We start from the raw sequence: 72089 nt of genomic DNA, 5'->3' as shown, positions 1-72089 counted from the left end.
CATGACCCATACTGAGCCTCCCCAAAAATAACCACTGCTTACTGTCGCGCAGACCCACACACAACTGGTTAAAAGTGCCTTACTATCACCGTATTCATTGTCCCTTGTTCTTCCCAGCAACAAAACAACCGGCCTCTGCATGGCTCGAAACTGGGACACTGCACACCACCGATGATGTGCTTTACCACTAAGCCGTAGCAAATATACATGAATCTGAGGTTATCACATACAGATCATCCAGCACAGGCATTCAACAGTATAGGACATGTATTCTATCATGTAGATTTATGTGTTCTAATGTCCACACACACACACACACACACACACACACACATATATATATATATATATATATATATATATATATATATATATATATATATATATATATATATATATATATATATATATATATATATATATATATATATATATATATATATATATATATATATATATATATATATATATATATATATATATATATATATATATATATATATATATACATATACACACATGCGTAGATATAGAATATATATCTCAACAGTGGACCACGTGACAGAAAAGCATTAGACAAGAATGAAAAGGAAACCACATGCTCCTCCTGCATTATGTACTGGTGTTAATATCAAAGCAAGTGTGTTTCTGTGCATCACATGGGTTCAGACTTTATTAAGGGTAAGATTAGGGCTGCTGACATTACTCACCAGACCTATTGCCGAATGTCAGTCTTTTGGCCGATTGTGACATTTATGGCCACTATATAGGAAAACAACAAAATACGCTCCTCAGCACATCCAGTAGCTAGCCACTCACAGACACCAACACATAGGAGATGACTGCCAAACACACATACCTGTCATGCCTTGGAATAGAGCACCTACCTGTCTATTCTATCACACTACAGCATTGCACAGTTATAAAACGTGCTACCGAGATTACTGGGACACAGCACTCCCAGAGGTGAACTTCTAGGTGGGTGACATCATCAGCATTGGCAAAGACGACGATAGGAATTGTATGGAGTGTGAGTAGTCTAAAAGCATTATTCTGTCCTCAGGCAGACGGAGACACACATAGGTGGCATGGCTGGGATTGGAACGCTGACCTAACTACCTTATCACACTGCAGCATTACACAGTTACAGAGTGCACTACCGAGATTACTGGGTCACATTAGTCCCAGAGGTGTACTTCTAGGTGGGTGACATCATCAGCAATGGCAAAGTCGGCGATAGAGATTGTATGGAGTGTGAGCAGTCTAAAAGCATTATTCTGTCCCCAGGCAGATGGACACACACACACACACACACACACACACACACACACACACACACAGTTGGCATGGCTGGGATTAGAACACTGACCTAACTACCTTATCACACTACAGCATTACGCAGTTATAGAATGTGCTACCGAGATTACTGGGATGCATCACTCCCAGAGGTGTACTTCTAGGTGGGTGACATCATCAGCAATGGCAAAGTCGGCAATAGGGATTGTATGGAGTGTGAGCAGTCTAAAAGCATTATTCTGTCCCCAGGCAGACGGAGACACACGCACACAGTTGGCATGGCTGGGATTAGAACACCAACCTAACTATCTTATCACACTACAGCATTACGCAGTTACAGAGTGCGCTACCAAGATTACTGGGACACAGCACTCCCAGAGGTGTACTTCTAGGTGGGTGACATCATCAGCAATGGCAAAGTCAGGGATAGGGATTGTATGGAGTGTGAGCAGTCTAAAAGCATTATTCTGTCCCCAGGCAGATGGAGACACACACACACACAGTTGGCATGGCTGGGAATAGAACACTGACCTAACTACCTTATCACACTACAGCATTACACAGCTACAGAATGCACTATCGAGATTACTGGGACAAATAACTCCCAGAGGTGTATTTCAATGTGGGTGACATCATCAGCAATGGCAAAGTTGGTGATAGGGATTGTATGGAGTGTGAGCAGCCTAAAAGCATTATTCTGTCCCCAGGCAGACGGAGACACACACACAGTTGGCATGGCTGGGATTAGAACACCGACCTAACTACCTTATTACACTACAGCATTACACAGTTACAGAATGCGCTACCAAGATTACTGGGACTCAGCACTCCCAGAGGTGTACTTCTAGGTGGGTGACATCATTAGCATTGGCAAAAATGGCGATAGGGATTGTATGGAGTGTGAGCAGTCTAAAAGCATATTTATGTCTCCAGGCAGACGGAGACAAACACACGACAGTGGTGGGATCAGAACAACTGCCTATCTCCAGACCACTATTACAATACTACATAGATACGAGCCTTCCCACAGACACTACACCTTTCAAGACTGTTAATATGACCTTCTAGGAATGCGGACATCGACATGGATGCTGGCTCTTATGATGTACATCCCTGTGAACCTGTGTGTTCAATGTTGGAATCCATCCTGAAGTGGGGTATGGCCATCTGTTGACTGGATGACTATTATCGCTATACAGGGTTACAATGGCCATGCCCATACACATAGAGGCACATAACTGACACAAGGTGTCACTGGGCATGCTCACACACTTAGTAGCACACAGCCATTTGGAATGCACTATGTGTCCATCTACACAACGTTATACTTGGCATGCTCACACACTTAATAACACGGTGATGTTTTGTATGCACTCTGATTCTAAACACGGAAGGGCACAGTGGCCATGCCATTACAGTTAGACATGAACAACACATTGTAATGGACTCCAGTGTTGATAGTTGTCATTGTTAGCAGGAAAGCTGCACTACATATATCTGACACCAGTCTTCTACACAGCATCTGCTGCTGTCCGTCACCTTAGATGTACCAATCTAAACCTGGCACACTACTACCACCCGTGGTGATGTCCTGCCAGATGTGGCTTCTTCACCCATATAGTGCCATTCATAGTCGAATGTCCTGAGACCAGGTTAACACCCTGACACCTAGAGGACAACTGCATTGTATGTGTATGCTAAACAGTGCTAGATGTGTAGCGTTCGTAATCACAGCTGCCCAATGTAGATCCAACAATGGGGAATACTGACATCTGTGCATGAGTAACACCTGGCTGAAGGCTCAGTTGTGCACAATAGCACTACCACCGTATACATTAGATACAGACATGTGGGCCATAACACAGGTACGGACCTCTCCAGGTGGTGGGGTCCCCATGTACATGAAAGCCACTCACATGTACTGACCAGTACATCTTCAAAAGGCATCACAGATGTGTCAGGTGCAGATCACAGTGTCAAAAGCCGCATTCTAGGATGTAGCCCTCAGACATCACCATGTCCTTGGACCAGCAATGCACACCCATACATGTGGTAGGACATATAATAGTTTAACACCATGTGACCCATGACCAGTGAACTGTACCTAGCTCTACATCAACTGTGCAGACTACCCATGTACTGACACAGTTGCATAATGTGTAAACACCCTCATGTTTGGATATGACATACATGTACCTGCTGTGAATATGTACATGCCACACACACACACACACACACACACACACACACACACACACACACACACACACACACACAAAACACATATGTATATAGCATAGCTGTTGCTACCCTTCGTGCAGACAGGTGGCTACAGCAATTACACACATGCACATGGAAGGTTGGTCCATGGCTGTTGAATGCTAACAGTACATAAGGTGTGATATCAATGTTGACTGAGTTAACATTCCCTCTGTACTGGTTACCCATGACAACTATCATATCATACAACAGTCCATGTGTCATGTATGTCATCACACATGTCCACCAATTGCAATGCCTACAAACATGGCAAAATTACAAGAATGTAGGACCTACACAAATGTACATGTAGTGGTGTGCGTTCAGCTACCATGTGTGTGCAGTAGCTGATGTTTGCAGGTGACATGTGTCTTACTACAACATGCAGTTGCAATGCAGCCTCATCATTGCCAACTGTATATGGTGATATACTGACAGTATGGTAAGATGTACATCAGATATGGATGGATGTGTGGACATAACTAAGTGGTGGGCCATCTTTGCAGATGGATGTTTGCTGAGGACAGCTCACAGGTGTTTCACAAGCAGTCCTACAATAACATGTGCAAACACTACGCTATGGTTCTGTTAATTGAAGGGGAACACATACAACCTACACAGCGGTCACAGTGTCACTGACTGAAAATCTCTTGACACCTGTAACACTTAAGACCTCCCATGTGCATATATTAGCACAATTGCCAAAGATAGCATCGATACACATTGTAATGCGGGCAATACTGCTGCATGTCTGTCATACGTATCATAAGATAGCAGGTGTTTGATTCACAGTACTGCCATGTGTGTTTGCTTGTGTGTCCATATATGCCACGTATGGTGGGGAATACATCCCAATTGTTACTCTCCTGTGCACTTTTGTAGAGATCTGTACATACTGCATTGTAGAAAGCAAGACATAGGCAAGGGTGAGGTGTGTATCACACACATGTGAGCCATCTGTATGTGCATGACATAGGTGCATTCAATTGTGGACTCCACAGTGTGTGTGTGTGTGTGTGTGTGTGTGTGTGTGTGTGTGTGTGTGTGTGTGTGTGTGTGTGTGTGTGTGTGTGTGTGTATGTATGTATGTAAGGACATCTCATGTATGGGTGCTCAGTTTGTAATATGTGCATAATTTTATTTTATTTCATTTGATTATGATGAACTAGCCATTGTTATATACACTAGGTTGATACAATATTATTGCTTATATCTGTTCATTCCTATGTTCCTACTGGTTCTTGTTTTGCTTCACATTTGAGTCAATATTGGTCACATATTTTGAGGGCTTTTGTTTTGTTTGCCCAGTGTTGCACTCAGGTCTTCTTTTAGAATATTTGCTGGGTATACAGTGCTGACAATAATCATCTGTACATTTATACCTTTGATAACAATTTCATCTGAGGACTGTATTGAACAATTATTGATTTCTTAATATTGTTATCTGATTTAAATAAGGTGCATAAGTGTGTCTGGCTTAAATTCATTACATATTGGTATACTCCATATGGATTTAGCCACCTCTGAACAACTGTGGGTTGTGCATTACTCAGAACACTGCATTATAGACATTACAGGCCTTTGACTTTTTGGTCTGTATAGCATTTTTGCCTAGGTGCTAGGGTTAATTATTCCCCTATATATAGGGTTACATTTGCCATTTATTCTGGCTTCAACTTCTTTGTGACTCTGATTGTGATTTTCTTTTTTGGACTTATTCGTGATTTGCCAATTCAACCCTTAAGAATAAAAGAATCTTTTCAGGGTTCATTTTTATTTTTTATATTTTCTTCCTCCGGTTCATTGCAACTTATTGTCATGGATCTCAGTAAATTGTTATCTGGTTTATGCTCCGACAAGGATGACTTAAAAATTTTTGGCATAGGAACTGAACATACAGAAAAGGTGGATTTGGTAATCATGGATCCAGTTGACGGTTGCGAAAACTTATTCTTTCAATTAGGTAAACAAATTAAGATGCTTAGAACAAACATTTGGCACAGTAAATTGTTTAAAGCTTACCAAATACAGAATATATCCCCTAGAGGATTGAGATGTAAAATCCAACCACTAGTGGGCACACCGGATGAAACTCTGTTGAAAGATTGGCAACAAGCACAACAGGAGGCTGCCATGATTAGAGTTAATATTTTGGCCTCTTTCTATGAGAGAACAATACAGAGTAATATTACTGAAGTAGAAAAAACATGTAACAACCTGAAACGGTTTGAACATGAGGCTAGTTTTCAGGGTTGTCTTGGCAAATTATCTAAAGAAATCTCTATTTTGGAAAATAACCTTAAGAAAAAGAAATTGCATAAATTTGCCCGGGATAAGGAAGATTATGATAGGGGCAAACAATTTGATTCACAAAGGGGTGTGAGGTTTGCTCATGGTACCAAGAATGCTTCATTTATACACAAAAAAAAGACCAAGGTCTATTTTAAAAAAGACTGGGCCTAGCTTTATTACCTCTGGTGAGGATTCTTCGACTACTGACACTGAGACACCTAATATTGGTGATTCTCCAAATGCTAAAAGGGGTCGAAGGACTGAGGTCCCTTTAGGGGAAAAAACACAGGGCAGGAAGGAAACACAGAGGTCAAAAACTTAGAAGAGCTCTTCATGTCGATAGTGAAGTAAATCATTCATGTACTAATGTTTTAAACATTTCAAGTCATATTTTGACTGATGATCAATATTCCCTTCTTAATAAAGGCCTTGGTTTTATACCTGTTTTTTTCACTGATGAAAGTATTTTGGTTTCTTATACAATGGATTTTTGTAGGAAAATTAACTTGAAATTATTTTTTCAACAACAAGATCAAACTGACAATGCTCAAAGATCATCTGATTTTAGATTTCACAAATCTACATTTAACCCTCCCATGGATAAACATGTTGCTGTTTTCCAGCAGGCGGTTATAAAGGATATACACTTCAATTTGGGTTCTGTTGACACTATAAAGCATAACATGTCTAGGAAGGAACAAATAGCACTCACACAACTCAGAAATAATACAGATATTGTTATTATTTCTGCTGACAAAGGGGGTGCGGTGGTGGTGATGGATACTGAGTATTATGTGAATGAAGGTCTTAGACTACTTTCCAACCATCATCATTACATGAAGATGGAGATTGATCCTACTCCAGGTTTTGCCTTGGAAATTAATGAATTTTTGGAAAAGGCTGTAGAATCTGGAATTATCTCTGATAAAACCAAAACTCATTTGACGGTTAAGGATCCTGTGAAACAACAACTTTATCTACTTCCTAAGATTCATAAGTCCATTGATCAGCCACCAGGCAGACCGATTGTATCTGGCATTGGGTCACTCACTGAACCCTTGTCTGTTTTTCTAACTGAAAAATTGAAACCACTGTTAACATGTGTTAGAGGAAGAATCAAGGACACGACTGAATTTTTGCAGATAGTCTCCGAGTCTCAAGTGGACCCAGAATGGCTTATGTGTACCCTTGATGTATCCTCGCTTTATACCAGCATCCCTCATTGGGCGGGTATTAATGCCTTGGAATACTGGCTAAATAAAACCAATTTATACCCCCCAGGGATGAACACCTTATTGTTGTGTATGGTTGAACACATTCTAACTAAAAATGTTTTTTATTTCCAACAAAACTGCTATTGGCAACTACAGGGTACGGCTATGGGTGCAACCTTTGCACCCATTTATGCTGATCTTTTTATGGGCTACATGGAAGATATGATTTTATATGACCCTTTGCATAACATATATCTACCTGAGATTGATATATGGAGAAGATACCTGGACGACTGTTGGCTTATATGGAAAGGAGGTGAGGAATACCTCCAGGAATTTATTCAACATTTGAATGGGAACATCTGGGGTATTGAATTCACTGTGGAATATAATAGGAGTGCAATCAGTTATTTGGATGTCAATTTAATTCGACAGGAGGATAACACTCTTAGAACGTCCATACACAGAAAATTCTCACAATATAATACCCTTCTACATGCTGATAGTTTCCATCCGAAACATATTATTCGGAACATACCGAAATCACAGTTTGTGCGGATGAAAAGGATTTGTTCCTCAGTGGATGATCTTCAGAGTCATCAAATTGATCTAACCAAGAGATTTTTGTCCAGAGGTTATTCCACTCGTACTATTGAGTCAGCAGTCCAATTTAGTAATGCTAAATCCAGGGATTCTCTTCTCCAATACAATACTAAAACTCACAATGAGGAATCAGATGTATGTAGATTTGTTACCACTTATGGCAGGAATAGTGCCAATTTAGTAAATATTATTAATACTCATTGGAATATATTGAATTCTCATCCATTGTTGGAAGATTATCTCGGAGAACGATGTTATTTTTTCTATAGGAAAGGCAAAACTTTAGGGAATTTATTTTCACACTATAAAAAAAACAGGGTCATGGATCACACTCCAACTCAAAGAACACTTACTGGAGATAAACTTTCAGGCATTTATCCATGTGGACATTGTAGTTTTTGTAACTATATTTTCAAAACTACTTCTTTCACTAGTAGGAACACTGGACAAATATATAACATACAATTTTTTGGTAACTGCAGTTCAGATTGGATTATTTATCTTGCCACATGTACATGTCATGCATTTTATATTGGCCAAACGTCTAGACAGTTTCGTGTCAGGATCTCTGAACACCTTGGTGACATTAGAAACAGAAGATTAACTAATGCACTATATAGACATGTTATCAAACATCCCACTGCCAAATTTACATTCACCATCATTGATCATATCATAGGGAATCGATGTTTTAAAACAGGTTGGCATGATATCCTAAATACCAAAGAAAAAAGGTGGATCATTAAACTTGGGGGGCTTTTCCCTCCTGGATTAAATGATAAATTATAATATGTAATTAACCATCACTTGCATTACGTATATGTACTTATTTCTTATCAGGTTGCATTGCTTAGGTTTTTGCATTTCAGCTCATTTTAGGATACTGTGGCTGGTATTCAACACCAGAATTCTTATAACCTGACTTTTGTTTCGGGTTTATTTTTGGGCATTTACCCTTTATTATATGTTTCTTATTAAGTTTGTTTATTATCATTGATATACCAGTATACTGTGTCTCTTTGGATTTTTTCATTATAATCTGGAGATATGCATGCAACTCAGGCAAACTTTTTTGTTTACTGAACTATGTATTTTTCAATTACTTTTGCCTTGATTGTATTTTTCAATTACTTTTGCCTTGTTTGCATTTTTGACTTATCAGAAAGTGATGTCATATAGATGCCTTAAAGAACATTATATAAGATGATGACTAAGTGCTTTTTGCTGACTATGCTACTGATGAAAGCCTTGCTGCTGAAACCGGTCTAGTTTCAGTTTTATTAAACTACTTTTGAACCTTCCTTGGTGCTGGCTTTTTTTCTGATTTTGGATCATTAGTAAATATATTGATAATACTGTCTTATTAGTGAAGATATTGATAATACTGTGTCTAACATCATTAATGAAGATATTGATAATACTGTGTGTAACATCATCAGCGTATGATATCGATAATACTGTGTCTTACTTCATTAGTGAAGATATTGATAATACTGGGTCTAACAGCATTAGTGAAGATATTGATAATACTGTCTAACATCATTAGTGAAGATATCGATAGTACTGTGCCTAACATTAGTGAAGATGTTGATAATACTGTGTCTAACATCATTAGCGTATGATATCGATAATACTGTGTCTAACATCATTAGTGAAAATATTGATAATACTGTGTCTAACATCATTAGTGAAGATGTCAATAATACTGTGTGTAACATAATTAGTGTATGATATTGATAATACTGTGTCTTACATCATTAGTGAAGAAACTGATAATGTTGTGTCTAACATCTTTAGTGAAGATATTGATAATACTGTGTCTAACATCGTTAGTGAAGATATGGATAATACTGTTTCCACATCATTTGTGAAGATATTAATAAAACTGTGTCTAACATCATTAGTGAGGATATTGATAGTATTGTGTCTAACATCATTAGTGAAGTTATTGATATTACTGTGTTTAACATCATAAGTGTATAATATTGATAATACTGTGTCTTACATCATTACCGTATGAAATCGATATTACTCTGACATCATTAGTGAAGTTATCGATCATATTGTGTCTAACATCATTAGTGAAGAAATCGATAATACTGTGTCTAACATCATTAGTGAAGATATTGAAAATACTGTGTGTAACATCATTAGCGTATATTGATAATACTGTGTGTAACAGCATTAGTGACGATATTGATAATACTGTGTCTAACATCATTAGGCAAGATATTGATAATACTGTGTCTAACATCATTAGTGAAGATATTGAAAATACTGTGTGTAACATCATTAGCGTATATTGATAATACTGTGTGTAACATCAATACCATACGTTATCAATAATACTGTGCATTACATCATTACCATGTGATATCGATAATACTGTGTCTAGCATCATTAGTGAAGTTATCGATGACACTGTGCCTAATATCATTAGTGAAGAATTCGATAATACTTAATTCTAGCATCATTAGTGAAGATATTGAAAATACTGTGCGTAACTTCATTAGCGTTTATCGATAATACTGTGTCTAACATCATTAGTGAAGATATTGAGAATACTGTGTATAACATCATTAGTGTATATCGATAATCCTGTATGTAACATCATTAGTGAAGATATTGATAATACTGTGTCGAACATCAATAATGAATATATTGATAATACTGTGTCTAACATCATTAGTGAAGATATTGATAATACTTTGTGTAAAATCATTAGTGAAGATATCGATAATACTGTGACTAGCATCATTAGTGAAAATATTGATAATACTGTGTGTAACATCATTAGTGAAGATACTGATAATACTGTGTCTAACTTCATTTGTGAAGATATCAATAATACTGTGTCTAACATCATTAGTGAAGATATTGAAAATACTCTGTGTAATATCATTAGCGTATATCGATAATACTGTGTCTAGCATCATTAGTGAAAATATTGATAATCCTGTGTGTAACATCATCAGTGAAGATATTGATAATACTTTGTCTGACATCATTAGTGAAGATATCCATAATACTGTGTCTAACATCATTAGTGAATATATCAATAATACTGTGTCTAACATCAATAGTGAAGATATCAATAATCCTGTGTCCAACATCATTAGTGAAGATATCGATAATACTGTGTGTAACATCATTAGTGAAGGAATCGATAACACTGTCTAACATCATTAGTGAAAATATTGATAACACTCTGTCTTACATTATTAGCGCATGATATCGATAATACTGTGTCTAACATCATTAGTGAAAATATTGATAATTCTGTGTCTAACATCATTAATGAAGATATTGATAATACTGTGTGTAACATCATTAGCATATGATATTGATAATACTGTGTCTTACATCATTAGTAAAGATATTGATAATACTGTGTCATATCATTAGTGAAGATATTGATAATACTGTGTCTAACATCATTAGTGAAGGTATTGATAGTACTGTGTCTAACATAATTAGTGGAGATATTGATAATAATGTGTGTAACATCATTAGCATATGATATTGATAATACTGTGTCTTTCTTCATTAGTGAAGATATTGATAATACTGTGTCTAACATCATTGGTGAAGATTTTGATAATACTGTGTCTAACATCATTAGTGAAGATATCGATAATACTGTGTCTAACATTAGTGAAGATATTGATAATACTCTGTCTAACATCATTAGCGTATGATATCGATAATACTGTGTCTAACATCATTAGTGAAGTTATTGATAATACTGTGTCTAACATCGTTAGTGAAGATATCAATAATACTGTCTAACAGCATTAGTGAAGATAGTCATAATAATGTGTGTAACATCATTAGTGATGATATTGATAATACTGTGTATAGCATCAATAGTGAATATATTGATAATACTGTGTCTAACATCATTAGTGAAGATATTGATAATACTCTGTCTCACATAATTAGTGAAGATATCCATAATACTGTGTGTAACATCATTAGTGAAGATACTGATAATATTGTGTCTAAAAGCATAAGTGAAGGAATCGATAATACTCTGTCTAACATCATTAGTGAAGATGTTGAAAATACTGTGTGTAACATCATTAACGTATATCGATAATACTGTGTGTAACATCATTAGTGAACATATTGATAATACTGTGTCTAACATCATTAGTGAAGATATTGATAATACTGTGTCTAACATCATTAGTGAAAAATATTGATAATACTTTCTCTAACATCATTATCAGATGATATTGATAATGCTGTGTGTAACATCATTAGCATATGATATTGATAATACTGTGTCTTAAGTCTTTATGAAGATATTGATAATACTGTGTCTATCATCATTAGTGAAGATATCAATAGTACTGTGTCTAAGATCATTAGTGAATATATTGATAATACTGTGTGTAACATCATTAGCGTATATCAATAATACTGTGTCGTACATGATTAGCGTATGATATTGATAATACTGTGTCTAACATCATTAGTGAAGATATCGATAATACTGTGTCTAACATCATTAGTGAACATATCGATAATACTGTGTCTAACATCATTAGTGAATATATTGATAATACTGTGTGTAACATCATTAGCGTATATCGATAATACTGTGTCTTACATCATTAACGTATGATATTGGTAATACTGTGTCTTACTTCATTAGTGAAGATATTGATAATACTGTGTCTAACATCATTAGTGAAGATTTTGATAATGCTGTGTCTAACATTAGTGAAGATAATGATAATACTGTGTCTAACATCATTAGCGTATGATATCGATAATATTGTGTCTATCATTAGTGAAGATACTGATAATATTGTATCTAATATTATTAGTGAAGATATTGATAATACTGTGTTTCATCATTAGCGTATGATATCGATAATACTGTGTCTTACTTCATTAGTGAAGATATTGATATCACTGTGTCTAACATCATTACTGAAGATATTGATAATACTGTGTCTAACATCATTTCTGAAGATATTGATAATTCTGTGTCTAACATCATTAATGAAGATATTGATAATACTGTGTGTAACATCATTAGCATATGATATCGATAATACTGTGTCTTACATCATTAGTAAATATATTGATAATACTGTCTTATTAGTGAAGATATTGATAATACTGTGTCTAACATCATTAGTGAAGATATTGATAATACTGTGTCTAACATCATTAATGAAGATATTGATAATACTGTGTGTAACATCATCAGCGTATGATATCGATAATACTGTGTCTTACTTCATTAGTGAAGATATTGATAATACTGCATCTAACATCATTAGTGAAGATATTGGAATACTGTCTAACATCATTAGTGAAGATATCGATAATACTGTGTCTAGCATTAGTGAAGATATTGATAATATTGTGACTAACATCATTAGTGAAGATATCGATAATACTGTGTCTAACATCATTAATGAAGATATTGATAATACTGTGTCTAACATCATTAGTGAAGATATACTGTGTGTAACATCATTAGCTTATGATATTGATAATACAGTGTCTAGCATCATTAGTGATGATATTGGTAATATTGTGTCTAACATCATTAGTGAAGATATTGATAATACTGTGTCTAACATCATTAGTGAAGATATTGATAATACTGTGTCTAACATCATTAGTGAAGATATTGATAAAACTGTGTAACATGATTAGTGATGAAATTGATAATACTGTGTCTAACATCATTAGTGAAGATACTGATAATACTGTGTTTAACATCATTATGGAAGATATTGATAATACTGTCTCTAATATCACTAGTGAAGATATTGATATTATTGTGTCTGACATCATTAATGAAGATATTGATAATACTGTGTCTAACATCATTAGTGAAGATATATTGATAATTCTGTGCCTAACATCACTAGTGAAGACATTGATAATACTGTGTCTAACATCATTAGTGAAGATATCGATAATACTGTGTCTAACATCATTAGTGAAGATATTGATAATACTGTGTCTAACATCATTAGTGAAGATAACAATAATACTGTTTGTAACATCATTAACGTATGATATCGATAATACTGTGTCTAGCATCATTAGTGAAAATATTGATAATACTGTGTGTAACATCATTAGTGGAGATATTGATAATACTTTGTCTGACATCATTAGTGAAGATATCCATAATACTGTGTGTTACATCATTAGCAAAGATATTGATAATACTGTGTCTAACATCATTAGTGAATATATCAATAATACTGTGTCTAACATCATTAGTGAAGATATCAATAATCCTGTGTCCAACATCATTAGTGAAGATATCGATAATACTGTGTCTAACATCATTAGTGAAGATATTGATAATACTGTGTGTAACATCATTAGTGAAGATATCAATAATACTGTGTCGAACATCATTAGTGAAGATGTCAATAATACTGTGTGTAACATCGTTAGTGAAGATATTGATAATACTGTGTGTAACATCATTAGTGAAGATACTGATAATACTGTGTCTAACTTCATTTGTGAAGATATCAATAATACTGTGTCTAACATCATTAGTGAAGATATTGATAATACTGTGTGTAACATCATTAACGTATGATATCGATAATACTGTGTCTAGCATCATTAGTGAAAATATTGATAATCCTGTGTGTAACATCATCAGTGAAGATATTGATAATACTTTGTCTGACATCATTAGTGAAGATATCCATAATACTGTGTGTAACACCATTAGCGAAGATATTAATAATACTGTGTCTAACATCATTAGTGAATATATCAATAATACTGTGTCTAACATCAATAGTGAAGATATCAATAATCCTGTGTCCAACATCATTAGTGAAGATATCGATAATACTGTGTCTAACATCATTAGTGAATATATCGATAACACTGTCTAACATCATTAGTGAAAATATTGATAATACTGTGTCTTACATCATTAACGCATGATATCGATAATACTGTGTCTAACATCATTAGTGAAAATATTGATAATTCTGTGTCTAACATCATTAATGAAGATATTGATAATACTGTGTGTAACATCATTAGCATATGATATTGATAATACTGTGTCTAGCATCATTAGTAAAGATATTGATAATACTGTGTCATATCATTAGTGAAGATATTGATAATACTGTGTCTAACATCATTAGTGAAGATATTGATAATACTGTGTCTAACATCATTAGTGAAGATATTGATAATACTGTGTGTAACATCATTAGCATATGATATTGATAATACTGTGTCTAGCATCATTAGTGAAGATATCGATAATACTGTGTGTAACATCATTAGTGAAGATATTGATAATACTGTGTCTAACATCATTAGTGAAGATATCGATAATACTGTGTCTAACATCATTAGTGAAGATATTGATAATACTGTGTGTAACATCATTAGCGTATGATATCGATAATACTGTGTCTAGCATCAGTAGTGAAAATATTGATGATACTGTGTCTTACATCATTATTGGAGATATTGATAATACTGTCTAACATCATTAGTGGAGTTATTGATAATACTGTGTGCAACATCATTAGTGACAATATTGATAATATTGTGTCTAGCATCAATAGTGAATATATTGATAATACTGTGTCTAACATCATTAGTGAAGATATTGATAATACTGTGTCTAACATCATTAGTGAAGATATCCATAATATTGTGTGTAACATCATTAGTGACGATATTGATAATACTGTGTTTAACATCATTAGTGAAGATATCGATAATACTGTGTCTAACATCATTAGTGAAGATATTGATAATACTGTGTCTAACATCATTAGTGAAGATATCGATAATACTGTGTGTAACATCATTAGTGAAGATATTGATAATACTGTGTCTAACATCATTAGTGGAGTTATTGATAATACTGTGTGCAACATCATTAGTGACAATATTGATAATATTGTGTCTAACATCATTATCAGATGATATTGATAATGCTGTGTTCAGCATCATTAGCATATGATATTGATAATACTGTGTCTTAAGTTTTTATGAAGATATTGATAATACTGTGTCTATCATAGGTTCAACCTTGTAACCCCAATCATTAGTGAAGATATCAATAGTACTGTGTCTAAGATCATTAGTGAATATATTGATAATACTGTGAGTAACATCATTAGCGTATATCGATAATACTGTGTCTTACATGATTAGCATATGATATTGATAATACTGTGTCTAACATCATTAGTGAAGATATCGATAATACTGTGTCTAACATCATTAGTGAACATATCGATAATACTGTGTCTAACATCATTAGTGAAGATATTGATAATACTGTGTCTAACATCATTAGTGAAGATATTGATAATACTGTGTCTAACATCATTAGTGAAGATATCCATAATATTGTGTATAACATCATTAGTGAAGATATTGATAATACTGTGTCTAACATCATTAGTGAATATATCAATAATACTGTGTCTAACATCATTAGTGAAGATATCAATAATCCTGTGTCCAACATCATTAGTGAAGATATCGATAATACTGTGTCTAACATCATTAGTGAAGATATTGAAAATACTGTGTGTAATATCATTAGCGTATATCAATAATACTGTGTCTAACATCATTAGTGAAGATGTTGAAAATACTGTGTGTAACACCATTAGCGTATATTGATAATACTGTGTGTAACATCATTAGTGAAGATACTGATAATACTGTGTCTAACTTCATTTGTGAAGATATCAATAATACTGTGTCTAACATCATTAGTGAAGATATTGATAATACTGTGTGTAACATCATTAACGTATGATATCGATAATACTGTGTCTAGCATCATTAGTGAAGATATTGATAATACTGTGTGTAACATCATTAGTGAAGATATTGATAATACTGTGTCTAGCATCATTAGTGAAGATATCGATAATACTGTGTGTAACATCATTAGTGAAGATATCGATAATACTGTGTCGAACATCATTAGTGAAGATATCAATAATACTGTGTCCAACATCGTTAGTGAAGATATCAATAATACTGTGTCCAACATCATTAGTGAAGATATTGATAATACTGTGTGTAACATCATTAGTGAAGATATCGATAATACTGTGTCGAACATCATTAGTGAAGATATTGATAATACTGTGTCTAACATCATTAGTGAGGATATCGATAATACTGTGTCTAACATCATTAGTGAAAATATTGATAATTCTGTGTCTAACATCATTAATGAAGATATTGATAATACTGTGTGTAACATCATTAGCATATGATATTGACAATACTGTGTCTAACATCATTAGTGAAGATATTGATAATACTGTGTCTAACATCATTAGTGAAGATATTGATAATACTGTGTCTAACATCATTAGTGAAGATATTGATAATACTGTGTCTAACATCATTAGTGAAGATATTGATAATACTGTGTGTAACATCATTAGCATATGATATTGATAATACTGTGTCTAACATCATTAGTGAAGATATTGATAATACTGTGTCTAACATCATTAGTGAAGATATTGATAATACTGTGTCTAACATCATTAGTGAAGATATCGATAATACTGTGTCTAACATCATTAGTGAAGATATTGATAATACTGTGTCTAACATCATTAGTGAATGATATCCATAATACTGTGTGTAACATCATTAGTGAAGATAGTGATAATACTGTGTCCAACATCATTAGTGAATATATTGATAATACTGTCTAACATCATTAGTGAAGATATTCATAATACTGTGTGTAACATCATTAGTGACGATATTGATAATACTGTGTCTAACATCATTAGTGAAAATATTGATAATACTATGTCTAACATCATTAGTGGAGATATTGATAATACTGTGTCTAACATTATTAGTGAAGATATCCATAATATTGTCTGTAACATCATTAGTGACGATATTGATAATACTGTGTCTAACATCATAAGTGAAGGAATCAATAATACTGTGTCTAACATCATTAGTGAAGATATTAAAAATACTGTGTGTAATATCATTAGTGAAGATATCGATAATACTGTGTCTAACATCATTAGTGAAGATATTGATAATACTGTGTCTAACATCATTAGTGAAGATATTGATAATACTGTGTCTAACATCATTAGTGAAGATATTGATAATACTGTCTTTAACATCATTATCGGAAGATATTGATAATACTGTAACATCATTAGCAGATGATATCGATAATACTGTGTCTAAAGTCTTTATGAAGATATTGATAATACTGTGTCTAACATCATTAGTGAAGATATCAATAGTACTGTGTCTGACATCAGTAGTGAAGATATTGATAATACTGTGTCTAACATCATTAGTGAAGATAACAATAATACTGTGTGTAAAATCATTAGTGAAGGTATTGATAATACTGTGTCTAACATCATTAGTGAAGACATCGATAATACTGTGTCTAACATCATTAGTGAAGATATTGATAATACTGTGTCTAACATCATTAGTGAATATATTGATAATACTGTGTGTAACATCATTAGCGTATATCGATAATACTGTGTCTTACATCATTAGTGAAGATATTGATAATACTGTGTCTAACATCATTAGTGAAGATATTGATAATACTGTGTCTAACTTCATTAGTGAAGATATTGATAACACTGTGTCTAACATCATTAGTGAAGATATTGATAATACTGTGTCTAACATCATTAGTGAAGATTTTGATAATGCTGTGTCTAACATCATTAGTAAAGATATCGATAATATTGTGTCTATCATTAGTGAAGATACTGATAATATTGTATCTAATATTATTAGTGAAGATATTGATAATACTGTGTTTCATCATTAGCGTATGATATCGATAATACTGTGTCTAGCATCATTAGTGAAAATATTGATAATACTGTGTCTAACATCATTAGTGAAGATATTGATAATACTGTGTCTAACATCATTAGTGAAGATATTGATAATACTGTGTCTAACATCATTAGTGAAGATATTGATAATACTGTGTGTAACATCATTAGCATATGATATCGATAATACTGTGTCTTACATCACTAGTGAAGATATTGATATTATTGTGTCTGACATCATTAATGAAGATATTGATAATACTGTGTCTAACATCATTAGTGAAGATATTGATAATACTGTGTCTAACATCATTAGTGAAGATATTGATAATACTGTGTCTAACATCATTAGCGTATGATATCGATAATACTGTGTCTAACATCATTAGTGAAGATATTGATAATACTGTGTCTAACATCATTAGTGAAGATATTGATAATACTGTCTTATATCTTTAGTGAAGATATTGATAATACTGTGTCTAACATCATTAGTGAAGATATTGATAATACTGTGTCTAACATCATTAGTGAAGATATCGATAATACTGTGTCTAACATCATTAGTGAAGATATTGATAATACTGTGTCTAACATCATTAGTGAAGATATTGATAATACTGTGTCTAACATCACTAGTGAAGACATTGATAATACTGTGTCTAACATCATTAGTGAAGATATTGATAATACTGTGTCTAACATCATTAGTGAAGATATTGATAATACTGTGTCTAACATCATTAGTGAAGATATTGATAATACTGTGTCTAACATCATTAGTGAAGATATTGATAATACTGTGTCTAGCATCATTAGTGAAGATATCGATAATACTGTGTCTAACATCATTAGTGAAGATATTGATAATACTGTGTCTAACATCATTAGTGAAGATATTGATAATACTGTGTGTAACATCATTAGTGAAGATATTGATAATACTGTGTCTGACATCATTAGTGAATATATTAATAATACTCTGTGTAACATTGTTAGTGAAGATATTGATAATACTGTGTCTAGCATCATTAGTGAAGATATTGATAATACTGTGTCTAACATCATTAGTAAAGATATTGATAATACTGTGTGTAACATCATTAGTGAAGATATTGATAATACTGTGTCTAACATCATTAGTGAAGATATTGATAATACTGTGTCTAACATCATTAGTGAAGATATTGATAATACTGTGTCTAACATCATTAGTGAAGATATTGATAATACTGTGTCTAACATCATTAGTGAAGATATTGATAACACTGTGTCTAACATGATTAGTGAAGATATCGATAATATTGCGTCTAACATGATTAGTGAAGATATTGATAATCCTGTGTCTAACATCATTTGTGAAGATATCGATAATACTGTGTCTAACATCATTAATGAAAATATTGATAATTCTGTGTCTAACATCATTTGTGAAGATATTGATAATACTGTGTCTGACATCATTAGTGAAGATATTGATAATACTGTGTCTAACATCATTAGTGAAGATATTGATAATTCTGTGTCTAACATGAATAGTGAAGATATTGATAATACTGTGTCTAACATCATTTGTGAAGATATTGATAATACTGTGTCTAACATCATTAGTGAAGATAATGATAATACTGTGTCTAACATCATTAGTGAAGATATTGTCAATACTGTGTCTAACATCATTAGTAAAGATATTGATAATACTGTGTAACATGATTAGTGATGAAATTGATAATACTGTGTCTAACATCATTTGTGAAGATATTGATAATTCTGTGTCTAACATCATTAGTGAAGATATTGATAATACTGTGTCTAACATCATTAGTGAAGATACTGATAATACTGTGTCTAACATCATTAGTGAAGATATTGATAATACTGTGTCTAACATCATTAGTGAAGATATTGATAATACTGTGTCTAACATCATTAGTGAAGATATCAATAATACTGTGTCTGACATCATTAGTGAAGATATTGATAATACTGTGTCTAACATCATTAGTGAAGATATCGATAATACTGTGTCTAACATCATTAGTGAAGATATTGATAATACTGTGTCTAACATCATTAGTGAAGATATTGATAATACTGTGTCCAACATCATTAGTGAAGATATCGATAATACTGTGTCTAACATCATTAGTGAAGATATTGATAATACTGTGTGTAACATCATTAGCTTATGATATTGATAACACTGTGTCTAGTTCATTAGTGAAGATATTGATAATACTGTGTCTAACATCATTAGTGAAGATATTGATAATACTGTGTCTAACATCATTAGTGAAGATATTGATAATACTGTGTCTAACATCATTAGTGAAGATATTGATAATACTGTGTCTAACATCATTAGTGAAGATATTGATAATACTGTGTCTAACATCATTAGTGAAGATATCAATAATACTGTGTCTAACATCATTAGTGAAGATATCCATAATATTGTCTGTAACATCATTAGTGACGATATCGATAATACTGTGTTTAACATCATTAGTGAAGATATCAATAATACTGTGTCTAACATCACTAGTGAAGATATTGATAATACTGTGTCTAACATTATTATGGAAGATATTGATAATACTGTGTGTAACATCATTAGCGTATGATATTGATAACACTGTGTCTAGCATCATTAGTGAAGATATTGATAATACTGTGTCTTACATCATTCGCATATGCTAATGTTAATACTATGTCTAACATCATTAGTGAAGATATTGATAATACTGTCTAACATCATTAGTGAAAGATATTGATAATACTGTCTCTAACATCATTAGTGAAGATATTGATAATACTGTGTCTAACATCATTAGTGAAGATATTGATAATACTGTGTGTAACATCATTAGTGAAGATATCGATAATACTGTGTCTAACATCATTAGTGAAGATATTGATAATACTGTGTCTAACATCATTAGTGAAGATATTGATAATACTGTGTCTAACATCATTAGTGAATATATCGATAATACTGTATCTAACATCATTAGTGAAGATATTGATAATACTGTGTCTAACATCATTAGTGAAGATATTGATAATACTGTGTCTAACATCATTAGTGAAGATATTGATAATACTGTGTCTAACATCATTAGTGAAGATATTGATAATACTGTGTGTAACATCATTAGCGTATGATATTGATAATACTGTGTCTTACATCATTAGTGAAAATATTGATAATACTGTGTCTAACATCATTAGTGAAGATTTTGATAATACTGTGTCTAACATCATTAGTGAAGATATCGATAATACTGTGTCCTACATCATTACTGAAGATTTTAATAATACTGTGTCTAACATCATTAGTAAAGATATTGATAGTATTGTGTCTAACATCATTAGTGAAGATATTGATAATATTGTGTCTAACATCATTAGTGAAGATATTAATAATACTGTGTGAAACAACATTCGCATATGATATTGACAATACTCTGTCTAACATCATTAGTGAATATATCGATAATACTGTATCTAACATCATTAGTGAAGATATCGATAATACTGTGTCTAACATCATTAGTGAAGATATTGATAATACTGTGTGTAACATCATTAGTGAAGATATTGATAATACTGTGTGTAACATCATTAGTGATGATATTGATAATACTGTGTCTAACATCATTAGTGAAGATATTGATAATACTGTGTCTAACATCATTAGTGAAGATATTGATAGTACTGTGTCTAACATCATTAGTGAAGATATTGATAATACTGTATGTAACATCAATACCATACGTTATCAATAATACTGTGTATTACATCATTACAATGTGATATCGATAATACTGTGTCTAGCATCATTAGTGAAGTTATCAATGACACTGTTTAATATCATTAGTGAAGAAATTGATAATAATGTGTCTAACATCATTAGTGAAGATATTGATAATACTGTGTGTAACATCATTAGTGAAGATATCGATAATACTGTGTCGAACATCATTAGTGAAGATATTGATAATACTGTTTCCAACATCATTAGTGAAGATATTCATAATACTGTGTCTAACATCATTAGTGAAGATATTGATAATACTGTGTCTAACATCATTAATGAAGATATTGATAATACTGTGTCTAACATCATTAGTGAAGATATTGATAATACTGTGTCTAACATCATTAGTGAAGATATCCATAATATTGTGTGTAACATCATTAGTGAAGGTATTGATAATATTGTGCCTAAAATCATAAGTGAAGGAATTGATAATACTGTGTCTAATATCATTAGTGAAGATATTGAAAATACTGTGTGTAATATCATTAGCATATATCAATAATCCTGTATGTAGCATCATTAGAGTGAAGATATTGATAATACTGTGTCTAACATCATTAGTGAAGATATGATAATATGGAGTCTAACATCATTATTGAAGATATCGATAATACTGTGTCTAATGGCATTAGTGAAGATATTCATAATACTGTGTGTAACATCATTAGTGACAATACTGATAATATTGTGTCTAGCATCGATAATGAAAATATCGATAATACTGTGTCTAACATCATAAGTAAAGATATCGATAATACTGCGTCTAACATCATTAGTGAAGATATTGAAAATACTGTGTGTAACATCATTAGTGAGGATACTGATAATACTGTGTCTAACATCATTTGTGAAGATACCGATAATACTGTGTCTAACATCATTAGTGAAGATATTGATAATACTTTGTGTAAAATCATTAACGTTTGATATCGATAATACTGTGTCTAGCATCATTAGTGAAAATATTGATAATACTGTGTGTAACATCATTAGTGGAGATATTGATAATACTTTGTCTGACATCATTAGTGAAGATATCCATAATACTGTGTATAACATCATTAGCAAAGATATTGATAATACTGTGTCTAACATCATTAGTGAATATATCAATAATACTGTGCCTAACATCATTAGTGAAGATATCAATAATCCTGTGTTCAACATCATTAGTGAAGATATTGATAATACTGTGTCTAACATCATTAGTGAAGATATTGAAAATACTGTGTGTAATATCATTAGTGAAGATATCAATAATACTGTGTCTAACATCATTAGTGAAGATGTTGAAAATACTGTATGTAACACCATTAGCGTATATTGATAATACTGTGTGTAACATCATTAGTGAAGATACTGATAATACTGTGTCTAACATCATTAGTGAAGATATTGATAATACTGTGTGTAACATCATTAACGTATGATATCGATAATACTGTGTCTAGCATCATTAGTGAAAATATTGATAATACTGTGTGTAACATCATTAGTGAAGATATTGATAATACTTTGTCTGACATCATTAGTGAAGATATCCATAATACTGTGTGTAACGTCATTAGCAAAGATATTGATAATACTGTGTCTAACATCATTAGTGAAGATATCAATAATCCTGTGTCCAACATCATTAGTGAAGATATCGATAATACTGTGTGTAACATCATTAGTGAAGGAATCGATAATACTGTCTAACATCATTAGTGAAAATATTGATAATACTGTCTTACATCATTAGTGAAGATATCAATAATACTGTGTCTAACATCATTAGTGAAGATATTGATAATACTGTGTCTAACATCATTAGTGAAGATATTGATAATACTGTGTGTAACATCATTATCATATGATATTGATAATACTGTGTCTTACATCATTAGTAAAGATATTGATAATACTGTGTCATATCATTAGTGAAGATATTGATAATACTGTGTCTAACATCATTAGTGAAGGTATTGATAGTACTGTGTCTAACATCATTTGTGAAGATATTGATAATACTGTGTCTAACATCATTAGTGAAGATATTGATAATACTGTGTGTAACATCATTAGCATATGATATTGATAATACTGTGTCTTTCTTCATTAGTGAAGATATTGATAATACTGTGTCTAACATCATTGGTGAAGATTTTGATAATACAGTGTCTAACATCATTAGTGAAGATATCGATAATACTGTGTCTAACATCTTTAGTGAAGATATTGATAATACTGTCTAACATCATTAGTAAAGATATTGATAGTATTGTGTCTAACATCATTAGTGAAGATATTGATATTACTGTGTGTAACATCATTAGCATATGATATCGATAATACTGTGTCTTACATCATTACCATATGAAATCGATAATACTCTGTCTAACATCATTAGTGAAGTTATCGATAATACTGTGTCTAACATCATTAGTGAAGAAATTGATAATACTGTGTCTAACATCATTATTGAGGATATTGAAAATACTGTGTTTAATATCATTAGCGTATATTGATAATACTATGTGTAACAGCATTAGTGAAGATATCGATAATGCTGTGTCTTAGATCATTACCGCGTGATATCAATAATACTGTGTCTAACATCATTAGTGAAGTTATCGATAATACTGTGTCTAACATCATTAGTGAAGAAATTGATAATACTGTGTCTATTATCATTAGTGAATATATTAAAAATACTGTGTGTAACATCACTAGCGTATATCAATAATACTGTGTCTAACATCATTAGTGAAGATTTCAATAATACTGTGTCTAACATCATTAGTGAAGATATTGATAATACTGTGTGTAACATCATTAATGTATGATATCGATAATACTGTATCTAGCATAATTATTGAAAGTATTGATAATACTGTGCCTTACATCATTAGCGTATGATATCGATAATACTGTGTCTAACATCATTAGTGAAGATATTGATAATACTGTGTCTAACATCATTAGTGAAGATATTGATAATACTGTGTGTAACATCATTAGCGTATTATTTTGATAATACTGTGTCTTACATCATAAGCAGAGGATATCGACAATACTGTTTCTAACATCAATGGAGATGCTGCTTTAAACATGTTACCTATTGAACCATTTATTCCACGAATACCTTCTGTGCTAAGTTTCATTATTCCAATGTGAATGTTATATGAGATGTGTACATCAGTGCTTTTCAGATTTACCCATTCCTGACTGCAGATGAAGATGTTTAAAGTACAGGCAACCAATAGAAAAAATAGAAGTAAATAGGCCTCAGGAGGGTTTGAACGATGCTAGAGAAATAAATACATGAGTATGTAAAGGTAATAGCAATGGGTCTAATGAATAAGGTCATAGATAACAAAAGCTCAGTACTACAATCTTAAATTTATAATTTCATTTGAGCCCCATAAAAGTGGGCACAATGTTTTTAGGCACTTATTTATTTATTTACATTTGTTTACTGGGTAGCATCCAACTAAGCCAAGGGCCTGTTTTCAGTGGAGACTCAGAGAGAAATGCTCCAAGACAAATAGTTGACAACAATGTAGCAAAGTAAAAGAAAAACAAGTTTCGTACATGATAAAGGTAATTACAAATGCTAAATACATTGATAACAGGTATACAATTTATAATATGCAGGATAATAACATGACAACAAGATTAAAAGTATTGCTTTCTCACTGTTTTTTAATGGGTAAGAGGAAAGGAACAACAGACAAAAGCAGAAGTTTAGTTTGTTCGGCTGGTTTGATTTTACTACAGTTGGAAGAGTAGATGGTGAGGGGGGGTTGGTTATTTTTTGTTCTTTTATTACTTATGAAATTGCTTGATACTGCCTTTTCCATAATTTTGTTGTTTTATGACCCCCATAAAAGTGGGTATGGCCCTAAAACTTGAACTATTTATAATGTTTTCTGAAACTGCCATTGTATTCTATGCCTTATAGGTTCTTTACAGATTGGCTGGTATACATGGTAAATGGAACATAGCACAGTGGGAGTTAATTCCAAATCAGGCAAATTAGTACTAAGAAAACATCAGTAAATGAAAAAAAATAATGCAGATACAGTATAACATATTCTTCGAAACGTCTGAATAAGCTTTATTTTACAATAAAAAAAACAGTTATCAGCTTCCTCCAGAACTAATCTAATATCTGTCTATATATATACATGGCACAGTAAGTTGGCAAATAGAGTTGCTGCCTCACAGCATTAATTCTAAGCTAGGCTGTGCCTTCTGTGAGGAGTTTGTGAGTCCTACCTACATATGCATGGGGTTTTCTGTGTATTACAGCTTCTACCCCTCCCAACACACACACTGAGTGTGTATTTATGAGCTTTCTGTAACAAGTTTCATTGCCTTGCATCTTCTGGTAGTTAGGGTAAGCAATGTCATCCATGCAAACCTGCAAAAGAATAAAGTAGCTTATAAGAAAATGTATGTATATATGTATTTATTTATTTGATAACCTGTTGGGTATGTGGATATATATGTATACGTATATTTATATGTATACACATGCACACATACACATCTATGTGTATGAGTGTGTGTGTGTGTGTGTGCGTGTGTGTGCGTGTGTGTGTGTGTGTGTGTGTGTGTGTGTGTGTGTGTGTGTGTGTGTGTGTGTGTGTGTGTGTGTGTGTGTGTGTGTGTCTCTGTTTGTGTGTGTGTGTGCGTGTGTGTGTCTATACACGTGTGCACAAGTAAGAGTAGAAAATATCAACATTGTGTTACAATATTTTAGCATCTTGAAGGACAGTAGACCGCAATCTTGGCATTTGGAACTATAAAACTAGATCTTGTGATAAACCTACTGAAGTTTTGATTTATTATTATTGTCAGGAATTATCTTAAATATCTGTCTATCAATGAGGCTGTTAAAATGAAATGTCAAAATAATATACTTTGAATTCATAATTTTTTAACTTTGCCATGGTGAATTCTACAATTTTTTTTTTTCAAATAAAATAATAAAAAAATCAACATCTATCTATTTCCTTCTCTTTTAGTAAGTTGCAAATGATCTATATTTAAAGTGAGATAATATTAATTAAATAATGACTTAGTGTCTTATATTTAATCAGTATCTCCCATCACACTCTTCTTAGTTTGTTTTCTTTTAATTTTATTATACAGTGCAATTATACCCAGGCTGATAATGAAACTGGTCATTTGTGATCTTGTCTCTACCTAGGTTAATAAATTGAAATCAATCAATCAATCAATCAATCAATCAATCAATCAATCTATAAATAAAAGTAGGCAATGCTCTTTTTCCACTGTTCACAAAAACTGGCATTTTCTGCAATCTTTCTTTTTTTTGTGTAGTTAGGTGGAATTAATTATATTTTAATTATTCACTTGTTAACTCCTTCACTCCTGTGGAGATACAGATGTTTATATTCTTAACTCCCAATGATTGTATCCCGAGTACTTTGAAAAGAACAGATTGGCTTCCCATGTCAAACAAATGCTCATATGTCTGGAATCATAATAGTTGCTAGAAAAATGCAAGTAGCAAATTATTCAACAGAAACAAGACTTTACAGTGGTGGTGTTCTTTAGATTATAGATTTAAATGGAATTTTTTAGAACATAATAAACATGGTAAATATTAATTGTGTAATATTTTATATGCAGTTTACTATGTTAGTAACCACCCTAGGTGTACATATTCTGTCTGCAGCATTGTGTTTGTCCATCTGTGAGCTTTCATATGATGCTAACAGTTATGTCTGTGTTACCTGGTTGCTGAGATATTTAGAAAATATGAAACTTTTGACAATATAAATAGTATATTAAAAATAATATCTCTTAAGCAGCTCTAGATAGGGATCAAACATCAGTGCAGTCATGTGGCCCCATCACATAAGCTTTAAGATAAAAATCTTTCAATAGCTTTCACACTGCATGGATTTGGAATTATCAATATAATTATGAACAGGCCATATTAAACGCCTAGCAACATTAGCAGGATGTAACTGCAGAAACATCTGGAGGTGTCACTAGGCTATAATGTTAATATACTCATTCAGCACAGACCTCTTTTCAGGAGCAGCCTGGGTATAATGTCTGGTTAGGTGACTTGTTCAGATTCACACAGTAGGCAAATGGAGACTGGGAGAATCAAACTCTGGACTGCAGCATTAAGCATATTAGGACCTCATAGCCTTAAACATTTAAGCTACCAGGAGATGATATAAAATGAAACATAATAATTTACAATTTTTTATTCCTCTATTTTAGTCCATGCATTCTGAAGTTCTACATCATTTAACATTTTACACTCCACTGTTTTAATCCACCCATTCTTACAGTATATCCTTACAATATATTTTGAAATTCAGACTGATTTGTTTGTTTTAAACCTACCTACACAATGTGTGTCATTCCTGGGCTTTCTAACTACATCCCTATGCTAAATTAAAAATGCATATTTTAACAGTGCATATTCTAGGTCATATTTTTATTTATTAAATATCAAATTCTACTTGTTTTTACATTCAAAATGTCTCCTTTCTTTGCAGCATTATGGCTGCATTGTGACAGACTATAATTATTTTAGGATATGCCTACCACTAGGGTGCTTTGCTTTAGGACAGGCTCTCCTTCTTTGCAGTGTTAATTTCATACTATTCCATGTTTCATGCCTGGCTTCATCTATGCTGGTTAAGATGCATAATGCTGTTTTTTACCTCCCTGAACATCCAATGATCACAAATAAACAGAAAAAGGAAAAGGAGAAGGAAACCACACTCACTACAATTCCAGTCTCACATAGACCTACCACGACAGCAAACCAAACACATAAACACACAAAAACATACTCAGAGGCTCTAAATAAAAATCTGTCTAAGCAGCAGAGACCTCCAAAGCAGACACCCAAGCAACCGCTACCCCAAAACAAAACACATGCAACAGATATCTCACAAAGCCAGTGTGCCAAATAGTCACAGCCCTTAAGGCTAAACAACACACCTGATACACTTGTAATAGGTGACTCTATCATCAGGCACACTGACGTCCTGCTCTCCAGGCTGAACAAGGAGAAAGTCATGGTGAGCTGCCTGTCAGGCGCTAGGATCCACCACATAACACAAGCACTCAGGTCACTCCAAGGCAAGTACAAATATGACTCAGTCATTGTCCATGCTGGTGTGAATGACCTGAGATGTACCTCTCTGGACTACATGAAAAGAGACATAGAGGAGCTCTCTGAGCATGTAGCCCAGGCCGGTATGACCCTGACCTTGAGTAGCATCTTACCATCACCAAGAATGATGCCACAATATGAAGACAAGATGATCAATTTCAACAATTGGCTTAAGTATTGGTGTCATTCAAAGGGGATCCAATGCCTGTCAGCCTGGGATGATATGCTCGGCAAGCCACGATGCTTCACTGGGAACGGCTTGCACCTATCACCCCTGGACTTTCGGATATTGGCAAAGGCTCTTGCTACCCCCATACTGTCTTTTTTAGGCAAGGCTCAAAAGACAAATCCACCTTCATAGGTATCACAAGGGATAAGAAACTAAGAGTAGTGCTACTCAATGCCAGAAGTCTAAACCTCAAGATGCATGCACTCAAAACTCTCCTTAGCATGGAGAACATCGCTATCTGTACAGTAACAGAAACCTGGTTCAAGGCTCCCGAGAGCACCCCAGCACTGCCAGGTTATACCTCATACCATGCTTTTCGGCCCCAAAATTTGGACCGAACCACAAAAGGAGGGGGAGTATCAATATTCGTCAAAGATACCCACACCTCCAGGTTGGTGGCACAGCACAAAGCATCAGAGACTATCCATGTGCAACTAACAGTGGGTAAAACTGCCTTCCAGTTTATAGCCTGCTACAGACCACCCTCCCAAATCCAGGAACTCCACTCAGCCTTCCTGAAAACACTGGAAAATATGAAGGTCTCTCCAAACACCATTATATTGGGTGACTTCAACTACCCAAACATAGACTGGGAGCATTACTCTAGCTCCAACACCCTAGCCCAAAGGTTCCTAGAATTTATAAACTCAAATGCTATGGAACAACTTATTACCACTCCCACAAGAGGGGAAAACATACTGGACCTGATCATCACCAACATGGGGACTCTATGCTCCAGACCAGAAGTGTATACCTCACTGGTAAGATCAGACCATAAACTAATCTCACTGGATATTCACATCTCGACCCCACCCCCTGCCCAGAAAACCACAGTGAAAAACGTCTCTAAAGCAAATTTCACACTCCTCAAAACTGAGGTGGAATCCTTCAAAGCCCCCGGGCCTGTGGAAAATACGGCACAGACCACAGAATCCTTTATAAATGCATTCTATGAACACCTTCAGGAATGCATAGATCATGCAATCCCAAATAAAACCAAGACCCAATCCTCCAAAGGCAGACGTCCTGTCTGGTGGACCCCAGCCATAAACAAACTATACAATAGAAGGAGAAAGCTACTACATGATAGAGCAAAATCCCAAAAAGGGAAGGCATCTCTGATCAGTATTAGCAAAAAACTACGGGCAGTCATAAAATCGTCTAAAGCCAGCTTTGAGAGAAAAATTGCACAGGACACTAAGGATAATCACAAGGCTTTCTTTAGTTATGTTAGGAACCTGGGTGGGAATTCCCAGATATGCTCAGAATTAGTCCAAAATGACAAAAAATACACCTAACCCACAGACATTGCCAACATCCTAGCTGACAGGTTCAGCGCAAACTTCTCCCCTCCCACCAAAAGGGCAAATATCTATCCCAGCAGAGTGCTGCCCCTGAGATCTCAGATGCTCAGGTAAGAGCCGCCTCTCCAAAGCAAAAACTCAGCATCAATGGGACCAGATGGTGTCCCGGCTGCATCCTACATGAACTCCAAGAAGAGCTAAACCCAAACATAAAACTACTGTTCAATCTCAGCCTTACTACAGGATATGTACCCAAAGAGTGGCGTACAGCAACGGTGGTCCCTCTCCACAAAGGTGGTGCCTCAACGGATCCTGGAAACTATCACCCCATAAGCCTGACTAGCTTGGTCTGCAAAGCTATGGAAAGGATCATCATGGACCTTATAAATAAAGATATTGGAGACCTACATACACTGGATCCTACCCAGTTCGGCTTTATTAAGGGCAGATCCTGCCTCTTAAACCTGGTCGATTTCTTTGAAACAGTCACCAAGGCCATTGACGAGGGGAAGGTGGTCCACACAGCCTACCTGGACCTCGCAAAAGCCTTTGATACAATACCCCACTCGTGCATTATAGATAAGCTCACCAGCTTAAATATAAACCCCTATGTCACTAGATGGGGTGCAAACTGGCTCAAGGACAGAACCCACATGGTTAGAATTGCTAAAGCCATTTCAGACTCCAAACCAGTTACAAGTGGCGTCCCACAAGGCTCAGTCCTGGGACCTCTCTTCTTCAGTATATATTTCTCAGAGGTACAGGCCAACACGGAAGGACTGTGGCTGACCAAGTTCACAGATGACTGCAAACTGGGTGCCATAATTGACTCAACAGCCGACACAAGCATCCTCCAAAAGGGCCTCATAGAAACAGACAACTGGTGCCAGAGCCATGGCCTCAAGCTAAATGCCAAAAAGTGTATAGTCATCCCCTTTGGCAAAAACAAAGTGCCCACAAATTACCACATAAGTGGTAATCCATTAAGTACAGAAGAAGTAATTAGGGACCTGGGGACCCAAGTTGATAGCAATCTCTCATTTGACAACCACGTGGCCAAAGTGGTTAGAAAAACATTTTATATAGCCCACCTAATCATGAAGGGATTCACATCTAGATCAGGGGAGGTCATCGTGCCTCTTTACTCATCCCTCATCAGGCCCATAATTGAGTACAATGCCCCTTTTGGGATGTACCTTACCAGACACCTGCAGCAACTGAAAAGACCCCAAAAGTACCTCACCAAGAGGATCAAAGGGCTCAAACAGATGCCATATGCTGCCCGGTTAAAAAAACTGCAGCTCTGCTCAGTGGCATACCACCTGCTCAGAGGCGATCTGTACCTGATGTATAAAGCCATGTCCAACCCGGAATTATTGGACATGCTGCACTCAAAAAATCTAAATCCCATCGAGCTACGAGATTGAGAGACTTGATCCTCAGCACTGAAATAAATAGGACATGATGGAGGGACAGATTCATAACCCAGAGGCTCCCTTCACTCTGGAATAAAATCCCAGTCCAGGTTAGGCAGAGTCCCTCATTGACTCTCTTCAAGAGGAATCTTGATGAGTGGATGGAGGATCGTAGGTTTACCCCCGGTATCACTTCTGTGTCACTGTTAGAGGCACAGTATACTAACCTTGAAAAAGGGCATAGCAAAATTAATTTAAAATGAGTGGCGAAAGCCAAACACACTCTGGCTAGGCTTATAAATGCCCTAGGGCAGATAGCCTAGTGTGAACCTATGAACCTATGAAATACTTACTCACTTGCCCATGACAAGTGTACCAGAATGCAGAAAAACATATCATGGAATCCCAAGGTGTCATTTTGACATATTTTAAAGTCTTGTATTGTTTCCTTCTTGAAATAATTATAGTAGAAATTTCAATTTCTTTCCTCCTACAATTTTTCTTCAAGAAGATGGTTTACAATAGCTATGCTGAGTTTTCAGTTGTTTTTCATTTGTTCTTTTAAAGCTATTTATTTTCTATTTTAAATCGGATATTTAATTTACTGTGTCTCAGTCGTTTTTCAAATGGTTTAAATTTTCTTTTTGCATTCTGTTGGTGCAGAAAAAAATAGTAATATGCATGCAGCCCTACACACAGTTTTTCATAATTTTTTATCAATTTTAGATATGTCTTTTTATCTTTAATTTCAGAAATCTTACATTTGACATAGATACTGAAGAGAAATATTTATTCTCAGACAATATTGCTACCTTCTGTAAAATAAAAAATGTATGCTTGACTAAAAAATGCAAGCTATAGGTTCACCTCTATGACCCAGAAAATCGATACCATGTATTTAAACTTACTGGAAACACTAATCACCTAAACCAATACCATATTCATCGGTGACTTTAATTACCTCACTATTAACTGGGAATCCTATACAACACCAAACATACAGGCACAGGAATTCTTGGATTTTGTAAACGCAAACTCCATGGACCGGATACTCAATACACTAACCAGAGGTGCAACCATACTGGATCTGATCCTCACTAATATGGGAGAGTGCTATTGTAATGTCTTCCCTGGTAATGACAGATTTGAAGTAAAAATAAAACATGTACCCCAACCTAAACCTAGAATATTCAGGAACTACTCTAAAGCTAACCTCCTGCTATTAAGTGAGAACCTGGCAAAATGTCAGCCCCCATAAACCCTGTCAGGACTGTTGCCTGTGCAGAACTCTTCACAGAAACCCTGTACAAGCATGTTAGTAGCTGTATAGAGACAACTATACCCACCAAGAGAAGTACAGAACTAACTCAAAATCATGCCACCCTGGTGGAATCACAAAATCAACAGGCTGTATAACGGAAGGAAGAACATCTTGGCAAAAATTAGGAGGTGCAGCAGTCAGCACGATAAAAGCACACTCATCAAACTAAAAAAAAAGAACTCTGAGGACAAATAAAGTCTAGCAAAGCCAAATTTGAGGTAAATTTGGCCTCCCAGGACAAGGAAAACCACAAGGCATTATTTAGCTATGTCTGTATCCTCAAAGGCAATACACAATTGTGTGCATAGCTTATTGTAAATGGAGCCATCTATACTGAGCTGGAAGATATAGTAAACCTACTGGCTGATAAATTCAGCTCCAACTTTACCCATTTCTTCACCTCAACCTTCCCTCAGGAACAACCATCAAATATAACTCCCCCTGCTATCACTAGGGAACAGGTCCTTAATGCTCTATCTAAGGCCAGCAATACTACATCAATGGGCCCAGACAATACCCCAGGACGCCTTCTCAATAGCAAGAAACATGACCTATCAGGCCCTCTAGAATTGCTATTTAACTGTAGTGCCCAAACAGGCTTTGTGCCTAATGAATGAATGGAGAACAGCAAAATTCATCCCTCTGCACAAAGGTGGGCCATCTACAGACCCTGGAAACTACAGATGCATAAGTCTCAATAGTCATATATGTAAAGCCATGGAAAGAATTATCATGGAAATGATCAATAGTGATATAGTAAACCTCCAGACACTGGACCCAGCCCAGTTTGGTTTCTTCAAGGGCAGATCATGCCTACTCAACCTGGTGGATTTCTTTGAGAAGGTCAGCAAAGCAATGGATGAGGGCAAAATGGTTCACACTGCCTACCTTGACCTGGCCAAGGCATTTGACACAACATCCAACTATGGCATTTATGACAGACTGAAGATGTTAGGTACAAACCCGTATGTCACCCAGTGGATAGCCAACTTGCTCACAGACAGGACCCAAGAAGTTAGAATTGGGGAGACTACCTCTACAAAGTGGCCAGTCACATGTGGAGTACCTCAGGGATCAGTTATTGGGCCTCTCCTTTTTGATATTTACTTATTTAAAGTTAAAGACAATGTCAATGGTCTCTGGCTGACTAAATTTGTAGATGATTGCAAATTAGGAGCTGTCATTGAATCTCATACTGACACAAGTGTTCTCCAGGAAGGGCTGACACAGACAAACAACTGGTGTCACAGCCATGGACTAAAAGTAAATGCCAATAAATGCATAATAGTATCCTTTGGGAAGTCATCCACCCTGGTAACTATCATATTCACAACACACCACTTAGAGCTGTCCCAGTAGTCAGGGACATAGGGAAACACATAGACAGTAATCTAGCCTTTGAACATCATGTGTCTACAGTAGTGAGGGAAACCATTCTGTGTTGCGCAACTTATAAACAAAGGTATGGCATCTAAGTTCAAGGAAGTAATTGTCCCACTGTATTCGGCATTCATCAGACCTATCATTGAGTACAATGCCCCCTTTGGTATGTACCTAACCAGGCATGTCTAACAACTGCAACAGCCACAGAGGTTCCTTACTAAAAGAATATAGGGTGTAAGTAAAAGGTCTTATGCAGACTGCCTCAAGGCCCTATTCCTGTAGTCTGTCTCCTACTGGATTTTGAGGTGAGATCTATGACTAGCATACAGGATATTGCCAGATCCCACTCTAATGGACCTCCTACAGATCCACAAAACAAACAGCACCAGAATTATCCATTCTAAACAGTTAAACCTTGCCTGTGATATAAATAGGATCTGCTGGGAGACAGGTATGTATCCCAGAGACTACCCTATCTCTGGAACAGGCTCCACATCCATGCAAAGCAGAGTTCCTCCCTATCCCAATTCAAGTGCAACTTGGACACTTGGATGGGGAATAGGAAATTCATCCCTGGGTTGTCACTTTTTTTTTTTATTTAACATTTGTTGACTGGGAAAGTCCGACTAGGTTCCACAGATCCTGTTTTTAGTGGAGGCCTGGGGAGAAATGCTCCAGAACTTATGTAGATGTATGTCTCTAATGGTCACAGCCAACTTGTAAATAGATACTATTATGCATTTCTTGGCATTTAGGTTTAGTCCATGGCTCTGACACCAGTTTTTGTCTGTGTCAGGCCCCTGCTTGTAAATGTCTCATCTTTCAAGCCCCTGTTTACACTTATCAAGGGTATCAGAACTTGTCAGAGATTTGGGATGCATGGCTCAACTTAAAAAGGCCCTTGTGATTGTTAGCCTAGTAAGCACCTATGAACCTATGAACTTGTGAATTCCAGATCAGGCAAATTAATACTAAGAAAAGATCAGTGAATAAAAAAATATGGCAGATACAGTGCAACATACTCTGCAAAATTTTAGAATAAGCTTTCTTTTACAATCAGAAATTAGTCATCAGCTTCTTCCATAACTAATCTTGATGTTTTTATCAGGTTCTAGACATCATGCATTTTTCTCCTTTGTAAACCATGGCCTCTGATATTACTAATGATTAGATTTGTTAGGTGCCTTACCATTACAGCACAGCTAATAACCAGTGTTTTTTGAGTACAGTGTGATTTTCATTGAAAGGCTACTTGGACAGAGGGTGAACAAATGGATTTGCCTTGTTTTCTGTCTCTTTATGGGAGAAATGGGGGCTAAAGTCCCATGTGACAACTTATCATTTCATTCATAATAGAGACATCTGAAAGCAATGATCCCTGTGTAACTAATGTTCCTTGATGGCCAAGACACGTGCAACTAGAATGATCTCGGAAGCTTGGAATTTAAAAATTAAAATACTTGACCACTGCATCATAGAACGCTGTGTGCATGCTCTTACCTTTATGAATGAAGATATGGAATCGTGGGCTATGGGAATGACCATTAACTATACTCATAAGTTTCTGTGTGAGGGAAAACAAACAAAGTAGTCCTTCTTTATAGTATTGAACAATGTTTTTAAGTAGCAAGTCCTGAACAGTGTGATCATGTTATGCTACAGCATTTTAGACAGTTGTATGGACTTCAAGGAGAATATGTAGAGCTTTTGTCTGCAGACCACCACTAAAAATTGGATATTATCCCAGTTGGACTTTCCTGGTAAACAAATGTCAAAAATAAATAAATAAATAAACAAACAGCAAGCAAATAAATCCAAACCAGGCCAAACATTGAAAATGTTGAAACACACGTGCCCAGTAGGAAGGTAGCTGGAATAAAGCAGCTTAACCACGACAGAGTAAAATCTTTTTTAATACAGAATGATGAGTGCTTTCACAATGGTAACCATTGCTTCATTGTGGTTTCCATTGCGAAAGTGCTCACCATTCTGTATTAAAAAAGATTTTACTTTGTCGTGGTTCAGCTTCTTTATTCCAAATAAATAAATAAATAAATAAATATTTTAATATCTGTCTCTGGCATATTTTATTCTGGGTCTGCTTCTCATAAAAATTGAGGTTATCTGGCAAAACACTGAGCATTGAACTCACTAAATGACAATAGGCATTTGCATTTTAAATTTCATATCCTTTAGAAAATGTATGCTAACATACATCCTGTTGTTCTATCAAATTTCTAGATTTGTAAGAGCAATATTTAAAATCTGTCCCAATTTTGGGCCTTTGTACCCCATTATTTTATCCTTTGTCCAGGTTTTCTTTTGTTTGCTCTAAGAGGTTGACAGGTATGCTTGCAATATATATATATATATATATATATATATATATATATATATATATATATATATATATATATATATATATTTTTTTTAAATAAATTCCATTGTCTTAAGTTTCATTTATTCCTTCAAATGGAATATTTGTACATAACTAAATACCTTCTCAGTAGCTCATTTTTGGTTTCTCTTTTAGTAATTGTGGTAGTAATTTCAGAGATTTTTCCTCCTACAGTTTTTTCTTCAAACAGATTGTTTACGTTAGTAAAGTAGCTACTCTGCTTACTAATTCAAGGCATAATTAAGAGAAAAGAAATACCCAGTCATGCTGGTACACTAAGCTCTGTCTTGTAAAAAGCATGAGAAAAGTGTGAAATGATATCAGAACAATACCACAAGATTCCGTGATGATTTGTTCTGCAAACATGTCACATTCTGGTCTATTTGTAAAGGACAATTATTTCTATGATCACTGGATAGTCCAGGAGGTAAACACTGTTGATCTAATCTGCTTCACAGATAATAATGACAAACACAATAGTAGTTCCTCCACCAGTCGTTTTAAAAACAGTTGAGGAATGTACTAATTTTCTACATTTGTCGTATATTTACTCTTTTCTCATATGAACAATTCATTTATGTATACTGCATACTGCCAATAATTCATTTCACAAAAGGAATTTTTACAGCACCTATAAAACTGTGCTCAGCAAAGATTTTGAATCTGTGGTGTATAAAAAGTATTTCATTGGTGTCATCAGATATAGTTGATTGTTTCATTAATATAAGTTCTTTCATACACAATTCTTTCATTTTTGTACAGTATATAAATGGTATATTGCAGCACACCAGTATATACATCATAGCCTGACGTTATGTTGTCAAGGACACATAGGACAATATTCTTAGATGTTTGCTACACAGAGCTGTAAACCTTCCATCTTCAGAATGTGGAACATTGCCTCTCACAATGTGGAAGAGGTGGGCAAGATATGGACTGTTGCCTCTCACAATGACGAAGAAGTGTACATAATGTGGAACACTTGCTATTGACCCCCTAGCAACTACAACTAGGAAGCTCACATGATGGCTAAAATGCATTACTTTATATACTTGCTAAGTTATTTTGATAAGTTAATGTTAATCAGTATTATTTACTGTAGAAATCTGTGTTGTATTCAAGCACATCTGCTATGTGCCCTAAGAAGGGCAAGGTGACATATACGCAGTTGGCCATCATACTGTCAGTTGTCTGTGCACCTTTTCCTGCACTGAAAGCTGGACAGAAACAGGCAACCAAACTAGGCTATCTGCCTGGATGAGGTTAAAACCGTACCCTGGTGAGGCGCTGATGGTCCTCTCACCTGCCACAGGTATAGCCACTGGAGCTGTGGCTACACACCTGTAGCTGCTCAACTTCATGACCTGTAGCAGGGAGACACAACTGGGTAGGTGACATTACTGATGATGTCCTACAAAATGGCACAACAAATATAACTGGATACAGTAGGCTGAATCTCTTTTGTCTCCTCCAGCGGGCAACGTGATTTACTCTGCCCAGTCTGAAAGACACAAGGGAGAAACAGGAATCTCACATCAGTGTAGGTGTGAGCCACCCTTCACTGCAAAACTACTCTCTCTGTTGTACATACATAAAATCAGAATGCATGTAAAAATAGCTGTAGCCTGACAAATAAACTACAGTCCCACATGTACACATAGGATACCAGATGCATGGAGATGTGCCCACAGCTTCAAAGCTAAACTATAACCCCTAACATAGTGCCAGCCATCAGCTAACTGAAAATTTGTGCAATGCCCCACAATATGCAACAGTACCAAGACAGATAGTCAAACAACAGCCACAGAGAGAGAGAAAGAGTCTTCCAGAGTAGCTCATTTGGTATGTCATGGTATCTGTTAGACGAGAATAGAAATTACAAATATTTACATACAGTTAGGCCTTTACTGCCTAACCTCCACTTTGGACTGCTGCAGATCTTCAAGACAGCAGCAAATCAAGCGTTCATGCCGCTGCTTGGGTTATCCATCAGACCTGGGGATGTCAGTAGCTAATTCTGCAAAGCCCTACTACGCACTGACATTATGAGTTGGACCATCATATGGTCCCAGAAGCCACTCCCTGAGGTGGCTATGTAACATGGGGAGCAATAGCTGTCTCTGTTTCGTACGCCAGGTAGATATTCCCTGAGAGAAATTAACATCAACAGGCCTTGCCCTAAATGTGTTATAAATCAAGATGGTTGGATGAAATTCACACAGTAAATTTATATTTAGAATCGTGAGCAGAGCATTGTGGTGCAGCTATCTAGATCAATGTATTTATGTGCAGAAGCAGTATTCTCCAGCTCTTGCTCACAGTGTATCGGCAACATGATGTGCATTCCAGCTGTAAGTTACATCACTGAAGTATAGTGATTTAGAGACATATGTGGAATGTAGCATCATTTGCATATCAGTCTCATAAATGCCTATTTACTTGATGCTTAAGCGGATAACCTGCCATTTTAATATGAAACTACATACTGAGGAAAGGAGGAGTAGCACCTGTACAACCAACTGATAACAAAGAAGAAGCACTTTCAGTAGTCATGGCCATGGCTGGTTTGATTTCTAATCAGGGTAGAGCACTGATCCACATTGACCTTTTTCAAGCTCGGTCCTGGAGCGCTGTTCAGTTAACTGACTTGTTGAGAGTCACACAGCAGCAAACAGAGTGGAGAAACAGTACTGACAAGGCATAAATGGTTGAAAGACTCAATTGCCTTTTATTTCCTTTGATCCCATAACCTATGAACTCTGATGGAATCAAACCTTGCACTACAGGAAGCAGCTTGTTAACAGCACATAGTTTAATTTTCACCACTAGCTGCCATACACAATTACAAAGTTTTTGTCAGTACTGAGGTATGAAGTATATCTCTGGTGTGCTATACATGTTCAGGATTTGGGAACTTATGCGGACAGTGACCTAACATTTGACCAACATGTGACCATTGTTGTTAGGAAGTCCTTCTATATTGCACAACTGATAAACAAAGGGATTGTGCCTAGATATAGGGGTGCCACTGCCCCCCTTTACTCAGCCCTCATTAGATCAATCACTGACTATAATGGCCCCTTTGGCATGTATCTGTCCAGACAGATGCAACAACTGGAATGACCAAAGAGATAACTTACTAAAAGGATACATGGGGACCAGCTCAAAGCCCTGTCACTATACTCAGTATCCTGCAGACTTCTAAGTGGTGAGCTGCATCTGGCACACAGGGCACCTCTGACTCAATATTTATTGAACATCAGCAAGTCAAATGGCATCATAAATATTTGGCCTAAGGATCTAAACCTCTTATGCAATACAAAAGAATGTTATGGAGGGACAGGTGTATCTCGCAAAGGATACTGCTGCTGTGGAACAGACTCCACATCCACATAAAACAATGCTCATCTCTGTCCATATTGAAGCACGGTTTGGATCTATAGATGGAAAATAGAAAATTTAACCCAGGGCTATCCCCTGTACTACTAATGGACAGAGGCAGCTGCTAAATACTTTGTCCAATGCAAGTTTCCCCGTAAATTATCTATGGTATGATTCCAGTTATTTGCATTAGAAGTAATATATAATTATCAACCGTGGGATGGGTAAGGCCAGTCTCTAACCAAATGGGATAGGTTAATCTGATCACAAAAAGGGAAATTAGCTAGACTTAACTCATTACAGCCAAGTGATGTCTCAAGGCGTTTCTGCAGTTACCTCCTACTGCTCCTTCAGGCGTCAAATATTGCCTGTTCATATTTGCATTAATAATTCCAAAACCATGTTACATACAAGGTATCAGAATATTTTATCTTGAAGCATACATGATGGCAAATACAATTGTTTTGATATTTGAACTCTGTTAATGAGCATTTGTTAGAACTGTAAGGTGATAACTTCATTTTTTAAAGGCTGAAGCTGCATCCATTGGGAGTTAAAGGTACACACTCAAAAAAGCTCTATGGGGGGAATGAGTTAAAATGGCCCACAGGGGCAGCTAGCCAAGTACTTACCTATGAACCTATGAACTTGTGTGAGCTCTTGCCTTAGAAATGAGTATAGATACATATTTTTGAATATGTTTATTTAGTAACCTTTTCCAACATAACAGCTAATAAGAACAAATAAATTCTTGCATGAATTGTAAGTACACATAGTGACTTTACAGAATAAAACAGAGCCAACATTAGTGCATGATATACATTGTGTTGAGCACCGAACCAATGTATATTAATGCTTATCAAATATTTTGAACTTTCTGAAAGAGGACAGGGAGGATCAATGTTAAACAATCAAAACAATTAAAGTCTACAGTGAAAGAAGAAGCAAAAGCTAATTAGGGTACTGAGAGAAGAAGAAAAGCAAGCAGGAAAGAAGGAAGGATATATGTTGCTCACCTGGAAGAGGAAACAAAATAACAATGAAACAATGGAATTTGTCAGGCAATTGAAATATATTATGAAAAGTAAGTAGAAAAAAATGATTGCAATAATCCATAGACAGAATCCAGCTTGCCAAAATAAAGATAACCAGCCATGTTTTCCTTCCCCACCTCAACACTGTTTGTTGCTCGGCAAGATAGACACCATGGAGAATTGGCAGGCCTTCTTGATATCAGGAGAGGGGTCCTCCAGTGGCACATGATGGACTTTATAGCAGCTAGAGCCATAATAAAATAATACTGAATTGTTAAGGATCTGAAGTCCTGCTATTGGGCGTTATTTTGAGTTTTGGAAACTGTCAAAGCTGGTATAATAGACTTTTCCTTGACACTGTGGAGTCAACAGTTACACCATCCATATAGGTTCATAGGTTCATAGGTAGGTACTAGGCTATTTGCCTAAAGCATTTATAAGCCTAGCTAGAATGTGTTGGCTTTCGCCACCCCCTTAGATTAGTTCCCTGTGCCTCTGTCCAGCAGAGCCACTGAAATGATCCCCGAGGTAAACTTTCTGTTTCCCATCCACTCGTCAAGATTTCTTTTGAAGAGTGTTAGTGTGGAGCTCTGCCTAATGTAGATTGGGATCTTGTTCCAAAGCATGGGAAGTCTCTGGGACAGGAATCTATCCCTCCAGCACATCCTATTTATTGTTGTGGTGAGGTTTAGATCCCTAGAGCGTGTGGCTTGTGGGGATAAGGTTTTCTTTAGGTGGAGCATGTCCATCAATTCTGGGTTGCACATGGCCTTGTATGTCAGGCAGAGATCACCACTGAGTAGGCAGTATGGAACTGAGTACAGCTGTAATTTCTTCAATCGAGCTGCATAGGGCATCTGTCTGAGGCCAGTGATCCTCTTGGTGAGGTACTTCTGTGGTCTTTCCAGCTGTTGCAGGTGTCTTGTAAGGTACATCCCAAATGGGGCGTTGTACTCTATGATGGGTCTGATGAGTAATGAGTAGATGGGCACAATGACCTCTTTTGATCTGGATGTGAACCCTTTTGTGATTAGGTGGGCCACGTAGAAGGATTTTCTAACCACTTTGGCAATGTGATTATCAAAGTTGAGATTACTATCTACTTGGGTCCGCAGATCCCTTATTATGTCTTCCATATTTAGGGGACTACCACCTATGTGGTAGTTTGTGGGTACTTTGATTTTCCAAAGGAGATGATTATGCACTTTTTGGCATTTAGCTTGAGACCATGATTTTGACACCAGGTATCCGTCTCAGTGAGACCTTTTTGGAGAATGTCTGTGTCAGCCGGAGAGTCAATTATAGCCCCTAGTTTGCAGTCGTCTGTGAACTTGGTCAGCCATAGTCCTCCTGTGCTTGCCTGTACCTAGGTTCATAGGTTCCTAGGTAGGTACTAGGCTATCGGCCCTGGGGCCTATACAAGCCCAGCCAAAAAGGTACCCTGGCTTTTGCCACCCAAGAAAATTATTTTCCTGTGCCACTGTCAAGCAGAGCCACAGAGGTGATCCCCGGGGTGAATTTCCTATTTCCCATCCAATCATCAAGTTTTGTTTGATATAGATAGGTAGTTTATTCCAGAGTATGGGAAGTCTCTGGGACAGGAATCAATCCCTCCGGCATGTTCTGTTTATTGTGGTGACAAGGTTTAGGTCCCTAGAGCATGTAGCTAGGAGGGATTGGGATTTCTTTAAGTGGAGCATATCCAACAGCTCTGGGTTTGACATAGCTTTGTATGTTAGGCAGAGATCACCTCTGAGTAGGTGATATGCGACAGAGTATAGCTGGAGTTTTTTGAGACGGTCTGCGTAGGGCATCTGTTTGAGGCCAGTAATCCTCTTTGTGAGGTATTTCTGTGCCCTTTCCAGTTGTTGTAGATGTCTTGTGAGGTACATACCAAAAGGGGCATTGTACTCTATAATGGGTCTAATGAGTGATGAGTAGAGGGGAACAATGACCTCTTTTTTTCTGGATGAGAAACCTTTTGTGATGAGCTGTGCCATGTAGAAGGATTTCCTGACTACTGTGGTGATGTGATTATCAAAGGAGAGACTACTGTTCACCTGTGCCCCAAGGTCTCTTATCACACTTTCAGTGTTAAGTATCCTATCGCCTATGTTGTAGTTCATGGGTACAGAGTTTTTACCAAAGGGGATGACAATGCACTTTTTGGCATTGAGCTTGAGGCCATAGCTTTGACACCAGGCATCTGTCTCAGTGAGGCCCTTTTGTAGGATGTCCACATCATTAGGAGTTTTGATTATGGCTCCTAGTTTGCAGTCATCTGTGAACTTCATTAGCCAAAGACCTTCTGTGTTAGCCTGTACTTCAGAGAAGTAGATACCGAACAAGAGAGGACCCAGGACTGAACCCTGTGGTACTCCACTTGTCACTGGTCTGAAGTCGGATTTGAAGTCTGCTACTTTCACAGTGTGGGTTCTGTCAGTGAGCCAGTTGACAACACATCTTGTGCCATAGGGATTTATACCTAGTTTAGTGAGTTTATCTATAATTCCAGAGTGGGGGATGGTGTTGAAAGCCTTGGCAAGATCTAGATAGGCTGTGTGAACCACCTTACCCTTGTCTACGGCTTTGGTGACTGCTTCAAAGAAGTCTACCTGGTTTAGGAGACATGATCTGCCTTTTACAAACCCGAACTGGGTGGGATCCAGAGTTTGGAGATTACCAATGTCTTTGTTTATAAGTTCCATGATGATACGTTCAGTGGCCTTGCAGACCAGGTTTGTCAGGCTAATGGAGTGGTAGTTCCTGGGGTCCATGGTGGCTCCTCCCTCGTGGAGTGGGATAGCCGTTGCTGTGCACCATTCAGCAGGCACAAAGCCTGAGGTGAGGCTATGATTGAACATGGTACTTAGGTGGGGTGCCAGTTCGTTCTGTAGTTCATGTAGAACGCAGCCTGAGATGTTGTCTGGTCCCATGGATGCTGTGTTCTTGGCTTTGGAGAGTGTGGTTTTTACCTGTGCAGCCGTGATTACAGGAACTTTGCATTCTTCTGGTATAGAGATGGGCTCTTTAGGGGCCTCTTCTTATACCTCTGAGAAGTATATGCTGAACAGGAAGGGTCCTAGGACTGAGCCCTGGGGAACTCCACTTGTAACCGATTTAGAGTTGGACCTAGCTCCCGCAACTCTCACCATGTGGGTTCTCTCCATGAGCCAGGTGGCAACCCATCTTGTGATGTAGGGGTTTATGTTCAGGCTGGTGAGCTTGTCTATAATACCAGAATGGGGAATGGTGTCAAAGGCCTTTGTGAGGTCTACGTAGGCTGTATCTACCATCTTTCCCTCATCTATAACTTTGGTAACTGTCTCAAAGAAGTCCACCAGGTTTAGGAGACATGATCTGCCCTTAACAAAGCTGAACTGGGTAGGGTCCAGTGTTTCGAGGTTCCCAATGTCTCTGTTAATGAGTTCCATGATGATGTGCTCCATAGCCTTGCAGACCAAGCTAGTCAGGCTTATAGGGTGATAGTTCCTGGGGTCTGTTGTGGCTCCACCTTTGTGGAGTGGAATAAGCACTGCTGTGCACCACTCTATGGGTATGTAGCCTGTGGAGAGGCTGATTTTGAACAGTGTGTTTAGGTGAGGGGTTAGTTTGTCTTTGAGCTCATGTAGGACGCAGCTTGGGACACCGTGCAGTCCCATTGATGCTGTGTTTTTGGCTTTGGAGAGGGCTGTTTTAACCTGAGTGTCTGTGATTTCAGGGACTCTACATTCTTCTGGTATGGTTATGGGCCTTCTTGGGGGTGAGAGGGGGTTGAAGTTTGCGCTGAACCTGTCTGCCAGGATGTTGGCGATATCGGTCTGTTCAGTGCATTTTGTGCCATTCTGCACTAACTCCGAGCAGATCTGAGCATTGCCGCTTAGATTCTTGACATAGCTAAAGAATGCCTTGTGGTTATCTTTGGAGTCCTTGGCAATTTCTCTTTCAAAGCTCGCCTTGGATGATTTTATGAGGGATTGTAGTTTCTTGCTGATACTGATCAGGGATGTCTTTCCTTCTTGGGATTTTACTCTTTTCTGTACTAGTTTCCTCCTTCTACTGTATAGCTTGTTTATGGCAGGAGTCCACCAGACTGGTTTCCTTTTCTTGGAGGAGTGAGTCTTGTTTTTTCTTGGGATGGCATGATCCATGCATTCTTGTATGGAATTTGTCCATGTAGCATCCTTTCAAATCATCCTCACAATGTTTTATGGTCATTGATTCAACCACAAGGCAATTAGGTAAGAGTTCATAAAACATAATTCAAATTCATATTGCTTTTATATATTGTACGTTTGCATTCCTGGGTGCTTCTTAAATAGTTTAAGCCATAATCTATCAGAGCTACTAGAAACCCTCTTTAATCACAACCTTTGTTTGGGCTTTATCTCAGAGGAATATAGGACTGCAACATTCATCCCTCTGCACAAAGGGGGGGGGGCATCAACTGACCCAGGGAACTTTAGACCCATAAGTTTGACCAGTCTTATCTGCAAAGTCGTGGAGAGAGTCATCATGAGCCTGACCAAAAGTGACATAGGAAACCTCCAAACACTGAACCAGACACAATTTGGCTTTGTCAAAGGAAGGTCTTGTCTGATCAATCTAGTGGGCTTCTTCAAGTCACCAGGGCAATGGATGAGGGTAAAATGGTACACACTGTTTATCTAGAAAAGGCTTTTGTTGGGGGCCTCTGGCTCATCAAGTTCACTGATTACTATAAGATGGGAACAATCATTGAATCCCCAAATGATCTTGACATCCTATAAACAGGCCTAAAATGACAAATGACTGATGCCAAAACTGTGGTCTGAGACTAAATGCTGAAAATGCATAATCATACTCTTCAGTAAATCAGACATCCCTGGAAATTATAATATTGATAGCACACCCCTAAAAGTAGACCCAGTGGTGAGGAGGCTTACAAATACAGCTAGACAGTAACCTAAACTTTCACCACCATGGAGCTATAGTAGTGAAGAAATCCTTCTGTATTGCTCAACTTATAAGTAAAGGCATGGCATCAAGGCCAAAGGAAGTCATAGTGCCATTGTACTCAGCCTTCATCAGGCCCATAACTGAGTATGATGATCCCTGATGCATGTACCAAACCAAGCACTTGCAGCAACTGAAGCAGCCCCAGAGGGTTCTTATTAAAAATACAAAGTGTAAGACACGTTTTATGTGGACTGACTTAAAAAAACATGTTTCAAAATATTTCTATTTTTTTCCCCATCACACCTCCAGCATTTACTACCTATATGAGGTAAAATTCTTTGAAAACGTCTTGGGATGCGGAAACACCTATACAAACAATTCCAACCAAAAATTCTAAATCTTCCATATTTGGTTGCATACTTGGGAGCCATAGAGCTGTCTTCTTATTTCTTCTTTGTAAATTGTCGTTCCAGCATCTCTTCCCAATCTTTTCTAGCCTCGTCTCACAAATTCTTGTCGTTATTGCGTAATATTTTATATGCTGCACTAATTATCCATATTTAACAGAAACTTCTTTTCTAGATTCATCTTCAAACTCAACTATGGCTGGTCTTTGACGTAATGGTCCCTGTCTCTTTCACTTTGCCCATACTCTGCTATAGGTCTCTGAAAGGGAAGAAAAGGAATTAATATTAGGTGTTACAATTCTGTCATCCAAGCTACAGATCCTGTGCTGCCTCTGGGATTAACAACCTTGCCTTGTTTTTGCATTAGTATGAATATGTCTGTAGTAAAAAAAACATCCAGGAAATGTATCTGTTTTCACTAAGAGACAGAAAGAAAGAAAGAAAACCATGGCTGTCTTTGCCATAAGGGACAGGTGACTGAGTTATGCACAAGGGGAAAGTGCATTACCCATGGTATAAACAAGAACAGGTAAGGATAGCCCTCTTTTTAAGTGGACATGACGACGTTAGCATATGAGCTTTCAGAGAGATCCCAATATTCAAATCTCCCTTTACTCAAGTTCAGAGTAGAGAATTTCATCCAGGTTTAACTTAGGGGGGCAAATAAAAGTAACAATCTGATTGCTCTGTTATCTGAAAGACTTACAGGTGCAAAACAATCTACAAGATTGTAGAGGTCTCTGTCCTGGTATTGCCATGTTGTTTTCCTATAAATGAAATGGCTTTATAGAAATTAAGAAATTTGAACACTAATATAAGCCTTTTATTTACATTTGTAGTAAGTTTAATTTGTTTTTTTTTTTTGCTGTATGTTTGTGGTCACAGATGAGCTTTTTAGACATATTTTCTGTAGATGAAAGTTCACTGGTGATGTAAAGAAATACAAGTGTAAATATATATATATATATTTATAAGAGCCATTTTCAGAGGATTGAAGAAAGCTCTACAGAACACAAATTACAACAGTAGGTCGAGATCACTTACAGTAAAGTATGCAACACTAAGAGAAGAATATAAATATCAAACAAATTTATAGAAATATGTAAGATAATGCACTGGAGATGAGTTAAATTAAAATAAAAAAAGTTAAATGCAAAATGTGTATGGAAAGAAAAACAAATTGCAGCTTTGGTGGAAGAAGTTAAATATTTCCCTCTGCAGAGTCATGCAAGAGAGGAAATATTGAGTTGACAGTATAAAACAGTAGTATTGTGAAGAAGCACAGAGAGATAGAGAGTTACAGGCCAATACTAGTCAACATGGAATCAGAAATATTGTTTAGAGACAGATTAAATAAGTGAGCTGACATAATGAATTTGAGGACGTGAAAAAAAAAAATGTATTAGCTTGGTGTGGTACAGGGAAAAAACCAAGAGTTGAAAAGCAATTATTTTAGTAAAGGCTTAAAAAATGACTATTAGTTAATGACCTGATAGCAGTCGGGGTGGAGTTCCAAAGTTTAGTCACACACTTGGAATATAAGCTGTGCCCTATATATGTTTTTGGTTTATAAATTTGAAGGAGTTGTTTGTCAGTTGAGTGAAGAGGTCTATTCGGAAGACAGTGGTGGAGGATGCTGCTGATAGCTGGGCACGAGGAAGGGTTATATATTATTTTATGTGTTAGCAGGAGTAGGGTGAATGCTGAGTTATGGGGTGATTCAAGCCACTTAGGTGATTTACAGTAAGCACTGAGCATGATGGGTATGGCACAGTCGATTGGCTGCAAATCCTGCAACTTTATTATAGATTGTTCTAGTCTGCATTTCAAAGTGGTCTGTAAATTGGTCAAGATGGGAGAGCCATAAAGAAAAGAAAAGAAATATACTAATTTTCTACAGTTGTTGTAGTTAGATTTGCAAGAAATTCCTTAGCCTATAAAGTAGAGAGAGTTTTTGGTGATTTTTTTATACAACTTTGAATACAGAGATCAAAGTTTGTATTGTCATCTGTTGTTACATATAAGTTTAGTATGATAAAAAATACCAGCCTCGTTATTGGTTAGAGAGGAGATTTTATTTTTTTTTCATCATTATGAGATTTTGGAAAAAAAATAAAAGTAGCTTGTTTTTTGGGAGATTAGCAGATGTTATCAGACAGCTTTCCATTGAGTTAAAGGCATCTTGGGTGATAGTCTGTAGCTGAGATGAGCTGTCAAAAGAGCAGATTAGAGTGGAATCATCAGTGTATTGTATAGTGATGCTTGTTGAGCAGATGTGAAAGACTGTTTATGAAAATGGTAAAAAAAGGAAAGCACCAAGGATGAAGCCTTCAGGGATAGCAGTATTTAGTGGAAGATAAAGCAAAATCACTGAGAGCCATTTTACTGACTGATATACGTGTGACAAGTAACTAGAAAACCGTTTAACTGTAGTGATAGAGAGGCCCAGGATTGACATGTTTGACATGCGTTTGTTGTGGGAGACTGTATCAAAAGCTTTGGATAAATCTAAAAAAAGATGATACAAATTTGTCATTGTCTCTGTCTTTTTAATGGTGTTGTTATGTAGGGGTAGTTTTTTTTTTTGAGAAGACAATGAAGAAGTTGTTTACTTATTCATTTTCCCCATTATTTTGGAAAGAAGGAACAAAATTACAACTGATCTAAAATTTGTGATTTCATTGGAGTTCCCATCTTTGTGAAGGGGAATTATATGCAATCTTTTGCAGAGTGAGGGAATACAGAATTCCTCTACGGATCGATTGATAAGATTTCACACAGAGAAAACAATATAGTCAGCAGCTAACTTAAAGTATTCAGGAGGGAGATAGTCTGTATTGGATGAGCATGGCATATGGTTGTCTAGTGCATGGGAGGAGACTAAAGTAAGAGCAGCCATACAGTCTATGAAATCAAAATTGAATTTAGTAGCTGTTTTTAAATGAGAGAGGTTAGGCCATTTGTTAGGGGTACTATTAGTACTAGGCTGTCAGATTTTTTTTGTTATTGTGAATCAGAATGTTCTATGATTATGTCTTTGATTATTTTGAGAATCAGAGTAGTATAGCATCTTATAGGTTCATAGGTAGATACTAGGCTATCTGCCCAAAGGCATTTATAAGCCTAGCCAGAATGTGTTGGCTTTCACTGCCCCCTTAGATTAATTCCCTGTGCCTCTGTCCAGCAGAGCCACTGAAGTGATCCCCGGGGTAAACTTTCTGTTTTATCTTTCTATTATAACTATCTTTATAGAGTTGTCTCTTTGTTTGATTGTAGAGTTCTTTGTAATATTGTAGATTCTGAAAAGAACTATCTTTATAGCATTGTCTCTTTGTTTGATTGTAGAGTTCTTTGCAATATTGTAGATTCTCAAAAGAACTATCTTTATAGCGTTGTCTCTTTATGTTTTTATAGGTCACTTCCTCAGTTTTGTTCATAGTTCTGATGAGGTCTTTTCAATGAAAGAGCTTAACCATGTGTGTTTTTTAATTTGTATTTTTATTAAACTTCTGTTTTTCGAGTGCTAACTGGCCATTTTTTTATTTTGGTATTTTTTTTATGTTCCACTGCCGGTTTGGAGGTTGTTGTTTTTATTTAGTATGGGAAGAAGAAAAGTGAAGTAGGGTGGGAGTACAATGGTTATGAAGGCCAAGGCATGAGGACATTTGTCTGATCTTCAGTGTTACATAGTAGTGGAGAAATCCCATGTTGTGCTGGAGTATAATTTGAAAAGAAAGAAAAGAATAGGACAAATGTTCTTCTCTCACTGGAGAAGAGAGAATAAGAATGGACACAGATCGAGACAAGACATGACAGACAACCTAACCAGATAAAACATTTGATAAAGCCCCAGTCAGAAACATACAAAAAGGTTAGTATGATATCAGGTGAGAGGAAAGTGGGTGCTGTTTGAAAGAATGACCATGGAGTACCAGTGTTGTTCTTGGTTGTATTGAGAGACAGAATTTAATAAAAAAAAAGTTACAAAGATAAATATATAAAATATAATAAGAGAACTAAATGCAGCACAAGAAAAGAAAACAAATTCTCGTGGAAAAGGAAGTATGTCTCATTAAATTCTTGGAGGAATGGAGGAGGATGAAGAAAGAAATCAACATAGTCATTCATAAGAAATGTTGCCTATAAGCTTGGGGCCGTCAAATAAAATCAAATGTTTGCATAGATAGTTTTGAACTCTTCTCCAGACTGGTGTGAGGGTGTGGAATAGAATACATGATCATTGCTCAATGTCCTGATTCAAGCAAGTAGTGTTAATACTAATGTTCTGTGAGAATAAAAGAGTGCAAACATCTGAGAACACATTTACATGTAATATGCAGGGGACATAGACTTAAAAAAAGTTTTCATATTCTGGAAGTTTATTTATCTAGGGATATAGGTATGTGGCATGAAAAGATGGGGAGTTGTTGCAAATTCTGTTTTCACTTCTTTTGAATAAAAATATTTTGGTAGTGCAATTGAGAACTGCTCTGCTGCATTATTCCAGTGCCAGCGCCATTTCTGGGTGAGATCACATGGCTTAACAGTTAAGATTCCTACCATACCAGTCAAAGGTATTGTGTTCAGTTCTGATCTCCAGTTATTAATTTTTCTCACTCTGTTTTTTTACAGCCTCAGATAAACATGATGCTTAATTAGGTACACTAAATATTCCCTATTAAATTGCATTTTTAATAGGAAAGTTCTCTCAAAATAGATTAATTTATAACACAAGTCTCTTCAAAGTTTTTGATTCAAGAGTTTTTGTAATATTGGGGTAGATTCTGCACAAAAGTACAGGCTATTTGTTTTTGCCATTCTTATATGAGCCCCCTCCACCAAGAGCAGTGTAGCCTTGCTTGTGCCTTAAGAGTGACTCAGAAATGGTCTCCCCAAATGAACAGTATATGACTGTTTGTGCCATCCAACTTGGCTTTACTTGCTGGCAAATGCATATCATATAACTCCCAGTTAATATCCTCACACATCTGAGGCCAAGGATATTGGATAGCTTATACACATGAATGTATCTCAGTACTGCTCATATAACTGATGAAGTATCAAGAAACACACACAAGTAAGACAAAGCTGTATATTTGAAAACAGAATCCTAACAGTTCATGTGATCAGTAAGTGCACTATGTCCAAATGAAATAAAGAGGGTCAAAAGTACAAGTTACAGGTCAGGATCTCATCACAGTGTACATGCTGATGCATTTGTTTATGTGAACAATGACTTCAGTTCTTGACTTCAAAGCTGTTTGTGTGGAAAGTAGGGCTAAGGCATCCATCCTGTTTTCTGAATATGCAGTAGTGGGAGAGTTCAAATTCTGTACTGTGTAGAAATATCTGATGTGTAGTATCATTTTGCAGTGTGCATGTCATACCTTGCATTTGCTCAGTTCACGTATGTCACCCTTTTCATTTATTTTCCTACTCTTTTTTTTTATTCCACTGTTTTCACAATGCACCGTGTAGTGCAAACAAATGACTGCTGGTTTGGCTGTGCTAATGTGGCTTGCGCGTAGTGCGTCATTGCTAATACTGGATCACCTAGGAAGCAAACAGGCAGATATAGAACTAGATACATTCAATAAATGCTTTTGGCCAGCACAAAAACTCTGGCATGGAGTAACTGTCACACATTAGCAATACAGCTCACATTTGTGCACTGCTTGCCTCCATGCAAACATCTGTATCTCACATGCACATACACGTCATTAACCATAATGCAAAGCTGCTGCCCAATGCACACCTGTCCTGATTTTGGCATTACAGTTTTGTCCCAATCCTCATAAAGAGCTTGTTTTCTGGGGAATAATTTGAAAATACTTGACTATTTAAGCCAGAAAACAATGACAGACATTTGAATTTCAAAACTGACATTAATGCAAAATATGTTATTCTATCAACTGTATGTCTGTAAGTGCAGTATGTAAAACATGTCCCTATGTTTGGTCCCTTTTCAACCCAAAATGTATACTTTGTCCAGATTCCTTGCTATAAAATGTTGAGAAGTATGGCCCAGTGTGGTATGGAAATGTATATATGATGCTGTATGATTTAGTCCATGTGTTGGCCACACAGCCACAAGCATTACAACCATAGGGTCTCAGCTAATTTTTTCCACACACATATATCAACCATAAACAAAGTGTAATTTATAATGTTGTGTGCTCCCTCATGGACAGGACCATTTGGTGGTGCTCACAACCTTGCTCTGCTACACTCAAATATCCAAATATGCTCAATAAGGGTACTTGTGTTGTTATACAGCTAGGCTTCTAAGCAGCCTAGTGCTATTAGGCTATTGGCCTCATATGACCCTATGACCTTATGTGCCTATGCAGGCATCTCAAGCTGTTGTCTGCACATGGCCTGCTGATGTCATCTACTATAAGTTCACCTGCACTCCTGTGTAAGCCAAACTTGTTCCATGGCATGTACGTATGGTAAGTACTGTTTTCTCTAGTCTGTGCACATAGATAGGCAGGGTTTCTGTTTTCACTTCAGTTGAGTGTGTGTGTGTGTGTGTGTGTGTGTGTGTGTGTGTGTGTGTGTGTGTGTGTGTGTGTGTGTGTGTGTGTGTGTGTGTGTGTGTGTGTGTGTGTGTGTGTGTGTGTGTGTGTGTGTGTGTGTGTGTGTGTGTGTGCCTCTGATCAGCAGAACAGAAGTGCTATCCTGCAATTACTTCTGCAATGGCATGGCTTGCCATTTTTTGGATAGTTGCTCATCCCTACATAATCATTCTATAATGGCCTTCCAAGTTGTTGTCTTCCACAGGGCCTGCTGATGTCATCTACTATAAGTTCACCTGCAGTTTTGTAAAAGTCAGACTTGCTCTGTAGTGCATGTATTAAGTGCTGTATTCTGTAGTCTGTGCACTTAGATAGGCAGTAGTTCTAATCTCACTGTAGTCAATTGGGTGTGTGTGACTCTAGGCAGCAGAGAAGTGGTATCCTACAGTTACCTCTTCAACGGTATAGCTGGCCATTTTTTTGATAGCTGCTAATCCCTACATAGTCATTCCATACTGGCTTCCCAAGCTGATGTCCCCAACAGGGCCTGATGATGTCATCAACTATAAGTCCACCTGCACTGGTATGCCAGTCAGACTTGTTCCATGATGCATGTGTTAAGTACTGTGTTCCATAGACTGTGCACTTAGACAGGTAGGGGTTCTAGTCTTATTGCAGTCAAGTGTGTGTGTGTCTCTGTGTGTGTGTAGGTTACCTGTAACTTGATATTACAGAGAGCACTTTACACCAGCAGGTGGGACACTGTTATAGTCTTTTCAACAGACACTACTGATGTCATCAGCTATAAAGGGTTGTAATACACAATGCAAGTCATACTAGTGGAGTGGTGCATGTGTTACAGTGAGTGATCTGTATCTGTGCAACTAGATGGATAGGGGTTATATTCTCACTGTAGTAAACTGTGTGTCTTTCTCTGGATGTGCGAGTCATCTGTAGGCAGCATTTTACACCAGCAGGTGGGACACTGTTATTCACATGTGCTCAGCAGACAATGCTGATGTCATCGGCTACATCAGATTACTGTATATGCATGTATCTCACTAGGACATGATCAGACAGTGGCCTAGATGTCAGGCAGACATCACATTATTTAATACAAAACAGATTAAAATGACATGTGTTTTAATCTGTACACATACATCATGGCATGGTTTGTAGGCTTTATATTGTACTGTTCTGATGAGATTACACTACATTGCTGTCATGCAATCCAGAGAACTGAATGTAATGGCCTGACTTATGATGTGCACCACACGTTCATACTGAATAATCATTAAAGAGAAGAGTTAGAAAGGAATGAGACACTTTGCAGTTGTTGACTTCACAACCCTTACAAGAGAATACACTATAAAGTAGTGAAATGATGAAAAACTTGGCAAGGCAAATATAATTCATAGGTACAATTAACATTTAAGCACCACAAATGAAGATATGCAAAGCAATAATGTAACTAAGCAAACTGTGCATCAGGCACACACATTTAGTTTATCTGAATCCAAAAGAGAGAAATCAGAGATATGGCACAATTATTATCACTTGCACAGGGTGTTGTGTGTGTGTGTGTGTGGGGGGGGGGGGGCAGGAGGCCCAGGAGCTGTTGAGTGTATATGTGTAAGAACAGGGAAGCAGGCAGGCTAAGCCATGTATCTGTTGTGTGTGTGCCTGTAGGGGTCTTTTATGTGAAAGTGGTGGGTACAGTGTACATGAATACAGCCAAGCTCAATGCTAGCACTGTGTCTTGGTATGTTGGACAGGTGTGAGCTGTGCATGTTAGAGTTGTCAATTCATCATTGTCACCTCTGACCATGAGACCTGACTCTGCAAGAAGATATACTGACACTTCCACGCCCAAGGTCAGACACAGTGCTACTACCTGACTGTAACTGTTGTCTGTTGCACGTGCTCCCTTCACAGGAATATCCTTGGTTATGATCCCATGGCCTGCCATGTCTGTGTGTGGAAAGCACACTCCCTGATGGTGCAGGGGAAATAATGTCACTATGAGAGGGTGATAGGGCACAGCCACATTGGCTACCAGCAGATGGTGTGGCTGACCTTCACCCACGTGGACGACATTCCTCTTCCAGCAGATGTGTCTAATCACAAACACTGCAAGGTCCAGGATATAAAATCCTTGTTCCATCACTGACACTCCATGTTCCAATGTATCATTCAACCAGTCCACTGAATTGGCTACCTGGTGGAGGCAGTCACAGATGTCAGACTCTGCCATGTTTAAAGCCCTGAGCATTTGTCTGGAGCTCCTTTCAGAATGCAGTTGTGCCTCCATGATGGCCCTAAACATCCATTGAGTGACATGGGAAGAGACACCTACACCAGGTGAAGGAGGGACAGTAGGCATCCACCAAGCACCCCCTATCAACCATCCTGTGTGACACTACACCAACACTTTGTCTACGGACAGATTCAACAGGCACTGAAGCCACAGTAACCACATTCCCCTTATCAATGTCCTCTTACTCAACCTGCCCAATATCTCTGGCCTCAGTGGACTCAGAAGGCATAGGCCTACTGGCTGCATCAAGGAAACATGAAGGGGGTCACTGGATGTCAACCTCTGTGCCAGATTCAACTTCCGCACCCCACAACTGTGTCTCAGTTTGGCTACCATCATCATCAGTGTCTGTGGAGATACTGACATCAGGTGTGAGAGTGCCCACACTCCCACTGTCATGCTCACCTGTGAAAAAAAGGGAGAAACACAGAAATACATTAACACCTGCAATACTATGCTGCAATATATGCTAAAAGAGTACACTGCTGTCACTATTACAGACAGTACAGCAATACATGCAACAGGCCTGAGAGGACAGGTTATGAGAGATTTTGAAATGTATCTACAGTACTGATATAAATGTATTAAGTTTACCATCTACAGAAGGCCTGCACCTCTATATTCCTAATGGCTCTGAAATAAGTTAAGCAAGAGGTAATGGCAACAGCATCACATTTAACAGTAAAACAGGGGGAAATACATTTACAACTCTATATCTGCAGTACCTCAAATGTCAACAAGAATGTGGTTGACAACTTCAAATTAAGCTTCTGACTTTCACACTCCAAAATCCACCCACCCAATAAACAGTTGGCACAGGCATATACATTACTGAAGTTAGTGCACTGTGCCACAGTATTCTAATTATCATCTTAAAAAACATGCCTGGAAGCTCCTCTTGGGATGCAGGAGTTGCACCCACATCTAGAACATAATGTGCAATGTATTGTTGGGAGCTGTCCTGAGTGGTAATGGTCACCAGGAATTCCTCAATGGCAGTGAGAAGGGGTTCTGCAGTAAAGCCTTCACCTGTGACTTGATTATCATATGCCACTGCAACTGCATGCCTACTCACAACTGTAACCATGTCTGTTACTCTGTGCCGCACCTGCTCATATGTGCGATTGTGTTTCCCAACAGTGTTAATGTTGGCCACTAATTCATCCCAGAGGGCTGTACGCTCAGCCATATTTACCCACTCCCTGGACAGCAGCACAGCATCATGTTGCCTTAAGGCATTGATTATCAGATTATTTTCTGTATTTGTAAATGGGGGCCTATGACGAACAGACATATTGCATCCTACAAGACAAAAGAATGATAATACATGAGGATCACATAAATACAACTTAACCATTTACCAATAGAGCAGTAAAGGAAAGCTATCAGTATTCCCCTGTGATAAATGTGAAATAGTCTGCATATTTCTGAAAATAACAAGACGGAGGATACAAAACAAGGAGACTAACAAGAGAAACATAGCCTTCTTTGTGTCATAGCAGTAAGTATATTATACAACGACCCCCCATTAATATTCAGAAACATGCACGCTGATTGGTCAACGTGCACGTTGTAAATCAGAGTTATAGTAATGGAAAAAGGTCTGGTCGCCCAGACTTTTTCCATTACTATAATTCTTTTTTTTACAGCAACGGAGAATGCAAGATCTCCGTTGCTTCACACTGTCTCGCTATCTTAAACAAGTTTAACATAGCGAGACAGCTTTAAAAAAAGCAACGGAGATTCTCTGCTGATTTTTTTAAAGCTGTCTCACTTTGTTAAACTCCTTTAACATAGCATGACAGTTTGTAAAAAGCAATGGAGATCTTGCTTTCTCCGTTGCTTTTTTCAAAACTGCCTCGTTATGTTAAATGGGTTTAACATAGCGAGACAGCTCTAAAAAAAGCAACAGAGATTCTCCGTTGCTTTTTGTAAAGCTGTCTCGCTATGTTAAACCCATTTAACATAGTGCAACAGTTTGTAAAAAGCAACGGAGATCTTGCTTTCTCTGTTGCTTTTGCCCACAGCTCTGATGTACTGCGTAGGCATACACATGAGCAGTACATCAGAACTGCCGCAGAATACCAGACAGCTGCTGAAGGGCAGCAAGGAGACATTATACAATGCCATTATTTAAGAAAAGTAATTATTTTTTTCTTAAATAATGTCATTAATAATAATAACCACTTCTGGGTGTGGGTAATGCTAGATTTACCCATGGTTGGCTTTGTTTGGCCACTCAGGCTTCGCTCTTGTGACCAAACCACACCAACCTTGGGTAAATCCAGCATTACCCACACCCAGGCGTGGGTTATTGCTATAATATGCTTACCCAAACAAAATAACAGTGCAGTCGAGCAAGTGCTCTAACACTAACTCATCTTCACCCCCCCCCCCCAAGCAAAATGACAGGCTAAAGACCCATTGTGCTAACAAAACATCTTTGAGGTGCTAAAAGTGCTATCAAAGGACCTGTCCATGTAGCAGTGTACATATTTATAACAGCATTCCCAATTCAGGTATTCTCAAAGCTGTGTACCTGTGAAATGGCATGAGACAACCAAGGCCTTGCCACCATTACACGTCTAATTAATGCATACACACTAAAGTGTGAAAGCCATTACTTCACATTTATTCGTAACTACATTCCAGCATCTGCATCATGGAGGTAACAAAATAGGAACATACCTCCTGGAGTGCAATACTCCTCTGTAGAGAAATACTGTGAAGAAATACCATTGTCTTAGTGAGCTGAACAATGTACTAACTCTGCTCAACATCAGTTTAGCTAGCTACACATTTGCCTTTTTATAACAGGGTACATTATTAGGGGATTGCATCTGTCCCACTCTGTGCTCTAGAGATGCTAATTACTGCATAAGCAGGTGAATTGCATGTTAATTAACCAATCCTGTGAAGCTGCTCAACAAGATATAAAGCATCCATGCAGGCTCCATGCTGGTTTCTCCTAGGGATGTCACAAAGTGCGGAGTACAGACCCAGCATTTACAAGGTAAGTCCTGAACATGTACTGTAATGCATAATAGTATTATAGCATGTACTTGTATTTCCTCACATAGTACAGTAGGCAGGTAAAAGGTGGGAGATGTGTACAGAAAGTCAAGTAACATGTGGCAGCAGAGAGTTATTTCACTTGTATGTGCCCATTATAAAGTAGTAGTCTTCAGCCATGCAAGATTCACTTATTCATAAGTCTCCAAAGTACTGGTGATCAATGCATGGCCTCAGTTTAGGATCATATGTTTGTAATAAGATTTCTTTACATAGTGTAGTTGTGCCATAACATGACCTCAGGTTGGCCCACCCACTCCTAAGAACAGTTTACCCTTGCATGTGCCATAACAGGGATTCATCTTTGTTCTCACCACCAAAAGAGCAGTGCATGGTTGTTTGTGCCATCCAACCTGGCCTTCATTTGCTGACAACTGCATATCATACTATTCCCAGTTAATATATACACACAATGTAAGGTAAATGAGGTAGACTGGCTTTCACACTGCATCTCTCTGAATACTGGTCAGATAACTGCTGAATGGCCAAGCAACACAAATTGGTATAATTTTAAGCAACAGTCCTAACAGGTTGTGTGACCACTAAGTGCAGTACATCCAAATGTATTTCATATAATACATGTATAAATAACAGCTGATGGCTTGATATCAGTTAAAATACATTGTGGAAGATTGTTGTGTGATGGATAACTTCAAGCTGTTTGCTGCCAAGCTGTGTGTGTGTGTGTGTGTGTGTGTGTGTGTGTGTGTGTGCATGCGTGTGTGTGTGTGTGTGTGTGTGTGTGTGTGTGTGTGTGTGTGTGTGTGTGTGCGTGTGTGTGTGTGTGTGTGTGTGTGTGTGTGTGTGTGTGTGTGTGTGTGTGTGTGTGTGTGTGTGTGTGTGGCCAACAGGGAAAAGGCACCTGTCCTGTTTTCTGAAGGTGCATTGGAGTGATATTGGAAATGCTGACCTCTTCAGACATACCTCCTGTGTAGTAAGAAACTGTATTTCTCCTTTTTTCTTTCACCTTCAGTTTTACTTTAGTGGGTGAGGGGGGGGGGGTGAATTGTGAGGAGCATTGTTTGTGCAATGCGCCGCTAAGCACAAACAGGTTTGGCTATGCTAATCAGTTTTGCATGTAGAGCAGCACTGTGCAAAATGGATGGCTAGACCACCCAGGTAGCAAACAGGAACCAGCCAGCCAAATGTACAAACCGGATACTTTCTAGTAATGTAATTGTGCATCGCACAAACCCAGAGGCATGGAATAATCTGGCCTGGGCTTTGACCCATGCTATTGGTATCCGCCACACTGGTGAACAGTGTAGGAATCAGTACCGAGAGCTCAGGATGAGGAGGAGGGATACCGTTGACTGTTCTATCAAGGAATGTTTGACTGGTGGTATCTCACGCATGTGTAAGTATGACTTTCAGGCATTATTTGTTAAAGTTTAAAGCTGCATATAGTCAGGCTTAGAATTCATAATGGTATTCTGCTCTGTTCTGTTTTTTTTTTCCACAACTGAGGCAGATCATGATCTGAATGTAAGAGCCCATGAAATTTGATTGCCAAGGATATGAGCAGCATGTGGTATGACTGCATCACAACAGTACTGCTATTGTAGCATTAAAAATTAAACACTGCTTTGTAATACCTCTCAACTGTACAAGTTTTGCAGAATGTTCAGATTGTTGCCTCATAATTTTGGTTTGCTTCTCATAAATTGTATTTGTCTGGCAAATCTCAGCCAGAACATTGAGGACTGCAGTCAGAAAATAACATTTGTGTCTCATACTTCATACCTTTCAGAACATCTATGCTAATGCAAAGCTTGTTATTGCATCACTTTTCTAGGTTTGTAGAAGAATATGTAAAATGTGTTGCTATTTGTGTGCCTTATACCCCCAGTAGTTATTGCTTACTCCTCATTTATGGTTGTAAGAGGTTGTGAAGTATGGGGTTAGTTGGTATGTAATGCAGTAATACCTGTCAACTGTACAGATTTCCACAGATTGTCTAGTCTTTGTATAGTTATTTATTTATTTTTATTTATTGACATTTGTTAACCAGGTTGGTCTAGCTGGGCTTATGGCCCATTTTCATTGGAGACCCCAGGAGAAAAGCTCCAAAAAACAGTTTATAGAGAATTAAACATTTGAGTCAAAAATATGGTCAAAGTCAGGTATACAAGGATGTTAGAGAAACAAAGCAGAAATGCAAACACATGATATATACATATCAATATTTTTACAGACTAAAAAATATATTTACATATTTACAAAAAGTGTTACATCCAACAGTATTGATTGTAATATGCATCCACAATAGTAGAGTACTTAGCTGTATGTGGAAGTACTGAAAAGGTATATAGTAGGGTTGTGGGGAGCTTAACTAGGGGCTTGAGATGGACATACTTTGGAATTAAGTAGATGAAGTTTGAGTTTTTCTTTAAAGTGGGATGGGTGAATGATGTAACAAATGGCTCTTGGGAGTTTGTTCCAGGCTTGGGCGACTGAGTGTTTATACAGGAGTTTGCCAGCTATTTTTTTAGGTTGGTAGATTTGTAGTATTTGCTAATTAGAGGTATTGAGAGTCTGTGGATGACTGTAGATAGAGATGAAGGAAGAGAGAGAGAGAGAGAGAGAGAGAGAGAGAGCAGGGCTGGATGAAGGTTTGTAAAGAATGAAGTGTAACATTTGAAGTTTTGACAGCAGTAGAAGATGGGGAAAGTCTAACCAGTGGAGAATATTTAGGGCAAGGCAGTGATGTGTATTGTATGAAGAGTTTGTGATACATGTAGCTATCTAAGTTTGGATGTTGGTGAGTACTGGGGCAGAATATAGAAGGGAGGGGTGGAGAAGAGCTTGTGCAAGGGAGAGTCTGGCATTTGTAGTTAGATTTTTTTTGTTGCGATACAGTAAACCAAGTTTCTGCTGAGTCTTTTTTATGCTAGTTACAGTTATAATTGTGTTTTTCAGTCACAAAAATGTGAGATTCAGATCCCAGACCCTTCAGAAAAATCATGTAAGTGCAACACCTATTACTGTACCAGCATAATAAGTTTGAAAGAGGAAGTATGCAAGAGTCATCCCTATTTTTCAGACTTTGGCCCCCTATTCCACATGTCTTAGTCCGCATTGATTGCTATAAGAGTTTGAAACCTATGAATACAGTATTATAAACTAGAGCACACATCTCACAACTGTAAAAGGAAAGTATGCATGCAGAATTCTGTGGAACATAGTACACTGTGGTTGTAGACAGCAGCCAGCAGTTGTGGGTTCAAACACCACAATTACCAAATGAACAAGTACTGTTATGTTTTCATCATTATTGCACTGTAACTGCAGACCTCTCTAGCAGTGGGAGAAATGGCCTGCTGGAAAATGTAATTAGTAGAACTGGAGCCTGCATATGGGCAATATATATGCACATCAAGGATTACTGGCTGAAATCTGTACTATAGTGTGCATCTGTTATCAACTGTGTATTCAGACGTTGCAAAAAAGTTTTTTTTTACACTTTGTACTGTTTATAGCAAAGGTAACATAATAGAGTGAAAGAATTTTATCACTGTTTTGTATGTCACTTATGATGTTCCTAATGTTCTCCCTTTTTTTTTCCTCTCCCCTCCCCTTAAGTTCTTTTTTTCCCACAGTACAGTGGGGTAGGCGTGTCCCACTGTAGCCATCTGCCCCCACTCAACTCGCTATGGCACCAATCCCAGCACATCAAGGACACACCCTGGTGGAACCCCTCTGCTGCCTCTCTGCTGCCCTCAGGTAGTTCTGCCATGCAGGATAGGCCAGTGGCTCCCTCCAGGAGCAGTGGCAGAGGTGGTGATTTTATCACCCGCAGAGAACTGTAATGTTTGGTGTGTAGGATTGTGCACCACACAGTTGGTGCACACCTGTGCTGGGTAGAGACACTTCTCTCCATCATTGTTCTGAATACATGGAGACACAGACATCAGACACTGCAGCCATTGGTGCAGTGAGGTGACAGTGGTGACAGCCCATGACTCGATTCTCACAGTCTCCAAACTTGACATCCATGGGCTCTTGATGTCCTCCTCCCCAGCCATGGTGTTCACCCCCCTCTTGTGTCCTTCACCATCCCTGTGTCTCATCATGTATGTCCTGTCTGAGTGCCATTGCTTCCTCACCTACCCACCTTACTTTACCCACACATACATAGGACCTTACTCCTGCATTCCTCTCTCTCTCTCACTCTCTCTCTCTGCAAGAAAGGAAGACAGCGCACCTGTCCCAAGAAAATATCATCCCATACATAGCTCTCCATTTCACACCAGTGTCTTCATGACACCCTTGATTTTGTCCAGTTAGCTATACAACATGATTGTGGTGTGGTCACCTCTCTTTCTGGAGGTGACAATCCAAATTCAGCTAATAGTCATCATATATTATCAGGTTTTACTGTTGCAGAACTTGATAGCTACGGTTCTTTCCTACACCCTTCCTGCTCAGTCCTGCCCTCCTTTCACTTTGTTTTACCTCCTGCTTGCTTCTCATTTCACCACTTTCCTGTCTTCCCCATTTCTTTTCTTTAGAGACTCTGTGTGCAATGGTGCATAATAGTGCACATTGTGCAATGATGCACACCTATGGGAAAAGCAACTACAGTTTTATAAACCTGTATTTGAAACCACTACCATGTTCCACAAAAATGATCACAGAGACTCATGAGTATTCCAATTTATGATATTACTTTACACTTAGGAGTATGTGAAACTGTTACATACACATGTATTCAAACCCAGTACCATCTGAACCAAAACAAGGTTGGATCGGTGCATTAATAGATGGTGCAACATAGTCATTTGAGTAGTGGGTGTATTTTACACAGTGAGTAGAAAATTAAATACTTCACTGCTGCTGCATACACCTGCTACTTAACTGAATATTTGGCTGAAAGTAGTAATTTACTTCAGCCAGTGATAAGTTCCTTTCATTGGCCACATATAACTGGTTCCAAATAAAACTGTAGCCAAAACTGTTCCCTACTACTCTCATTTATGTAATTTATTTACATTTTTATTTGCCCTGCTTAGTGAGGCTACATGATGCACAGCATGGCTCACACATGCTTTATAAAAATAAATGGGGATTGTACACTAAAGCTTTGTAAAACATTAATGTCTGTCATGCAATGGTACTTCACACACAGTTAATCTTGAAAGTATGACATTGGTGATATAAAGAGCAAGCATTGTAGAATACAAAGGGTAAATATGACCATAAAATGTGACAGTTAGTATTGATTGTATAATACACCTGCTAAGGAAGTGAGTCTGCATCTGGATGGGTTAATGCAATGTTGTTGGAGGCAGATGGTACTGGATTTGAAATGGGGTGTCGGCATGAATCTTATAAGTGTTTATGCTAATTTTATATACATTTACTGATACTACTGCATTTTATCACTGCTTAGCAATGGTGTGCATTGTGCACCATCCCACAATGATTCTTTAAAGAAAAGAAATGGGGAATACAGGAAAGTGGTGAAATGGGGAGCAAGCAGGGGGAAAAACAAAGTGAAAGGAGGGCTGGAATGTGCAATAAAGGGTGTAGGAAAGATCCATAGTTATTCATTTCTTCAAGAATAAACACTGATTAGATGTGTACAGTATTAGCTGAATTTAGACTGTCACCTCCAGAGACAGACGTGACAACAACATAATCATGTTGTATAGCCAGCTGGACTGAATCAAGTGTGTCAAGTAAACATATGTGCAAAATGGAGAGCTATGTATAGGAAGATTTTTTTTTGGAACAGGTGACCTTTTTTTTTTGATGAGAGATACATGTTGGGGAATGGATGTAGTTATATCTGGAGCAGAGGCAAGTTGGCAAGATGAGAAAGCAATTGCTGACAAACAGGACATACAAGACAAGATACAGTGATGTTGAAGGACACAAGAGAGGGTGAACACCATGGTTGGTGTGAGGGTGGGGAAATCAGGGTCTCATGAACATCAGGATGGGTAACAGTGGGAGTTAAGTCCTCACCCAGGGAATGTCACTACTGTCCCCTCACTGTGCCATTGGCTGCAGTGTTTCACCTGTGCATGTATGACAGGTATGCTGCACCAGGATGGAGAGCCTGGCATAGGTGTCCATCCACCATGCAGTGGACAATCCTATGCACCATACCTGGCAAACCAATCCAGGTGATAAATATACCCTCTCCACCACTGCTCCCAGAGAGGACTGAATGCCTATCCAGTGGGGCAGAACTATTTAAGAGCCCAGGTACTGCAGGAGGAGCAGGGGGTTGCTGCCAGGCTGCAGCCCATATGTGCCAGGCCTCAGTGCTGTAGCTGGTGGAGTGAGAGTAGAAGGATCATGTGGGACCTGCTTACCCTGGTGTGCTGTAGTAATAAAAAAATGAACATACAATTATAAAATAAAAAGAAACAAATAAATGAAAATAAAAAAATAGACACATAAAAAATAAATAGTTGAACAAAGAAAAGCCAAAAATACACATATTGATACAAAATAAGAAAAACAAATTATATAAGTGCAAATACAAATAAAATCAGAAATAAATGAAAAGAAAGAAATACAAGATTATAAATAATAACAACAAAAGGAAAACAAATTAAACAATAAAAAGGAGGAAAAGGGATGCAGTGAGTGAAAAAAAGAAAAACATTACTAACTTTATAGTTAATATACAAAAGCTTTCTACAATTATTTCACTCTATTCTGTTACATTTTACTTTTAACACTACTAACTCCTAAGAGATTTCTTTATTACTTTAAAGACTACCCAGTTACTAACAGATAGACACTGCAATACTGATCAGATTGCAGCCAGAATCCATGTGTGCATATAGGTTCATAGGTGTGTACAAGGCTAATGGCCCTGGAGCCTTTACAAACCTGGCCCATAGGATTACCCCGGCATAGTGCCACCCGACCTTAGTTCCCAGTGCCTCTGTCGAGTAGAGCCCCTGAAGTGATCCCCAGGGTGAATTTTCTATTTTCCATCCACTCATCAAGATTTCTCTTGAAGAGGGCCAGTGAGATGCTCTGTTTGACATGCATGGGAAGTCTATTCCATAGAATGGGCAGTCTCTGGGTTATGAACTGTCCCTCCAGCATGTTCTGTTGATTGTAGTAATGAGGTAGAGGTCTCTGGACTGTGTGGTGCAGAGGGATTGGGATTTTTTTTAGATGTGGTATTTCTAACGTTGCTGGATCAGACATGGCTTTGTAATTCAAGCAGAGATTGCCTCTAAGCAGGGGATATGAGACAGAGAATAGCTGGAGTTTTTTGAGTCTGTCCAGATAGGACATGTGTTTAAGGCCTAGGATCCTCTTTGTGAGGTACTTCTCCAGTTGTTGCAGGTGTTTAGTGAGGTGCATGCCAAATGAGGCATTGTACTTGATGATTGGCCTAATGAGGGAAGAGTAGAGGAAGACAATGATCTCTTTCTTCCTGGATGCAAAACCCTTAATAATGAGATGTGCCACATAGAAGGACTTTCTGACCACAGTGGCAATGTGGTAGTCAAAAGGGAGTTTGCTGTTAACCTGTGTTCTCAGATCTCTTATAATGCCTTCTACATTCAGTGGACTACCATCGATGTGTTTTTTTCCAAAGGGGGTGATGACACATTTTTTGACATTGAGCTTAAGGCCATGGTTCTGACACCAGTCGTTGCTCACAGTGAGGCCTTTCTGTAGGATGTCAACATCACTTGGGGAGTTAATAATAACTCCCAACTTGTAATCATCTGTGAACTTTGTCAGCCAGAGTCCCTTTGTGTTGGCTTGGACTTCAGAGAAGTAGATACCAAACAGGAGAGGACCCAGGACTAAACCCTGTGGGACACCACTCGTGACTGGCTGGCAGTCTGACTTGGAGTCAGCTACTTTCACACTGTGGGTTCTATCTCTGAGACCAGTTTGCAACCCACCTAGTGATATACAGGTTGATGCCTAGCTTGGTGAGTTTTTCTATGATTCCTAAGTGGGGAACGGTATCAAAAGCCTTGGCCAGATCAAGGTACGCTGTATGAACCACCTTGCCTTCATTCACAGCTCTGGTGACTGACTCAAAGGAGTTGACCAGGTTGAGCAGGCATGATCGACCCTTCACAAAACCAAACTGTGTGGGAGCCAGAGTTCAGAGATTCCCTATATCCTTGTTTACTAGGTCCATGATGATGTGTTCCATAGCTTTGCATATTAGACTCATCAGGCTAATAGGGGGGATAGTTCCCAGGGTCTGTAATTGGTCCTCCTTTGTAGAGAGGGATGCATGTAGCAGTGCACCATTCAGTAGGGACAAAGCCTGAGGTGAGGCTGAGGTTGAACAGGGCACACAGGTGAGGTGCCAGTTCACTCTGTAGTTCATGTAGAACACAGCCAGGGATATTGTCAGGCCCCATAGAAGCTGTATTCTTGGCCTTGGACAGTGCTGATGTAACCTGTGCAGCAGTTATAATGGATGCCTAGCAATCTACTGGTATTGTGATTGGTCCTTTGTGGGAGAGAGAGGGGTAAAGTTGGCACTGAATCTGTTGGCCAGTATATTGGCAATATATGTTGGCTCAGTATAGGAGGTACCATGGTGCAGTAGCTCAGAGCAAATCTGGGTATTGCCGTGGAGATTCTTTACATAATTATAGAAGACCTTGTGGTTGTCTTTACTATCTGGTGCAATCCTGTTTTCATAGATAGCTTTAGAGGATTTGATGAGGGATCTCAACTTTTTGTTGAGGCTGATAAGAGATTTTTCCAGTCTTGGGACTTTACCTTATTCTGCATCAGTTTCCTGGTTCTGTTGTAGAGTTTGTTTATGGCAGGGGACCACCAGATTGGCTTCCTTTTTATGGTGGAGAGCATCTTGGTTCAATTGGGTATGGCAAGATCCATTATTTGTGTATGTGTTCATACAGTGCATTGGTGTATGATTCGGCGGTCATGCAACTGTTCTCCATTTGCATGGGTGCTGTGAAGTTAGCCACCTCTGTCTTTATGAGCCCAAAGTTAGGTTTGGAGAAGTTTTCCATGGTGGTTACCTTTGCAGGGGGTGGGGTGTATTTCCAAGGTGATTAGTTTGTGATTGGATCTAACCAGGGAGGAGTTGATTATTGGTGTAGAGCAACGGTCGCCCATGTCAGTAATGAACAGGTCAAGAATGTTGCTACCTCTAGTGGGGCTAAGAATGAGCTAGTACAGGGCATTGGAATTAATGAATTCCAGGAAACATTGGGGAAGTATACTGGTACATGAGTAGTTTTCCCAGCTAATGGAGGGGTAGTTGAAGTCACCCAGTATGTGAGTGTTAGGTTGGACCATAATATTCTCCAGGGTGCTTAGGAATGTGGAGTGTGAGTCTTGGGACGTGGTTGGCTACAACCTGAATTGCTGTCTTACTCAATGTTAGCTGGACCTGAAGTATTGCTGATGCATTATACTGGGCTACCAGTCTTGAGGTGTGTGCATCCTTTATGAATGTGGAAACACCACCACCTTTGAGCTTTGGTCCAAGTTCTGGGGCCGAAAGGTATGGAATGAGTTATAGCCTGGTAGTGCAGAGGTGCTTTCTGCTGGTTTATACCAGGTCTCTGTTATAGCTCAAATGTCAATGTTCTCCATTTTGAGGAGTGCTTCAAGTGAGTGCATTGGAGATTTAGACTTCTAGCACTGACCAGCATGACCCTCAGATTGCATTTGTTTGTAGCTGTTATGATGATAATTTGGTCTTTGGAACACCACCTAAAAAGGCACTATAGAGGTGGCATGAGCCTTGGCCAGCATCTGGAAGCCCAGGGGTGACAGATGCAGGCCATCTCTGGCAAAGCATTGAGCTCTGTCAATCATGTCATCCCAGACAAATACTGGATCCCCTTAGAATGACACCAGAAACGTAGCCAATTGTTGAAATCAATAATTTTCTGCTTGTACTGTGGTATCCCTCTGGGATACTGCTCAGGGTTAGGGTCATACCAGCCTGGACTACATAATCCAAGAGCTCCTCCGTGTCTCTTTTCATGTAGTCCAGGAAGGTACGTCTCAAGTCATTCACACCCACATGTACAATGACAGAGTCATATATGTACCTGTTGTTGAGGGACCTGAGTACATGCGTTATGTGGTGGATCCTGGCACCTGACAGGCAGCTGACTGTTACTTTCTCCTTATTCAGCCCAGTGGGTGGGACATCAGTTTGCCTCACTATTGAGTCACCTATGACTAGTGTGTTGGTCATGCTGTTTTGCCTTAGGGGCTTTGTTTGAGTACCACACTGTTTAGGAGAGTTATGTGTCTCATGATTAGTGTTGTGTTGTTGTGGTCAAGTGCATTTCTGCCTTGGAGGTCTCTGCTGTTTGGATAGATTTTTATTGAGAGCCTCCATGAAGGTGGGTGTGTGGTTTGTGTTTTTATGTGAAGGCAGTGTTGGTATGTGTTCTGGGGGTTATGGGTTCCATGTGGTGTGGTGCAAGTGCTGACCTTCTCCTCTTGACCAGCTATTCTGGTCTTGGCTGGTGAGTGCGTGGCTTCTAATTTGGATATATAAGTCCATCTCTCACAAGTCTAAGTGTTGGGAGGTAAGAGGAGAGGGTTGTCAGTGTACATGAAGCAGTTGCTGCACTGCCTCAGGATGACAAGTTCACTAGGTTAATAGAAGAAAACACAGGGAACTGACCTTTAGACATACCTGGAGGGGTGGGCATTAATAATAAGTACTGGAGCTGTTTCCTTGTAGAACATTTAGTGCTGGTAGCACTTTGTGTGCTACAATAATTGCTACAAGAAGTCTGATAAAGTGCTAGACTAATAATCTAGTAAAAGTGCAGGAGAGGAGAGAACTAGCAGATCTAAGAGAAAATAATTGAAGAGCAGACTTTGGCACCACTCAGAAGCTTACAAACAGTCCTAGATACAGTAAATCTGTATCTGGACTAGACTAGTTACAGAAAAGGTGGGAAAGAAGTGCAAATGCAGGCTTTTAATCCAGAAAGTTGAAAGATATGGAAAAACCTGCCCAGATGGTCAATAAACTACAATTTCTGGGCCAGAAACCACTACTCTGGTGGTAGATAGGTTACCTAGTACTTACCAATCCCACTGATAAACTAGAAGTCTTCCCTCCAACACAGAAGGCTTGGGGGCTCAGAAGCTTACAAATGGTCTTGGATACAGCAAATCTGTATCTGGACTAGACTAGTTACAGGAAAGGTAGGAAACTAGCGCAAACACGAGCTTTTAAACCAGAAAGTTGAAAGAGATGGAAAAACTGCCCAAACAGCCAACAAACTACAATTTCTGGGCCAGAAACCACTCCTCTTGTGGTAGATAGTCTACCTAGTGCTTACCACTCCCACTGATAAGCTAGAAGGCTTCTCTCCAACACAGAAAGGCTTGGGGGGCTCATAAGCTTACAAACAGTCTTAGATACAGCAAATCTGTATCTAGACTAGACTAGTTACAGGAAAGGCTGGGAACAAGCTTAGACTTTTTTTTAAAGAAAAGCAGCTAAAACAGCACTAAAAACAATTCAAGTGCAGTGCAAACTAACAAGCTTGAGTGTGTAGCAATATGAAAGTAAATACAATTTAAATAAATGCAATTTGTTCAAACTGTATTCTGAACTGAATTCAATTATTGTTTTATTATTCAACTCTGAACATTTAAAAAGTGCCAAAAAGTATACTAATCAGCTGAGAAGCACACTCAGTCTGAATACAAGGAGATTCCAGCAAAGTTTTTTTTTTTTTTTAGTAAAGTGGAAAGGGAGAAAGGAGGAAGCGACGATAATTGGTTAAGAACCGAAGTAGGTTGGCCTTCTCAAATGTTCTGTCTGTATTAGGTAGAATGAACTAATGACACTGGATTGGAAGGAGAGTGTCCCAGATCAAATATACAGTAGGGGTGGGCAACTGCAAAGTCACCAGCTATTACAGCTAGTAACTACAGTAGTTTAGGCAGAAATGTTTATCACAGCAGAAAAACAGCCACTAAATGAAAGTTTTAAGCAGCTAAAGGAGCAAGGAGACTCTGGAGAATGCTTTTAACTGCAAACAAATCAGTTATATGATACACTCCTTGGCAGGAAATCAGAACAAACAAACAGGTGTTTAACAAATGGAGAAAATTTCCAGTTAATACCATATATAGTGCTCTGTGTTCTCTAGCAGCAGAAGATGGCTGCCACAAACACAAGAAACTCAACAAACAAAACAACCATGCTTGGATAACAGCAGGCTTGTATCCAGACTATGCTACCCGACAACAAAAAAATACAGTTAAAACAGTATAAAACAGTACAAAAATGCAGTGAAACAGTTAAACAAACTTTATAACAGTGCAAAATCTAGTAGGTTAGCTGTTTAGCACAATTATAAGCATTAAAATGTGCAATACTAACTCCACACCTAAATCATCATTTCTTTGCCTACTTTAACTTCATTCAGAGATCTTACTCAGAACACCTTTTCATAAATCTTTTGCATGCATGCCTCTGGCCTACCTTACTCATATTCTCAAACTTTCATTGTTTGTTTTTCTTATCCATTGTACCCATAATATTGTTTTCCTCTGTAATATTATTAATTTGTCTCTATTCGTATGTATTTGTATGTCTGTTTGGGGCTTTTCTCCTCGGGTCTCCACTGAAAAAGGGTAATTCTTACCCAGCTGGACCAACCCGGTTAACAAATGTAAATAAATAAATAAATAAATAAATAAATGTAAGAAATAACTTATTCTGCTCTAGGAGTCTTAGGGAATTTCTGTTTTGTCCCAGTGATGAATCACCACTCTACAGCCTGACAAAAACAATATATTGCACATATGCATGCTTACACTTGACAGCAGGCCAGTCATGCCAGAGGTATTGAGGTCTGAAAGTAACTTGCTATAATGATGATTAGCTAACATTATTGTGTATAAAAT

This window comes from Protopterus annectens, chromosome 1.part1 (assembly GCF_019279795.1).
Source record: "Protopterus annectens isolate FY-2018-M chromosome 1.part1, PAN1.0, whole genome shotgun sequence".
NCBI lineage: Eukaryota > Metazoa > Chordata > Ceratodontiformes > Protopteridae > Protopterus > Protopterus annectens.
The sequence above is the reverse complement of the archived record's forward strand: the minus strand, read 5'-3'. Positions refer to the sequence as shown.